Genomic DNA, 67,775 nt, shown 5'->3' on the forward strand with positions numbered 1-67,775 from the left:
GTTATGCCTGTGATCTCAGCACTTTGGCAAGACGAGGCCGGAGGATGGCTTTTGAGTTTGAGTTAGAGGAGTTTGAGACCAGGCCGGGCAACAGCCCGACTCTACCAAAAAAAAAAAAAAAAAAAAAAAAAAAAGTACAAAAAGAAAGAAAAAGAAGGAAAAACCAGGGCTTCACGGTCACTCCGACTTGGCGAGGAGGCTTGGGTCTGCCGCTTTCCACTGAGTTTTTCTGAGCTTCAGCGTTCTCTCCAAAACGGGGATACGGATCTCCTGGGGATGCTTTAGAGGGCCTAGGAGATAAAGCCTTGTTTCTTTTATAATTTGCTATTCGCTGATTCGCCGCCTCCTCGCGGCTTGACCTACCGCGCTAGTGTTCCGGACTAACGAACAAACGGCTCACTAAATTCAAACATGAGTTTCAGCCTCGTCGCCGAGCCGGCGGGTAAAAAACACCTTTCCCCTCCTAACCCTCCGCAGACGTCGGCCCCGCACTCCGCCCAGCCCAGCCCTGCCTCTCTCAAGATGGCGACCTGGAAGTGCGTCGCCCGTGCCAGCCCCGGAAATCTCGTGTTAGGCGAGGTCAACGGGTAGGTTCTCGCGAGAGGACCCGTCATCCCCAGTAAGGCGTCGTCAGAACAGCAGCTGGTACCGAAGGCGGAGGTGGAGCCCGAGAGGTCAGTGCGTGTGCAGAGGTGGCAGTTCCGGGCGCCGGGGAGGTGTAGAGAACAGATTCGGAAACTGGGGAGGTCTAGCATGTGGCGTAGGAGGGGGTCCTCACTCCGCTTCGCGATTGCCAAAACGAGCCTGCCGGAAGCGCGCTAAGGGGTTTTCTTCTCCCAAGGAACCAGCGGGGAAACTGAGGCTCGGGGTGGAGCGCAGGATTGTGGGACGCGCCAAGGCTGCTGTCTTTCCCAGCAGCAGCGGAAGATGTCGGACAGCGAGGACAGCAACTTTTCCGAGGAGGAGGACAGCGAGCGCAGCAGTGACGGCGAGGAGGCCGAGGTCTGTGGCTGGGGCGCTGGGGGAGACATTGCGTCTGGGGACAGGACTCCGGGCAGAAAGGCCCCTGTGGGAGGCTCGAGGGGTTCACAGCGGGCTCTGGCTTCTGGGAACTCCCAGATTGTCGCAAGAGATAGAGAATTAGGCAAGTCGAAGTCAAGCAAAGGGACAGGTCTGGAAGCCAGAAATGGGTCAGGTCCAGTGAGGTAACAGGTGATGTTTTGAAAGTTTACTCTGTGTGCATATAGTAAGCACTTAGCATTAGTGGGTTTTTTTTAGTTATATCTAGTCATTCCATAACTATATTTGTAGTGCCTACTATGTACCAGGCGCAATTCTTTGCTCTGAGGGTACACCAGTAAACAAAAAGATTTTAAAAATGACTGTCTTCGGGAATGTAAATAAACATAGCCAAGGAATAAACTATATAGTAAGCTGGAAGGTACTCTGGAGAAAAAGAGAACAGAAAAGGGGAATGGAGAGTCCTGGTTGCTCTTGAAATAGGGTCATCAGCATGAGTCTGAGGGTTGACATTTGAGCAAAAACTTGTTGGAGGTGAGGGAGTGAGTCGTGGTTAGCTGGAAGTGGAGTGTTCCAGTGAGTGGGACCAGCAGGTGCAGAGATGGGAGTGTGTCCGCCGTGTTCAGGGATTAACGAGGATTTGAGAGGCCAAGCTGGGAGGATCACTTGAGCCCAGAAGTTCGAGGGCAATCTCGGTAACACAACGGGACCCTGTCTCTACAAAAATATAAAAACCATTGGCTGAGGCCGGGCTTGGTGGCTCACACCTGTAATCTCAGCACTTTGGGAGGCCAAGACAGTGGATCACCTGAGGTCAGGAGTTCAAGACCAGCCTGGTCAACATGGTGAAACCCCGTCTCTACTAAAAATACAAAAAAATTAGCTTGGCATGGTGGCACCCACCTGTAATCCCAGCTACTCGGGAGGCTGAAGCTGAGAATTGCTTGAACCAGGGAGGTGGAGACTGTGGTGAGCTGAGATCGCGCCACTGCACTGCAGCCTGGGCGACGAGCAAGACTCCGTCTTATAAAAATATTAGCTGAGCTTGGTGGCACGCTTCTGTAGTCCCAGCTACTTGGGAGGCTGAGGTGGGAAGATCGCTTGAGCCAGGAGGTGAAGGTCTAGTGAGCTGTGATGGTGCCACTGCACTGCAGCCTGGGTGACAGAGTGAGACTTTGTCTCCCCACCACCCCCTAAAAAAAGGGGGTCCACTTTGGTTGGATCAGAGTGAGTGCAACAAAGAATTTATGAGAGCCAAGTCATATAGGATCTTGAAGGCTGTGGTAAGGAATTTGGTCTTAACTGAGTAAAATGAAACCACGAAAAAGTTTGAGCAAGTGGAAGATGTGATCTAATGTTTTGAAAGGATCACTCTGGCTTTGGGTCTGTTGTACCTCTGTTCCAGGAACCAAAAAACCAACATTTCCTGGGGCATTTCTGATTTCAAATGTTCTTTTATTTGCCATTATGGTTTTTTTTTTTTTTTTTTTGAGACAGCATCTCACTAGGTTGCGCAGGTTGGAGTGCAGTGGCATGATCTCAGCCCACTGCAACCTCAGCCTCCTGAGTAGCTGGGATTACAGGCGTGCACCACCACATCAGGCTAATTTCTGTATTTTTAGTAGAGACGGGGTTTCACCGTGTTGGCCAGGCTGGTCTTGAACTCCTGACCTCAGGTGATCCACCCTCCTTGGCCTCCCAAAGTACTGGGATTACAGGCGTGAGCCACTGCACCAAGCCCATTATCCACCTTTTAAACTTATTTTTGTTTTGTTTGTTTGTTGAACAAATCAGTGTTTGCATCTACTACTGTGTTCCACTTACTTCTCAGGTGTCTGGTAGGAAATCTTTGCATTTTTGGAGTTGACATTTAGTAGGTAGCAATCACAAACCAGTAAACAGATGACAGGGTGATTATAGATCCCTTGTTTGATGCACAGAAACTTAAATTGGCTTTTAAATTAGTTGCCAATGCTTGTGAGGGAGATTTAACATAAAGATTAAGATTTCTTTTTCTGGGAAAATGAAAGGAGCTGGCACCCTGGGACACAGAGTTGTTCTGCAGAGCAGCCATTTGCTTGATGAGTGGCTGCCCTACTTATACAGCTGGGAATTTTCTCCAGTTCCCAGGATATGTTAGTTGCCATTTGTCCTCTTGCTTGCCTTGTGGCAGAGTGAAGAAAAGGAAAGGATTTCACGTGGCTGTGTTCTGGAAAACGTTTGGTGGACGGAGAGTGCTGTGTGTTTCGGGTGACTTGTCCCAGTCACTTATGTTGCCTGCTTATCCTCTGTGGACATTTGATTGCCAATCTTTGTTGTGACCTTTGGAGAGTGCCTGGCTTCCAGGCTTGCAGTGAAGAGTTGGAGAAATTGGGATGCTGTGGTGGGAGAGTGACAGGGAGGGCCTTTTCTCTAAGCTGTAGCACTGGATTCTTGGTCTCTGATTCATGGCTTGGAGACACTGCTTGGTGGTTAAAGTCAGGTGGAAATGAGACCAAGATCCCCAGTTCCATTTCCTGTCTGGGACATTCTCGTTTGCACTGTTACTAGTCTCACTTCCCCAACACTACACCATACTTGACCCCCCACCCCCGCCGCTGGCTCCTCTTCAGTTACCAGGTGAGGCAAGAGGGCACTGTGAGGCCTGTCCCCACTGCCAGGGACAGGACTGGATGGCCTTTTCAGACAGCCAAATGATGACATGGTCCTTGAAGAACAGGGTTCTGTGGCTAGACAGGTAGGGATGGCAAATAATGAGCTACTTTTGAGGGGAGCTGCTGGTTCATCCATCATGGCTCCAGTAACCTGTTCATTTATTCATTCAACAAATGTTCTGGCTGGGCGCGGTGGCTCACGCCTGTGATCCCAGCACTTTGGGAGGCTGAGGCGGGTGGATCACGAGGTCAGGAGATTGAGACCATCCTGGCTAACACGGTGAAACCCCGTCTCTACTAAAAATACAAAAAATTAGCGTGGTGGTGGGTGCCTGTAGTCCCCGCTACTTGGGAGGCTGAGGCAGGAGAATGGCGTGAACGCAGGAGACAGAGCTTGCAGTGAGCAGAGATCGCATCACTGCACTCCAGCCTGGGAGACAGAGCGAGACTGCATCTCAAAAAACAAAAAACAAATGTTCCTTGCATGTTGGGGTCACAGTCTCCCTTACGGAGATCTCAGTCTCAAGGCAGAGGCAGTTTTATAGATACACAGTTACTGCAGGGGATGTTGAGGACGGTGAGAGCACATCCAAGCCCTGAGGTGAGCAGAGAGTGGTGGGGGCATCCTCCACTGGGAGGGAGGAGCCAGGTTTGGAAAGAGGCATCTCTGGGACCTGTCAGAGGGGAACTGATGACAAGGTTCCTAGAAATCAGCCTGTGGTCCTGTCATAGTTTGGGTTGTTAAAATGTGCTTCATCGTGGGCTAGTCGAAATTTGTGTTAAGCAAATATTTCTGAAGTCTTCTGTGCTTGGCCTTGGGCTGGGTGATGTTGGGGGACCCAGCAGTGCCTGAGATGGACTGGGCCCTACTATTGGGAGGCTCACAGTGGTCAGGGCTGTGATGGAGGGAGCCCAGAGAATTGTGAGCATAGAGGATGTGCCTGACTCTGCCTGGGGGAGAGGGGGCGGGGATGGCTGCCTGGAGGAGGAAGGTTGGTTTGTTTTTTTTTGTTTTTTTTTTTGTCTTGGTGTCTTGCTCTGTCACCCAGGCTGGAGTGCAGTGGCACGATCTCAGCTCACTGCAGCCTCCACCTCACGGTCAAGCAGTTCTCTCTCAGCTTCCTGAGTAGCTGGGATTACAGCGGTGCGCCACCACACCTGGCTGATTTTTATATTTTTGGTAGAGATGGGGTTTCACCATGTTGGCCAGGGTGGTCTCAGAACTCCTGACCTCAAGTGATCGCCTACCTCGGCCTCCCAAAGTGCTGGGATTACAGGCATGAGCCACCATGCTCAGCCTTTTTTTTTTTTTTTTTTGAGACAGGGTCTCACTTTGTCACCCATGCTGGGGTGCAGTGGTGTGATCTCGACTCACTGCAGCCTCAGCCTGCTGAGGATCAAGCAATCCTCCTGCTTCAGCCTCCCAGTGAACTGGGACAACAAGATTTTGCCACCATGCCTGGTTAAGTTTTGTATTTTTGGTAGAGACAGGGCTTTGTCAGATTGTCCAGGCTGGTGTCAAACTCCTGGGCTCAAGTGATCCTTCTACCTTGGCCTCCCAAAGTGTTGGGATTACAGGTGTGAGCCACCATGCCTAGCTAAGGAGGGAATATTTTCGTTGAAGTGTGAATGGGAGGCACAGTTTTTTTTTTTTTGGAGATGAAGTCTCACTCTGTCGCCTAGGCTGGAGTGTAGTGGCGCAATCGCGGCTCACTGCAACCTCTTCCTTCCGGGTTAAAGTGATTTTCCTGCCTCAGCCTCCTGAATAGCTGGGATTACAGGCGCATGCCACCGCGCCCAGCCCCAGAGGGGACTTTTTATACAGAGAACCAGCATGGATGATGGCCAGCACTGAGAGAGTATGGTCCAAGTAGTTGAGTGCAGCTGAGGCCTAGTGTTGGGGAGGCAGTCCTGAATGGTGGGGAACGGGGAGAGGCAGCAGGCAGAGCATGTGCTTCTAGTTCAGGCTGGCTGAAGCTGAGCAGGGGAACAAATGGTCAGGTTCATGTTTTAGATTACAGTTTTCTAAGACTGTACCATATATTCTAGGTTGGGGATGATGAAAGGTGCTTTTAGGTGGAATAAGGACAAGACCTTAAGCTACATTGAATCATTTAGTGAGAATATTTCCTCTTCAGTTGTGTGTCTTATCTTGATTGGGTCATGAGAAAGTTTCATCTTAGTGCTACTGTGTCTTGAACGCCTCTGGGTGGGAGAACAGGCCTTAGGCTTAGAGCCTGCAGCAGGCAGCAGTATCTTGCTGGGTCTTAATAACATTGTTTTGCTTTTATCTTTATAGTTACCTTGTGTTTATGACAAACCTTCAAAAGTTTTAAATTTTGAAACATTGCATAATATAAAAATGTTTTTATTTAAGAAGGTGAGTAGATTTGAAGAAAATACACATTGAGTATTATCTAAAATGCTTGGGACAAGAAGTGTTTCAGATTTTGGATTTTTTTTTTTTTTTTTGATTTTGTAATATTTGCTCTGGAGCATTCCCTAATCTGAAAATCCAGAATGCTCCAGTGAACATTTACTTTGAGCACGACCTTTTTATTTTTGTTTTTTTGAGACAGAGTCTTGCTGTGTCGCCTAGGCTGGAGTGCAGTGGTGCGATCTTGGCTCACTGCAACCTGTGCCTTCCAGGTTCAAACAATTCTCCTGCCTCAGCCTCCCAAGTAGTTGGGACTACAGGCGTGCCACCATGCCTGGCTAGGTTTTTTTTTTTTTTTTGTATTTTTAGTAGAGATGGGGTTTCACTATGTTGGCCAGGCTGGTCTTGAACTCCTGACCTCAGGTGATCCGCGTGAGCCGCTGCACCCAGCCTAAGCATGACCTTTGAGCATTATGTCAGTGCTGAAAAAGTTTCAGATTTTGAAGCCTTTCAGATTTCAGTTTTTTGTTTGTTTGTTTTTTTGACAGCGTCTCGGTCCATTGGCCAGGCTGGAGTGCAGTGGTACAATCTCGGCTCAGTGCAACCTTCACCTCCCAGTTTCAAGCGATTCTGCTACCTCAGCCTCCTGAGTAGCTGGGAGTACAGGTGCCCACCACCATGCTGGGCTAGCTTTTGTATTTTTAGTAAAGATGGGGTTTCACCACGTTGGCTAGGCGGGTCTTGTACTCCTGATGTCAGGTGATCCACCTGCTTTGGCCTCCTAAAGTGTTGGGATTACAGGCATGAGCCACTGCCCCTGACCAGATTTCAGATTTTGGGATTAGGGATGTTCAACCTGTATTAGGTAAATGGATTGTAGTAATGACATGGAAGAAGTCGTGAAGTTCATGAGTTAAAGATTGAAGTTTGGTGTGCATCCATTAATGTTGTTTCTGGTATGGAAAGAGGGATTAGAGGCCAGGAGAGCAGGGAGGAGGCTGGGGTAAGGATCCAGGTGTTAGAGGGCAGTGTCCTGGCCTAGGCTCAGATATATGGGGCTGGGGGAAAAGGATGGGTTGGAGAAATGATGTTCACAGGCAGAAAGGATGAGGATTTGGTGTCTGTCGGTAATTGGAGGAGGCCATCACAGGTCTAGGGGAAGACACTGAGGTCAGTTTGGGACACAGTGAGTATGAAAGGGCTCAGAGGCCATCTAGGGGAGGCATCCAGGATGCTGCTGGTGCATGGAGGTCTTGAGTTCTGGAAAAAAGTGGGACTCTAGAGACAGATGAGGACACGTGTCGTCTCTAGAGACAGGAACTGAGGTCATGGAAAGTAAAATGGACAGGGAGAGAGTGCATGGAGGGAGAACAAAGTGGCCCTGGACTGAGCCCTGGTAATTGATGTCAGATTTGAAGGGGTTAACAGTAAGAGGAGCTTGAAGAGGAGCTGGTGGAGTTTTGAGAAAAACCAGGAGAGCATGATACGGCAGAAGCCAAGGGAGGAGCATTTCTCCAGGGAGGGCATGGTTGGGGTGCCAGATGCTGCTGGGATGGTAGGGAATACAGAATGGCCACAGAATTAGCAACAGGGGTGGCCAGTGATCTTCGTGAGCAGTGTGGACTAGAAACAGAGATGGGAGTCACTGTCACAGAGATGTCCACCACCGCCAAGGGAGAGGACGAGATGGCCTTGGGGAGTTGTAGAATGGGAAGAGATGGGCCGGGTGCTGTGGCTCACACCTGTAATCCCAGCACTTTCGGAGGCAGAGGCGGATGGATCATCTGAGGTCAAGAGTTCGAGACCAGCCTGGCCAACATGGTGAAGCCATGTGTCTACTAAAAAAATACAAAAATTAGCCAGGTGTGGTGGCGCACGCCTGTAATCTCAGCTACTCAGGAGGCTGAAGCCAGAGAATTGCTTGAACCCAGGAGGTGGAGGTTGCAGTGAGCCAAGATTCTGCCATGGCACTCTAGCCTGGGAGACAGAGTGGGACTCTGTCTCCAAAAAAAAAAAAAAAAAAAAAAAGAGAAAGAAATGAGGCCCAAGGACCAAGCTTCATCAAGCTATTATAGTTAAAGACTCGGTGGAAAGTGAGCAAGAGGTCTAGTGCAGGGAGAAGCCCGGGTCAACTCCCAGGGTTGCTTGGGTGGCTGGGGAGATGGCAGTGCTGTCGCTGAGATAGGATGGTAACCAGAGAGGCCAGGCTAGAGTGAAAGGGATATATGCAGAGCAAAGTGGGCTATGATTGGCCAGGCCAATCTGAGGTCAGATTTAGGGTGAGGAACTTGGTTTTTGGATTTTGGGGGTAGTAGAATTCTGGTGCTACAACCCTGCCTGACCCCTGTAGGTAGAGGAAGAGCGGCGGAGTGCAGCGGGCAGTGAGAAAGAAGAAGAGCCTGAGGACGAAGAGGAGGAGGAAGAGGAGGAGGAATACGATGAGGAAGAGGAGGAAGAAGATGATGACCGACCCCCCAAGAAACCCCGCCATGGAGGCTTCATTCTGGACGAGGCTGGTATGTCATAGTGCTTGGCCAGTGCCGAGCAGAGGCTGAGCTTCCACTTTTAGTTCCATTTCTTTTTCTTTTTTTGAGGCGGAGTCTCGCTCTGTCGCCCAGGCTGGAGTGCAGTGGCATGAACTTGGCTCACTGCAAGTTCATGCCATTCTCCTGCCTCAGCCTCCCGAATAGCTGGGACTACAGGCGCCCGCCACCACGCCCGGCTAATTTTTTCTATTTTTTAGTGGAGACGGGGTTTCACCTTGTTAGCCAGGATGGTCTCAATCTCCTGACCTCGTGATCTGCCCGCCTTGGCCTCCCAAAGTGCTGGGATTACAGGCGTGAAGGACCAAAGTTCTTAACTTTTCTCGTGCTACGGCCCCTTCTGTAGTCTGGTGAAACCCTGTTCCCTTCTCAGAATCATCTTCTGAAATGCATAAAACAAAATACATAGGATTCCAGAGAGGACAATTTATTGAAGTACAGTTATCAGAATATTTACAAAGAACATTTTGGTGCATATGTTTCTTTGTTAACATATTTAGGTAATAAGACTTTGTAGGTAGTCTGAGAATCTAATTTTCAAGTAGCAGTGAGTGTAAATGCTGCCTTGAGATACCTATAGCTGTAATGTGCTGTGAAAGAGCCAGTGACACAGCTAACATTGTGTGGTTTGTTGCCATTGTATGTAATTGATGTAAATGCTAAATTTCAATTCCAGGTTACTGAAAATAGGAGCTGTAGTTTTTTCATCGAACACAGACCACCCCAGATGAAAAATCTCTGTTCTACATGTTAAATCCCTGTTAGTCAAATTGCTAGGCAAAGGTGGTGCATTTTGTTGTTGTCATTGTTTTTTTTTTTTGAGACGGAGTCTCGCTCAGGCTGGAGTGCAGTGGTGCGATGGCTCACTGCAACCTCTCCCTCCTGGGTTCAACTGTAACTGTTTCTCCTGCCTCAGCCTCCTGAGTAGCTGAGACTACGGGCACGTGCCACCATACTTGGCTAATTTTTTATATTTTTAGTAGAGACGGGGTTTCACTGTGTTAGGATGGTCTCGAACTCCTGACCTTGTGATCCGCCCGCCTTGGCCTCCCAAAGTGCTGAGATTACGGGCGTGAGCCACCATGCCCGGCCGCACTTTTTTTAAAAAAATTTTTTGATATTTATGGCCAAATATCAGTTCCTGAAAAGATAAGACTAGTTCATACTTCCATGATGATATTGAATGTGCCTCTTACCTATGGGAAGAGGGGTTACTTAGAACACATCCTCCCTCTGTTTTCCTGGGACTGTTTTACCTGAGAAGAAAACTAGTTTATTGTCAAAGGGACAGGAGGTGCTCTGGATGTTCTTGGAGAGCAAGAGAATGGATACCATGCTGGGTAAAAGCTGTGGGCTCCCAGGGACACCCATATGTTGGTGGTGGAAGTGTTGGTGGGCACTGCCTGTGTGGAAGGCTGTGTGGCAGTGCCTGTTAGCATTTAACATGCAGGAACCCTTTGACCAAGCAGTTCCTCTTTAGAATTTACTTTATGGTTAAACTTGCATGAGTGCATGAAGACCTGAGAACAAAGATGCTTGTTGTAGTCCTGTTCGCAGTTGCAAAAGTTTGGTGACCTAAATGTTTATTGATGATTAGGGCCTGGTTAAACAAATTATGGGCCATATAGTATATGAGGCACGTGCTGCTGTGGGAGAGCTCTGAGTTAGTAGTAGTTTTGAGAAAAAGAAAGGTACAGAACGGTGTGTTAAAAAAAATTACGTGGGGGCTGGGCGCGGTGGCTCATGCTTGTAATCCCAGCACTTTAGGAGGCTGAGGCGGGTGGATCATCTGAGGTTAGGAGTTCGAGACCAGCCTGGCCAAGATGGTGAAACCCTGTCTCTACTAAAAATACAAAAATTAGCCGGGCGTGGTGGCGGGCACCTGTAATCCCAGCTACTTGGGAGGCTGAGGCAGGAGAATTGCTTGAACCCAGGAGGTGGAGGTTGCAGTGAGCCGAGATCGCTGCACTCTAGCCTGGGTGACAGAGCAAGACTCGGTCTAAAAAAAAAAAAATTACATGAGGGGAACATAGTGGTGGCGGGGTGGATTACATGCATTTCTTTTCTTTTCTTCTTTTTTTTTTTTTTTGAGATGGAGTTTCGCTTTTTCACCCAGGCTGGAGTGCAGTGGTGCAATCTCAGCTCACTGCAACCTCCACCTTCTGGTTTCAAGTGCTTCTCCTGCCTCAGCTTCCTGAGTAGCTGGGATTACAGGTGCCTGCCACTACGCCCAGCTAATTTTTGTTCGAGACCAGGCTGGTCTCGAACTCCTGACCTCATGATCCACCCGCCTTGGCCTCCCAAAGTACTGGGATTACAGGCGTGAACCACTGCGCCCCGCCTCTTCTTTTTTTTTTTTTTTTTTTAAGACGGAGTTTCTCTTGCCCACCCTGGAGTGCAGTGGTGTGATCTCGGCTCACTGCAACCTCTGCCTCCCGGATTCAAGGGATTCTCCTGTCTCAGCTTCCCGAGTAGCTGGGATTATAGGCATGTGCCACTAATTTTTGTGTTTTTAGTAGAGACGGGGTTTCACCATGTTGGCCAGGCTGGTCTCGAACTCCTGACCTCAGGTGGTCCACCCATCTCGGCCTCCCAAAGTGCGGGGATTATAAGTATGAGCCATTGTGCCCAGCCCTTTTTTTTTCTTTTTTCTTTTTTTTTTTAAAGACAGGATCTCACTCCGTTTCCTAGGCTGGAGTTCAGTGGCATGATCATGGCTCACTGCAGCCTCTACCTCCCAGGTCCAAGTGATCCTCTCACCTCAGTTTCCTGAGTAGCTGGGACCACAGGTGTGCATCACCAGGCCTGACTAGACTGTTTTGTTTTTGTTTTTTTGTTTTTTTGTTTTTTTTTGAGACGGAGTTTCCCTCTGTTGCGCAGGCTGGAGTGCAGTGGTGTGATCTTGGCTCACTGCAACCTCCACCTCCCGGGTTCAAGCAATTCTCTGCCTCAGCCTCCCGAGTAGCTGGGATTACAGGCACCCACCACCACACCTGACTAATTTTTTGTATTTTTAGTAGAGACAGGGGTTTTACCATGTTGGCCAGGCTGATCATGAGCTCCTGTCCTCATGATCCACCCGCCTCAGCCTCCCAAAGTGCTGGGATTACAGGCGTGAGCCACCGTGCCCAACCCTAACTAATTTTTTAAGTTTTTGGATTTAGGAGGTCTCACTATGTTGCCCAGGCGGGTTTCAAACTCCTGGGCTCAAGTGATCTTCCCACTTCGGCCTCCCAAAGTGTTGAGATTACAGGTGTGAGCCACCACGTCCAGCCTTACATGGATTTCATATATGTACACAGATATCTCTAGGCAAGAAACTAGTCACGGAGTTGCCTTTGGGAGAGGTTACTGAGATACTAGGGGTTAGAAATGTGAGGGAGACTTAATTGATACTTACATCCTCTATGGACATTGGAGTTTTTCATTATGTGCATGTATTACGTTTTTAGTGTAATGTTTGATACCTGCAAAGCAGTACATCCAACATGGTAAAGAGATTAAGTACATGGACCATGGAGCCAGACTGCCTCTCTCAGATCCCAGCTGAGTCTGTGGGCAAGTTTCTTAATCTCTCTGGGTCTCAGAGCCTTTGCTGTAAAATAGGAACAGCGATAGTGCCTCCCTCGGGGTTGCCAGGAAGATCAGTGAGGAACCTGTGTCAGGTACTCAGAACAGGGCAGGGTGTATAGTATGCTCTCAGCATTAGCTGTTATAAATGTACAAGAATCATAAAACCAACAGACCATGAACCATCTTTTAAAAAACTATTTATCGATCATTTTCTGATAGTTGGGAGGGAACTTTTGTTTTTGCTTACTTTGATCTTAGTTTTTTAAAAGGGATTTGGGAGTGGAGTAAGGAGAGGGGATGACTTTTAGAGTTAGTTGGAGCTGTATGTCCCCCTCGATCCTGATGCGTGCACCAGCTCTGTGGCACGGCCCCAGACGAGTGCCTCCCTGTTGGAGCCTCAGTGTCCTGCTCTGTGCAGTGGGGATTTGTAGTGCACATCTCCCAGAGGAGATGCTTCGTGTCCTGGGAGCTGTTATGAGGTCACCTTTGCCACTTACCACTTGGCCTTTCCGTTTTAGATGTTGACGATGAGTATGAGGACGAGGACCAGTGGGAGGATGGAGCAGAGGACATCCTAGAGAAAGGTGTGTGTGAGCCCTGCCTCCACAAGACTACCGGGAAGAGGGTGGCTGAGAGGGTCTTCAGAGCCCATTCCCCCCACCCCCCCATCCCCTGTACACCCCAACTCCCACCGTCCTCACCTTGCTTCTTTCTGTCCTTCCCAGAGAGACCAGCTCCCTGCTTTTTCCTTTTAGGCCCATGAGTGGGGGGTGGGGCCGTGGGGTGGGGATGTTGTGGGGAGAGGACTCTGGGATCCCAGGGCCCAGTGAATCCCTTCTGGGGTTGTAGGGTGGGCGAGGTCTGTCCCAAGATACCCCCCACTTCCTGGGCCAGTGCCCCCCTTTCCCCGTTATTTTCCGTTCTGTGCGCCTCATACATTTCGGCTTCTCCCCAACCACCTGGTGCCTGGCCTTTACTTTTGATTTTCAACCTTTCTGTGTCCCTCCCTTCCCCTCCCCCAACCCATTGGTTGATTTTGCTGCTATAATTTGGCTCATACTTTGTCTGCCCTCGCCCACCACCACCACCACCACCACCACCACAACCACAACCACCACCACCACCTCCTCTTCCTCCAAGTAGAAGAGATTGAAGGTAAGAATATGAAAAGTGTGATTCCCTGACCTTCCTCCCATATCCTGACATTACCTCCTTCCTGAGGCACCTGCCCTCACCGGTAGCCTCCCCACCAGCCCCGGTCTGGCCCTGGGGGCTCTGACCCATGTAGGATCCAGAGTCAGGGAGTTCTGGGGCCAGGTATACCCCAGTTGTTGACCTGGGAAAGCATGGATGTGTCTGTCTGGGACTGAGCATTTGTGGGTGGTAGCGATGTGTGGGGTGGGGTGCAGTCCAGGGTGTGCCTGGACAGTGACTTTGAGATGGGAACAGCTGGAAGCCCCCCAACTTGCTGGGCCCCATCCCCAGTCTTTTTGACAAGAAGCAGAATGCTGAGTAGGACAGAGTAGGGGATGAGGGGTTGGGATTTCCTCTGTGAAATGTCATCTTCCTGCCCCAGGGCCAAACCCTGGCCCTCTTAGCTGCACGCCCCTATTTTCTCCAGGCCCCTGCCCTCCACCTGCCATTGCTCACGCCCTCTGCCCATTTTTTTTCAGCCTCCAATATCGATAATGTTGTCCTGGATGAAGATCGTTCTGGGGCTCGCCGCCTGCAAAACCTCTGGAGGTGGGCAAGGAAGGGAAACGTGGTGGGATTGGCTCCTGTGGGGAGATTTGGGAGTAGGTCAGCCCACCTGCTGTCCTCAACCTTCAATTCGTGTTTGCTTCCCCACTCGTGCTCCAGGGACCAGCGAGAAGAAGAACTGGGCGAGTATTACATGAAGAAATACGCCAAGTCATCTGTGGGAGAGACGTAAGGGCATGGCGGGGGCAGGTGGGGGCAGGGAGCAGGTGGTCCCTAAGCGGGAAGGGGCGGGGATCTGACAGAGCTTCACCCCTTCCTGACTGCCCTCCTCCCTTCAGGGTGTATGGAGGATCTGATGAGCTCTCAGATGACATCACCCAGCAGCAGCTGCTCCCAGGAGTCAAGTAAGGGGGTTGGGATGGTGGGGGCCGTGCTGGGGTGCGAATCTTGTATGGGGTGATGGAGCCCAGACAGGTGGCTCCCTGAAATAAGTCAGGGCAGAGTCACACAGGCAGTGTGGTGGATGGCGGGGGTAGGGAGGGCAAGGTGGCACTTTCTCTTTTCTCTTGCTCCTGGGTAGAAGCGTGGGGAAGTCAGTGAGTATGAGGGAACCTGGATGTGAAACCAGAGGAAGGGGGTGGCCCTGGGGGTTCGTCTGTTTGTTACTGAAGATCCAGCTTCACTGAAGGCCTTCCTTTTCCTCTGCTGCTTAGGGATCCCAATCTGTGGACTGTCAAATGTAAGGTATGTGCTCTGACCTCGGGGCTTGGAGGAGGTGGGAGAATGAGGGAGGCTGCTTTGTGGGGGAGAAGTGTCTGTCTGTCCTGGGTCTCCGTGGCCTGCCAGTCACTTGGTCCTTCTGTCTCCATCCCTCACTCCACGTTACTGACTGGCTATCTCCCACCTCCATCTTCCTGGCTGTCCATCCTTCTTTCTCTCTCCTCTCTTGGTCCTACTTTATTTTTCTTGCTGCTGTCTCCTTCCCCCTTTCCTGTGTCCTTTCCTCCATCCTGTCATCTCTCTCAAATCTGCCTCTCATTTTCCAGATTGGGGAGGAACGGGCCACGGCCATTTCCTTGATGCGCAAGTTCATTGCCTACCAGTTCACAGACACGGTAAGTCGGGTAGGCAGGCGGCTTGGTGGGGAGACATGGCAACACCCAGAGGGAAGGACATTGTCAACTTCAGGGGTACCAGGTGCCTCTGTGCTGAGCAGAGCTGCCTGCTGAGTGAGCTGCTTGAGCTGGAATAAGACCACTGCCTAGATGGAAGGGCTCTTCTCGGCCTAGACGGATATGTTGTCTTTGTTCTCTGCATTTATGGCAGGGTCTTGCCACCCTTGTAGCCCTTTGGAAGTCAGCCAGCTAGCTTCCTGCACCTTTTCTTCATGAGAGTGGGTTTGCCTGTTCACCAGCCCTGTTGGGCTGGGGTCACCCACTTCACCACATGCCAGGCAGCAAATGCTGCATCCAAGGCCCAGGTCTTTCTTTAGACTGACAGAGTTTGAGTCCTGCCCTTGCCACTTCTTAGCTGCGTGACTCTGATGCACCTACTTCCCCTCTCTGGGCCCCTTGGTTGCCTCTCAGCATCATTAGGATTAGGTGGCTTTTGGCTGGGCGCAGTGGCATTCACCTGTAATACCAGCACTCTGGAAGGCTGAGGCAGGCAGATCACTTAAGGTCAGGAGTTCGAGACCAGCCTGGCCAACGTGGTGAAACCCCGTCTCTACTAAAAATACAAAACTCAGCCGGGCGTGGTGGTGCACACCTGTAGTCCCAGCTACTTGGGAAGCTGAGGCAGGAGAATCACTTGAACCCAGGAGGCAGAGGTTGCAGTGAGCCGAGATCGCATCACTGCACTCCAGTGTGAAAAAAAAAAGGATTAGGTGGCTTTATGTCCAGCTCTCGGCTAGGACTTGTTCTGCAGCTTGCATTTACTTAGCAGAGCTGTTGTCAAAGGCTTCATTGGCAGTTTGGGAACCAGGGCAAATGCTATGAAGGGTGCTGGCTGGTAGCTTTCTCAGTTAACATGATCCCTGCTAGGGATCATGCTTTTACTTGTCCAGCCACTGGGTGTGACCCAGTGGGACCAAGTAGACAGTTGTAGGGTTTGCAAACTATGCTTTTAAATGTGCTCAAATGTCCTCCTCAAAGGCCGGCCATGGTGGCTCATGCCTGAATCCCCAGCACTTAGGGAGGCTGAGGTGGGTGGATCACGAGGTTAGGAGTTTGAAACCAGCCAGTTTGAGACCAGCCTGGCCAACATGGTGAAACCTTGTCCCTACCAAAAATACAAAAATCAGCTGGGCATGGTGGTGCTTGACTGTAATCCCAGCTACTTGGGAGGCTGAGGCAGGAGAATCACTTGAACCTAGGAGGCAGAGGTTACAGTGAGCCAAGACTGCGCCATTGCACTCCAGCCTGGGCGACAGAGTGAGACTCCGTCTCGGGGTGGGTAGGGGGTGGAATGTCTTCCTCATTATTATAGTAATAAGTGTCCCTGCCTGTCATGGGTGAGACTGGGGTTTGTGGGGTATGATTCCCCAACAGGGAAGTTGAAAAGGTACCTTTTGGCTAGGTGTGGTGGCTAATGTCTGTAATACCAGTATTTTGGGAGGCTGAGGCAAAAGGAGTTCGAGGCCAGCCTGGACATCATAGTGACATAGTGACAACTGGTTTCTACAAAGAAAATAATAATAGGCCGGGCGTGGTGGCTCACGCCTGTAATCCCAGCACTTTGGCAGACTGAGGCGTGTGGATCACCTGAGGTTAAGAGTTCGAGACCAGCTTCACCAGCATGGTGAAACTCCGTCTCTACCAAAAATACAAAAGATTAGCCAGGCGTGGTGGTGCATGTCTATAATCCCAGCTACTCAGGAGGCTGAGACAGGAGAATTGCTTGAACCCAGGAGTTGGAGGTTGTAGTGAGCCAAGCTCGTGCCACTGCACCCCAGCCTGGGCAACAGAGCGAGACTCTGTCTCAAAAAAAAAAAAAAAATAATAATAATAATAATTAAAAGAAGTGTGCTCAAATCCTCCTACATGGTACCCTGGGGTAAAATTCTAGTTACTTCATTTGAGTTATGTCTCTGATTATTCTTTTTTTTTGAGACGGAGTTTCACTCTTGTTGCCCAGGCTGGAGTGCAATGGTGTGATCTCAGCTCACTGCAACCTCTGCCTCAGCCTCCCGAGTAGCTGGGATTATAGGCATCCGCCACCATGCCCGGCTGATTTTTTGTATTTTTAATAGAGACGGGGTTTCACCATATTGGCCAGCCTGGTCTTGAACTCCTGGCTCAAGTGATCCACCCGCCTTGGCCTCCCAAAGTGCTGGGATGGCCGTTCTGAGCCACTGTGCCCAGCCTAAAATTTAACTTTTTTAAAGTGTAAACTATGGTGGATTTTATATATTGTAGTGTATTCATAACCATCATCACCATCTAATTCCAGGACATTATCATTATCCCAAAAATAAACCGATACCCATTAGTCATCACTCCCCATTCCTCCCTCCTCACAGCTCCTGGTAACTATGAATCTACCTTCTTTCTCTGTGGATTTGACTATTGGAACTCTGAATGGTTCATACAAAGGGAATCATACAATATGTCGCCTTTCGTGACTGACTTGCTTCACTTAATGTTTTCAAGACTCATCCATATTGTAGCATATATCAAGACTTCATTTTTTTTTTTGTTTTTTTGAGATGGAGTTTTACTCTTTTTGCCCAGGCTAGAATGTAATGGTGCAGTCTTGGCCCACTGCAACCACTGCCTCCCAGGCTCAACTGATTCTCCTGTCTCAATCTCCCAAGTAGCTGGGATTACAGGCACCCGACACCACGCCTGGCTAATTTTTGTGTTTTTAGTAGAGATAGGGTTTCAGCATGTTGGCCAGGCTGGTCTCGAACTCCTGACCTCAGGTGATCGGCCCACCTCGGCCTCCCAAAGTGTTGGGATTACAGGCGTGAGCCACTGTGCCCAGCCTTAATTTTCTTTTTTTTTTTTTTTTTTTTTGAGACAGAGTCTCGCACCGTTGCCCAGGCTGGAGTGCAATGACGCGATCTCGGCTCACCGCAACCTGCACCTCCCGGGTTCAAGCGATTCTCTTGCCTCAGCCTCCCAAGTAGCTGGGATTACAGGCACCCACCACCATGCCCAGCTAATTTTTTTTTTTTTTTTTTGTATTTTTAGTAGAGATGGGGTTTCACCATGTTGGCCAGGCTGACCTTGAACTCCTGACCTCAGATGATCCACCCCTCAGCCTCCCAAAGTGCTGGGATTACAGGCATGAACCCACTGCGCCTGGCCAACCGGCCTTAATTTTTGTATTTTTAGTAGAGGCAAGGTTTCACCATGTTGGCCAGGCTGGTATTGAACTCCTGACCTCAAGTGATCCTCCTGCCTCGGCCTCCCAAAGTGCTGGGATTACAGGCATGAGCCACCGCTCCTGGCCTTTTTTTTTCTTTTAGTTGGTATTTACAGCTATACATTTACTTCTAAGCATGGCTTTTTTCAAATCTCATAAGTTTTGGTATCTAGGAGTGTGTTGCCATGTATTTGTGAATTTCCTAAGTATGTTTCTGTTGGTTTTTAACTTCATTACATATGGGTGGAGAATATACTTTATATGATTTTAGTTCTTTTATGTTTACTGAGACGTGTTTTATGGCCTAACCTGTGGTTTATTCTGGAAAGTTTAATATGCCCTTGAGAAGAAAGTGCATTCTGCTGTTGTTAGATGGAGTGTTCTTTTTTCCCATTTCCGCTTAATAAGTGGAAAGTGAAGATGAAATGTTCTGTCTATAGCTGGCTATTAGGTTTAGGTGGCTTACAGTGTTGCTCAAGTGTTCTCTTTCCTTGTTGATCTTGGGTCTAGCTCTATCCATGATTGAAAGCAGGGTACTGCAGTCAGTGATTGTTACTGTTGAGTTGTCAGTTTCTTCCTTCATTTTCATTAGTTTCTGCTTCATGTATTTTGAGGCTCTGTTAGTTTTATATACATTTGTAATTCTATCTTCCTGATGGATTGACCTTTTTATTGTTATAAAATGTTTTTTGTTGTCTCTGGTAGCAATTTTTGTCTTAAAGTATATTTTGTCTGATGTAAGCACTCCTTTCTTGGTTCTTCTTCTAGTTGCTTTTTTTTTTTTTTTGAGACGGAGTTTTGCTCTTATTGCCCAGGCTGGAGTGCAATGGTGCAATCTCAGCTCACCGCAACCTCCACCTCCCGGGTTCAAGCGACTCTTCTGCCTCAGCCTCCCGTGTAGCTGGGATGACAGGCATGTGCCACCACACCCGGCTAATCTTGGGTATTTTTAGTAGAGACAGGGTTTCTCCGTGTTGGTCAGGCTGGTCTTGAACTCTTGACCCCAAGTGATCCACCCGCCTTGGCCTCCCAAAGTGCTGGGATTACAAGCATGAGCCACCGTGCCCGGCTCTAGTTGCTTTTTTACACAAAACATTGGTTGGATAGCTTTGTATATTAGTACATACAGGTTAATCTAATTTTTATTTTATTTTTTATTTTTAAGAGACAGGGTTTCACTCTGTTGCCCAGGCTGGAGTGCAGTGGTGCGATGTCAGCTCACTGCAGCCTCAACCTCCCGGGCTCAAGCAGTCCTCCCCGCTCAGCCTCCTGAGTAGCTGGGACTACAGGCATGTGCCATCACACCCAGCTAGTTTTTGTATTCTTTAACTGCAACATTGTATTTCATGGTACATTAAGCCATAAGTTAACTAGTTACTGTTTCTGGATATTTTTTAAATTTTTAGTCTGGTTTGTTTGCTGTGATAAATAATTCTGCAGGGAACACCTTTGTGTCCACGTCATTGTGCCAGTGTGTTTCTGTGGAATAAATTCCTAGAAGAGGGACTGCTGATGAGTGGCAGTCATTTCTGTTATTAGCCGTTGTGTCTCACTGTTTCCTCCTTCCACCGGCTCACCCTGCAGCCCCTGCAGATCAAGTCAGTAGTGGCACCAGAGCATGTGAAGGGCTACATCTACGTGGAGGCCTACAAGCAGACCCATGTGAAGCAGGCCATTGAGGGGGTGGGCAACCTGCGGCTTGGCTACTGGAACCAGCAGATGGTGCCCATCAAGGAGATGACAGACGTGCTCAAAGTGGTGAAGGAGGTGGCCAACCTGAAACCAAAGTCCTGGGTCCGCCTCAAGCGGGGCATCTACAAGGATGACATTGCTCAGGTGCCCGGGGCGGGGTGGCATGGGGGTCAGGGTCCCTCCATTCTGTTCTCCCTTCCTTTCCTTTTGTCCTTCCCACCCTCTTTGTGCTGCAGAGAATAGAACCCCACTCAGATGAGTTGAAGCAGAGTCTGGGTTTTGTGAGCACACAGGAAACGGATGGCCGTCTTCTGTGCACATTCCCAGGCGTGTTGAGTAAAGGTCTGAAGGATCGGAGGGCGTGAGGCATGTGGAGCTCTTGGGGAGGAGTGTTGTAGGCAGCAGGAGTGGCCTGTGAGATAGGATGGCACAGTCACTGGCTACAGCAGGGATGGCGTGGGATGAGTCAGGGAGCTCACGAGGGCCTGCGGCCCATTGGAGAGCTTTGGTGTTTACTGGCGTAGGATGGGAGGGCTGTAAGGGACACAGGCTGACTTCAATGTTAATAAGATTTCTCTGGTGACTGTGTTGAGACTAGACCACTGGTTCTCAAGCCAGGGCGATGTTTCCCCAGGGGACATTTGGTAACGTCTGGAGACATTTTTGGTTATGTCAGCTGGGGAGGGGGTTGATGATTATGGCATCTAGCAGGTTAAAGCCAGAAATGCTAGACACACACATCCTCCAATGCACAGGATGGCTGCCCACAACAAAAAATTACCTGGCCCAAAAAGTCAATAGTGCCAAGGTTGAGAAACCCGGGAATAGCCTGGAGGGGGCCATGGGCAAGAGCGTGGAGACCAGGGAGGAGGCTGCTGCTGTAGCACATCCCACCCAGATGGCAGTGCTGGTGGGATAGGACCAAGACCCTCATACACGTTGAGTGTGTCTAACCTGAATGCTTGAGACCACAGGTGTTTTTCAGATTTCAGATTTTTTCAGCTTTTGGAATATTTGCATTATACTTGCCGGTTGAGCATCCCAAATCTGAAAATCCAAGAGTGAGCATTTCCTTCGAGCATCATGTTGGTTCTCACAGGGTTTCCTATTTTTGAGCATTTTGGGTTTTTGGATTTGGAATGCTGAGACTGCAGTGGAGGAGGGGAAGAGGTCAGGTATTTTGAAGGCAGAGCTGATGGAATTTGCCAACGGGTCGGGTGTGAGTGTAAGAGAAAGGAGTCAAGCGTGGCTCCCAGGTTGTGTGCCTGAGCAGAGGGAAGAATGGAGTGGGAGGCGGCAGGTTTGGGGGAATCAGCGGTTTGGCTGCGGTTGTCCTGGATTTGAAGGACCTTTAGACATCCAGGTGGAGATACCAAGCAGGCAGTGGCTACTCAGTGCCAGAGTTGAGGGGAGAGACAAGCTAGAGTGGGACTTTTGGGAGTGGTCAGCAGCCTGGTTTCTTCCCCACCATCCTGCGTCCCTTCTCCTTCCTAGCATCTCCTGACCCTTCTTGTGTCTGGGGTCAGGGAGGAGAGTGGGGCCCTGCTGACCTCCTGCTCGCCCTGCTCAGGTGGACTACGTGGAGCCCAGCCAGAACACCATCTCCCTGAAGATGATCCCACGCATCGACTACGATCGCATCAAGGCCCGCATGAGCTTGGTACTCAGGGGAATCTGTGGCCTGGGGGAGGGAGTGTGCTCGATCCCGCTGGTGGCCAAGCCCCCTCCCTCACCCTTCCCACCCATGCCCCTTTCCTCCATAGAAAGACTGGTTTGCCAAAAGGAAGAAGTTTAAGCGGCCTCCACAGAGGCTGTTTGATGCTGAGAAGATCAGGTGCGTGTCCTTGGGGACTGGCTGGGCTGGGTCCCCAGGGCCGGTGTGCAGAATGTGCCTTTTGCAGGTTCCTCCCCAGGGGTGGCCCCGCCACAGGTTTAGCCTGTGAATTGGTTAGCTTGGCAGTATAGCCTCAGGCAAGTCACTTCACATCCCTGTGCCTCAGTTTCTTCTGCTATAAAGATTGATGAGGCTGGGTGCAGCGGGAGGGAGCACTTTGGAAGGCTAAGGCAGGAGGCTTGCTTGAGGCAAGGAGTTCGAGACCAGCCTGGGCAACATAATGAGATCCCATCTTATAATAATAATAATAAAAAGAAAAAAGTTAAAAAAATATTTAAAAAGATTGATGAGGCTGGGCGTGATGGCTCACACCTATAATCCCAGCACTTTGGGAGGCCGAGGCGGGCGGATCACTTGAGGTCAGGAGTTCAAGACCAGCCTGGCCAACATGGTGAAACCTTGTCTCTGCTAAAAATACAAAAATTAGCCAAAGGTTGTGGTCAGCTCCTGTAATCCAAGCTACTTGGGAGGCTGAGGCAGGAGAATTGCTTAAACCCATGAGGCAGAAATTGCAGTGAGCCGAGATTGTGCCACTGCACTCCAGCCTGGGTGACAGAGCGAGACTCCGTCTCAAAAAAAAAGAAAACAACCTCTGCTTCCTCAGATTATAGATTATAGTGAGAATTAAATAAATTAGTATGCATATGTACTCAGAATGCCCTTGGCACGTAGTAAGTGTGATCCATGGTATGATATATTGAAATGGGATTCATGGACTATGTCAGGCTTTAAAAAGTCTCCTTTCCTGATCTGTTTATGCCCACTTGAGATGGGGGGGTATGGAGCGCCTTTCCCTCAGGATGCCCCCCAGACTCCCTAGCTGGGTAGAGAATTGGAGCAGCCCAGGAATTTCAACATCCCAGGGCCAAATGGGGGCTCCGGCAGGGAGGGCAGGAGAGGAGGACATGGAGAAACGAGAGGTGCCAGTGACACTCTTCCCTCTGGTCCTGTTCTAGAACTAATTGTGTGTGATTCAGCCAGTCAGGTTTTCCTTCAGATAAAGGAAGAGCTGTGGAATGCACCTTTGAGTCTGCACCCAAGGGCCTTGCTAATACTTCACCTGCCTTGAGTTCGGACCCATTTATACCACTGGTTTCGACTCACCTGAACCTCTTTTTGCAAAGAACAAACCCTAGTGCTCCCTTACCCCCCAGCAAGCCAGCTGACCAAGTACCCCAGCATGCCCAGCAGAGCATGCTGGCCTCTCTCCCAGATTCACCATGGGAGAAGGCGATTGCATGAGCGCAGGAGGAACTTGACCTGCTCCTCCATGAAGGAGGCTCCTTCCCCACCCCGGAGACTCGGAACAGGCACTAAGCGGCTGCCACTCCACATTTGGGGCCGGGAGCTGCAGGCTTGGGAGTCCCACCTGCCTGCTTTTGAATCCTGTCAAGACTCTGGCTTGGCACCCTTGGGCATGTGATGTGACCTTCCTGAGCCTGCATTCCCTCACCTGGAAGTGATGAGCAGTTACTGATGCCACAGATTTGGGGAAGAGCCTGTGAGGTCATGAATGTGCAGGCCAGGCTGAGCGCTCTGCGAATATTCACTGGTATCATTGTCTGAAACTGTTATTTTGTTCAGCTAATGTTTACTGCATACTTTCTGTGTACTGGGCACTATTCTTGGTGAAATTTAGTGAATGTTACATCCCTGACCTTCTGGAGCTGACATGCTAGTTAGGGGGACAGGTCAAACACTAGATTGTCAGATGGTGATCGGTGCTCAAAGATAAATCAGGGAATGGGTGGAGGAGTGCAGGGAGGTGGGAGGCGGGCCTTTGGGGTTTGTGAGAAGTCACTGCTGCCAAGAGGGTGTGTGCTGGGATGGGATGGGTCAGTCCGCCTGTGGTCCTCTCCCTCTGTTGCCAGCTGAGAAGACTGAGGTACAGCAAAATTTTCTTCTTGACTCTCCCTTCTAATCTTCTCTCCCCCATCAAATTCCAGGTCCCTGGGGGGTGATGTTGCCTCTGATGGTGACTTCCTCATCTTTGAGGGGAACCGTTACAGCCGGAAGGGCTTTCTGTTCAAGAGCTTCGCCATGTCTGCTGTGGTGAGGGTCCCAGAGGGGTGTTGGTAATGGGGGTGGTGTGAGTGTTCTCCTGCAGGTGATGCCCTGGGCTGTGGGTTATCTGGTTCTGTCCCACTCCTCAAGTTAGGAGTGTTCCCTAGGAGAATTATTCCCCTAGGACCCACTCAGCCCACTCAGCTGGGCTGTTGCACTGACCTCGGTCCATTTCCTTCTCTTCCCCTCACCGCTGGGGGCTTAGATCACGGAGGGTGTGAAGCCAACACTCTCTGAGCTGGAAAAGTTTGAGGACCAGCCAGAGGGCATTGACCTGGAGGTGGTGACTGAGAGCACAGGTATTTGATCCCCCTCTATAACCTGGGCCAAGGAGCAGGGGCGGCCCATGGTGGCAACCCCCGAGTCAGCCCTACGACTGCCCCTGCAGGGAAGGAGCGGGAGCACAACTTCCAACCTGGGGACAACGTGGAGGTCTGTGAGGGTGAGCTCATCAACCTGCAGGGCAAGATCCTCAGCGTGGATGGCAACAAGATCACCATCATGCCCAAGCATGAGGACCTCAAGGTGGGTGCCCGGTGTTCTTGGGCAGGGGTTGGAGTGTTCAGGCACATCTGACTGTATGTGGCTGTCGAGGCGGTGGTGTGCCTGGTGACACCTGGTTTCCAGGAGGGTAAGTTGAGGCCCTTCTAGCATTCTCGGGTGCCTGAGAGGCTCTGTCTGAGTGCAGCTCAGGGTCAGTGGGCAGCAGGCCTGCCTGGTGGTGTCTGTCTCTGGAGAGTGACTTGGTCTATCGTTTGTTTCTGAAAAGCAAGATATCTGGGTAGTACTGGGTTGAGAGTGTGATTAACCAAGGAGTAATCTGAGGCTTGATTTTGTTTGCTTAGAGCGGGGTGTGTGTTTGTCTGTGTCTGGTGTGTGTCTGAGGGGTTGTGCAGGCCCAATGTGATGTGTGGGGTGAGGCTGTCTCCGGGTGGGGCTGAGGAGCTGTCCAGTCGGGGGTCCTGTGTCTGAGGGGCAGGCTCTCTGTGTGGGTATAGGTAGGCATCATGTGTCTTAAGGGCGGGCTGGGGTAAAGGTTGTCCAGGTTGGTGTCCTGTGTCTGGGGTCAGCTGTTTCTGGGGCAGTCTGAGGGGTCGTCCAGGTGGACTAAGGTAGTCTGGGGTGGGTGGTATGAGCCTGAAGTGGGGTTTTTGAGAACATGAGTGGATTCTGAAGACAGGAGGGGCAGGCAGGTTGTGGTGGTCTCCCCTCACCTGTTTGTTGTCCCCACACCCAATCCCCCAGGACATGTTGGAGTTCCCAGCCCAGGAACTTCGGAAATACTTCAAGATGGGGGACCACGTGAAGGTGATTGCCGGCCGATTCGAGGGCGACACAGGCCTCATTGTGCGGGTGGAGGAGAATTTCGTTATCCTGTTCTCTGACCTCACCATGCATGAGGTAGGTGGATAGAAGGGTCGGGGAAGGGTGCACGTGCCAAGAGGAGACCCAGGTAGGCGAGCCACCTGGACTGGGCCTCACCCCTTTCACCATCCCTGGCAGCTGAAGGTGCTCCCCCGGGACCTGCAGCTCTGCTCAGAGACAGCATCAGGTGTGGATGTTGGGGGCCAGCATGAATGGGGCGAGCTGGTGCAGCTGGATCCCCAGACTGTGGGTGTCATCGTGCGACTAGAACGGGAGACCTTCCAGGTGTGTGTATTGTGCTCTGTGGTGGGGACTTGCTTTTAGGAGGCTTCCTGTCCCTCAATCCCTCATCCTGGGAAGTGGCAGAGCCCCCATACTGCTCTGGGTTGCAGACCTGGCTCTGTCACTTACATCTGACTGGCTGATAGTGGGCACATGGCAAGTCATTGATCCCTCCCCTTGCCTGTTTTCACACCCTATAAAATGGAAACGAGAGCAGCGTCTACTTTGTTCGTAGTGAATGATTCCCTGAGGTTAGATCTGTACCCTGGTGGCTGTTGCTCGCTAAAGGATGGAGTGCCACATGTGCCCTCCTGCCTTTGCTCCTTCCTCATGGATGTGGGAGTCATGGAGCACAGTACTTAGGATCCTGGACTCCACATCCACATCTCGGCTTTGTTGCTCCTGTACTGTCTGACCCTGGGCTAGTGACTCACCCTCTCTGAGCCTGAGTTTCCCTCTGTAAGATGGAAATCATGACAGAATCCACCTCAGAGGAAGTTTTGAGGCTTCAGTGAAATCTTACGGGGCCTGACACAGAATGATGGATGAACAATGTTGCTATCAGCCCCTTCTTCCATCTCTCAGGTCCCTGTTGCCCAATCGGGGGTGAAGTCTCCTTCCAAAGGGTGTTTTAGAATGACTGGGAACATTTTTGGTTGACCCAGTACCTAAAGGGTGGCACTCTGCCTGCCTGCCCCACAGCCAGGGAGTTGAGATGCCTTGTGGAGCTTGGGACTGTCTCCCACAAGGAAGGATTATCCCACTTTAGGGAACCCCTGCCCCGTGTCTCCCCTTCCCATTCTCACCCCCACAGCCTCCCTGCTCTCCCTCTGTAGGTGCTGAACATGTACGGGAAGGTGGTGACTGTCAGACATCAGGCTGTGACCCGGAAGAAGGACAACCGCTTTGCTGTGGCCTTGGACTCAGAGCAGAACAATATCCATGTGAAAGACATCGTTAAGGTCATTGATGGCCCCCACTCAGTGAGTACAAGTTCCTGCTTTTGAGCTGCATCTGAAAGAATTTGGTTGGTTGGGGGTGAGGGGGACATGGTCAAGAGAGTGACCCTTCTCTCCCTGGCTAGGGCCGAGAAGGGGAGATTCGCCATCTTTTCCGAAGCTTCGCCTTCCTACATTGCAAGAAACTGGTGGAGAACGGGGGCATGTTTGTCTGCAAGACCCGCCACCTGGTGCTGGCTGGGGGCTCAAAGGTGAGGTGGGCATGGCAGGACCCTGTGCGTTGGGTACCTGGCTCAGCTCTCCAAGCCTCCTCTGGCCCCAGAAGTGATAAGATTGGGCTTGTGAGGGATTAGGAGAGCATTGTCATTGTCAGGTCCTTGGCAAAGAGTGAGAAGGTTTATTTGGGATTCTGAGCTGTTCACCAAGTTATTTTAAGTTATTTATTCATTTCATTTTACTGAGCACCTGTTAGGTGCCAGACACTGGAGAACCAGTGGTGAACAAGACAAAAATACTCTGCTCTCACAGAGCTGATACTCTAGAGGTGGACAGACAGATAAATCTATCGTACAGCTTGAGGTGATAGCAAGCGCTGTGAAGAAAACAGAATGGGCTCAGGAGACAGGGAGTGACCAGGGCTGCTGTTTTAGACAGAGGAGGGTAAAAAAGGCCTCAGTGGGAGGCAGTATTGGAGCAGAGAACTGAATGAAGGGATGGAGAGTGAGCATTCTGGGGGAACAGCAAGTGCAAAGGCCCTGAGGTGGGGCTTGTAGGAAAGTGTGCAGGACCAGCTGTCACAGAGGAATTCAGGCCTGGGGTGTGGGTGACTGGGTGGTCTCCTCAGGGCCTGCACGTGGGATGATGAGTTCCTGTGGTTTGTGGTTCCCCCATCCCCTGCCTGCCAGTTCACTCCTTGCTTCTATCCTAGCCCCGTGATGTGACCAACTTCACCGTGGGTGGCTTTGCGCCTATGAGTCCCCGGATCAGCAGCCCCATGCACCCCAGTGCTGGAGGTGAGAGGGGTTCAGGGTCAGGGGATGTGGTGGGTAGAAGGGGCTGGAAGGAACTTGGTTGTTCAGCCTACACTCACTGAGTGCCTGTGCTGGGCTGGGCACTGCTATTAGGGGTTCACCACCCACCGGAGGGTAGACGCCACAGTGACAGCCCAGAATGGTCAGGGCTTCCATAGGAAAGCCAAGGGGCAGGGGTGGGCAGAGGAGGCTCTTAACCCAAGTAGGGAGGAGTCAAGCAAGTGAAGGGGACGTTCTGATGGTGCCCTTGCTGTGGGCACAGCCGTGGGGGACCAGTGACATTCTCCCCAATCCCCAGGTCAGCGTGGCGGCTTTGGTAGCCCAGGTGGCGGCAGTGGTGGCATGAGCAGGGGCCGGGGCCGGAGGGACAACGAACTCATCGGCCAGACCGTGCGCATCTCCCAGGGGCCCTACAAAGGTGACCTGCGAGGCCTGTGGAGGCCTGGGGAGGGGCATGGTGAAGGAGAGCCTGCCCAGCCTGACCTCCTGTCCCCCTGCAGGCTACATCGGTGTGGTGAAGGATGCCACAGAGTCCACGGCCCGTGTGGAGCTGCACTCCACCTGCCAGACCATCTCTGTGGACCGTCAGCGGCTCACCACGGTGTACGGGCGGGGCCTGGGGAGGGCCAGGGTGGGGCTTGCTAGGCAGTGAGAGGGGTCTGCTCACCCTATTTGTTCTCTGCGTCCCCAGGGGCTCACGGCGCCCGGGCGGCATGACCTCGACCTATGGGAGGACGCCCATGTATGGCTCCCAGACGCCCATGTATGGCTCTGGCTCCCGAACACCCATGTACGGCTCACAGACACCCCTCCAGGATGGTGAGTGCCCGCAGGGGACAGGGAAGAGGGGCTAGGGGGACCTAGAGAAGGGACAGGACTGACAGACACACTCATTTCCCCCATTCCAGGTAGCCGCACCCCACACTACGGCTCGCAGACGCCCCTGCATGATGGCAGCCGCACTCCTGCCCAGAGTGGGGCCTGGGACCCCAACAACCCCAACACGCCATCACGGTGAGTCCAGGGTTCCCCAGGTTCTGGTGTGTGCTGGTGTGTGTGAGGGATGATGCTGGGTGTCTGGGGCATTGGAGGGGTTTGTGGGGCCCACCCAGCATTCTCTGCTCCTAGCCTCAGGCTGGTCCCTTTGAAGGAGGAGGCATAGCATGGCGGGGCGGGGGCAAAGCGGCCTCTCTCCATCCCCAACCTCAGTAGTGATCGTGGTTACCCTTGGGCCTGGAGAAAGATTGCCTGGGTGGAGTGACCTTGGGAGGGCACCCTCATCTCTGTCAGCCACAGTGTCAGCTGTGGAAGGGAAATAACATCAGGAGTGCCTCTGGATGGGGCTCCCGTGAGAATGAAATTGCTTCAGTTGGGGGTCTGGTGTAGGGTGCTGTTCTGGAAGCATCCATCGCATTATCACCACAGTCGCTCTCAACAGACTTTTCTCCCAACAGGGCTGAGGAAGAATATGAGTATGCTTTCGATGATGAGCCCACCCCGTCCCCGCAGGCCTATGGGGGAACCCCCAATCCCCAAACACCTGGCTACCCAGACCCCTCATCCCCACAGGTCAACCCACAATACAACCCACAGACGCCAGGGACGCCGGCCATGTGAGTCCACTGGGGCCGGCCCTCGTCTACCCCTGCCCAAACCCTCCTACTGCCACCACCTCTTTTCCCCTCCCTCCTCCAACAAATGCCCCCTTCTCTCCTGTCTCTGCAGGTACAACACAGACCAGTTCTCTCCCTATGCTGCCCCCTCCCCACAAGGTTCCTACCAGCCCAGCCCCAGCCCCCAGAGCTACCACCAGGTGGCGCCAAGCCCAGCAGGCTACCAGAATACCCACTCCCCGGCCAGCTACCACCCTACACCGTCGCCCATGGCCTATCAGGTAATGGTCTGCCTGCCTGCCCTGAAGGGTGGTGGGCTAGGGTGACTTTGGGAATATAGGGTCGGCCAGGCCAGATGACTGTTCCCAATGACACTTCCTCTTTCCCCTGCAGGCTAGCCCCAGCCCGAGCCCCGTTGGCTACAGTCCTATGACACCTGGAGCTCCCTCCCCTGGTGGCTACAACCCACACACGCCAGGCTCAGGCATCGAGCAGAACTCCAGCGACTGGGTAACCACTGACATTCAGGTGAAGGTGCGGGACACCTACCTGGATACACAGGTGGTGGGACAGACAGGTGTCATCCGCAGTGTCACGGTACGTGGGGCCCAGGGTGGTGGGTGAGCAGGCATCCTCTCCTTGGTACCCCCTAAACTGGGGACAGACCTGTCCCCAGATGGTGACAGCCCAGAGTGGGCAGAGCTGGGATTGAGGAAGCCTAGAGGGCAAGGGGAGCTATGTGAACCCAAAGGAGGCATCTTACCTGATTTAGCGGGGAATCAGGGAGGGCTGCCTGGGGAAGGAGAAATCTGAGCCAAGACCTGACAAATGAATAGGAGTAAGCTAAGGAAAGTGACTGGGGTGAGTGAGTTCCAAATGGAGGGAACTGCATGTGCAGAGGCCTGGAGGTGAGGGGAACCTGGGCACATTCCAGGAGCTGAAGGGTTTGTTGTGGCTGGAACATAAAGAGCCAAAGGGGGCCAAGCAGTGCTTCACACCTGTAATCCCAGCACTCTGGGAGGCCAAAGTGGGCAGATCACCTGAGGTCAGGAGTTCAAGACCAGCCTGGTCAACATGGTGAAACCCTGTCTCTACTAAAATAAAAAAAAAAAAAAAAAAAAAAAAAGCTGGGCATAGTGGCGCATGCCTGTAATCCCAGCTACTTGGGAGGCTGAGGCAGGAGAATCGCTTGAACCCAGGAGGTGGAGGTTGTGGTGAGCCGAGATCGTGCCACTGCGCCCCAGTCTGGGTGACAGAGCAAGACTCCTCAAAAAAAAAAAAAAAAATGGTGAGTGATGAGGCCAGAGAGTTGGCTGGGGCCCTGTCATGCACCAGCCTGGAGGACCTAGACTGTCCAGAGGGCGCTGGAGAGCCATGAAGGAATCTAAGCAGGAGAGGGGTGGGAGCAGATCTGTGGTATGGAATTCTCCATCAGTGATGGATTGGGGGTGGGGAGACTGGGCTGGGACCCCAGAGGGAGGTTGGGCTGCACTGGGGCAGGGCTGTGGGGAAGAGGCAGGAGGCAGGTGGGAGAGACCCTCACGGGCTGAATGGCCAGGCCTCAGAGCTAGGGGCTTGTTGGTGAGGGAGGTGACCAAGCTGAGGTCCAGAGCTCTGGTGGGGCCTGCAGACCATGGGGCGGTCCCTGAGACCAGGTCCAGGAAGAGGAGCAGGTGTGGGGAAGACGCTGAGGCCAGTTTGGGACATGAAGAGTCAAGAAGCAGTCTCCTTTTTGCCTGTTAGCTTCATTCTGATGCTTCCCTTGCTGATTGGGTCACCCTGTCCACCCTGACATGCACCACAGGCCCCAGGCCTTGGAACCAGGCCCAGCCTTGGCCTTCCCTGCCCCCATTTCACCTTGAGTTCTCAGAATGAGCCCTGAGCCTGTGTCCCCTGGAGTATGGGCCTCAGTCCCATGTTGGGAGCAGGACAGGCTGACCAGGCTGTCCCCATCCTCCAGGGGGGCATGTGCTCTGTGTACCTGAAGGACAGTGAGAAGGTTGTCAGCATTTCCAGTGAGCACCTGGAGCCTATCACCCCCACCAAGAACAACAAGGTAAGGGCAGGGGGCAAGGAGATAAGATGGGGCTGTTGGGTGCTGACATGGACCCTGACCATATTTCCCCCCACCCCCAGGTGAAAGTGATCCTGGGCGAGGATCGGGAAGCCACGGGCGTCCTACTGAGCATTGATGGTGAGGATGGCATTGTCCGTATGGACCTTGATGAGCAGCTCAAGATCCTCAACCTCCGCTTCCTGGGGAAGCTCCTGGAAGCTTGAAGCAGGCAGGGCCGGTGGACTTCGTCGGATGAAGAGTGATCCTCCTTCCTTCCCTGGCCCTTGGCTGTGACACAAGATCCTCCTGCAGGGCTAGGCGGATTGTTCTGGATTTCCTTTTGTTTTTCCTTTTAGTTTTCCATCTTTTCCCTCCCTGGTGCTCATTGGAATCTGAGTAGAGTCTGGGGGAGGGTCCCCACCTTCCTGTACCTCCTCCCCACAGCTTGCTTTTGTTGTACCGTCTTTCAATAAAAAGAAGCTGTTTGGTCTAAAAGTGCGTGTGTGTGTGTGTGTGTGTGTGTGTGTGTGTGTGTGTGTGTGTGTATGTGTATGCCGTGGGAATGAGGGTGTCGTTTTTAAGTGGGGTCATTTGCAGACCCCACTTCCTTGCTTTGTGGTTGGGGCAAATAACTGGACCCTACCTAAATCCGTTCTCCCATCTAGATAATAGTGATAGTGCCTGCCCCAGAGAGCTCTTGAGGGGAGTGTGTATGAGAAGACGTCGGAAGGAGATGATCAGAGTAGAGCTTGTCATGTGATTGATGACATTATATCTTATTCAGGCATGAATTATGCTAAGTGAAAATCACAGTATCCCCCAGGAAACCTAAATTCCTCCTGTGGTGCAGGATACAGTGCTTGATGGTCCTTTTTCTTTGTTTTCTCTTTATTTTTATTTTTTTGAGATGGAGTCTTGCTTTCTCACCAGGCTGGAGTGCGGTGGCACGATCTTGGCTCACTGCAACCTCCGCCTCCCGGGTTCAAGCGATTCTCCTGCATCAGCCTCCCCAGTAGCTGGGATTACAGGCGCGCACCACCACACCCAGCAAATTTTTTTGTATTTTAGTAGAGACGGGGTTTCACCATGTTGACCAGGATGGTCTTGATCTCTTGACCTCGTGATCTGCCCATCTCGGCCTCCCAATGTGTTGGGATTACAGGCGTGAGCCACCGCGCCTGGCCTTTTTTTTTTTTTTTTTCCTCCCGTGAGACAGAGTCTCTGTCATCTAGGCTGAAGTTCAGAGGTATGATCTCAGCTCACTGCAACCTGTACCTCCTGGGTTCAAGCAATTCTCCTGTCTCAGCCTCCTGAGTAGCTGGGATTACAGGCGTGAGCCACCACGCCTGGCTTTTTTTTTTTTTTTTTTTTTTTTTGTATTTTTAGGAGAGACGGGTTTCACCATGTTGGCCGGGCTGGTCTTGAACTCCTGACCCTGTGATCCACCCGCCTCGGCCTCCCAAAGTGCTGGTATTACAGGCGTGAGTCACTGCACCTGGCCGATGATCCTTTTTTTTTTCCTTTCTGTTTGAGGTGGAGTCTCCCTCTGTTGCCTGGGCTGGAGTTCAGTGGTGCAGTCATTGCTCACTGCAGCCTCAACCTCCTGCACTCAAGCAATCCTCTTGCCTCAGCCTCCTAAGTAGCTGGGACTACAGGCATGTGCCACCATGCCTGGATAATTTTTTTATTTTTAAATTTTTTATAGAGACGGATCTCACTATATTGCTCAGGCTGGTCTCGGTCTCCTGGCTTCAAGTGATCCTTCTGCCTTGACCTCCCAAAGTGCTGCAATAACAGGCGTGAGCCACAGTGCTCAGCGGTCCTTTTTCTTGAACCCTGATAGCAGTGACACCAGGATTGCTGTAGCTCATCCAATGACTTGGGGGCAGGAGTGAGTGCAATCTTAGAGACTGGGGCTTAGTACCCAGAACCTGTTTCCCTTCCTCGTTAGATATTCCTGTCTTTTTACAAATGTAAATGTATTATAAAACATTTCAGGCCGGGCGCAATAGCTCATGCCTGTAATCCCAGCACTTTGGGAGGCCGAGGGGGGCGGATCATTTGAAGTCTGGAGTTTGAGACGAGCCTGACCAATATGGTGAAACCCTGTCTCTACTAAAAATACAAAAAAAGTTAGCTGGGCATGGTGGCGGGCGCCTGTATTCCCAGCTACTTGGGAGGCTGAAGCATGAGAATCGCTTGAACCTGGGAGGTGGAGGTTGCCGTGAGCCGAGATTGCACCAACTGCACTCCAGCCAGGGTGACAGAGCAAAACTCTGTCTCAAAAAACCAAAAAAACCCAACAACAACAACAAAAAAAAACACCAAAAAACATTTCAGACGTTCAAGATTATATACCAAGACCACCAATGTCCCCATCAGCCAGCTGAGGAAACAGGAAACAATATGTACTAGATAGGACCCACTTCAGCAGCACCCTAAATCCATTCCCCCAGAAGTAACCAGGAGGGTCGAGTTCCTTGTGTCTTTCCCTTTCTTGAATTTGTATTTTTACTACCTTGGTATTTGGTTTTAAAGTTTACATAAACAGGATCTGATTTTTCTTCCACTCAATTTAAGGGAGGTTCGTGGTGTCTTATCTATAGCCTCTAATTCGTTTCTCACTCAAGCCCTGTACAGCCAGATACTGCTGTTCTTTGGCTGAGCCTCAGGTAAAATGGTTGGCTCTCCAGTCCTTTATAGAAAATCATGGCAGGAAGGAATGGGAGAGAAAACAGATTCTGCCTCCCAGCTCCATGTGAGGAAGAGTTTTATTATTAATTTTTATTTTATTTTTTTTGAGACGGAGTCTCCCTCTGTCGCCCAGGCTGGAGTGCAGTGGTACGATCTAGGCTCACTGCAACCTCTGCCTCCTGGGTTCAAGCGATTCTTCTGCTCAGCCTCCCCAGTAGGTGGGACTACAGGCGCGCGCCATCATGCCTGGCTAATTTTTTTTTTTTTTTGGTATTTTTAGTAGAGACGGGGTTTCCCCATGTTGGCCAGGCTGGTCTCAAAACTCCTGACCTCAGGTGATCCGCCTGCCTCAGCCTCCCAAAGTGCTGGGATTACAGGCATGAGCCACTGCGCCCGGCCTATTATTATTAATTTTAAAAATAGAGATTGCAGTCTTGCTATGTTACCCAGCGTGGTCTCAAACTCCTGGCCTCAAGCGATCCTCCTGCCTCGGCCCCCCAAGCGCTGGGATTATAGGTGTCAGTCACAGCGCCTGGCCAGAAGAGTTTTCGAGGGCTGGCTTTTCAGGTCGTTTTCTGGGCCTCAATGTCTATTTCTGACAATGTGGGGAAAAGAAAGAGAGATCAGATTGTTACTGTGTCTGTGTAGAAAGAAGTAGACATAGGAGACTCCATTTTGTTCTGTACTAAGAAAAATTCTTCTGCCTTGAGATGCTGTTAATCTATAACCATACCCCATTATAGATGACGGGGTAATCTATAACCAACCCCGTGCTCTCTGAAACATGTGCTGTGTCAACTCAGGGTTAAATGGATTAAGGGCTGTGCAGGACGTGCTTTGTTAAACAGATGCTTGAAGGCAGCATGCTCCTTAAGAGTCATCACCACTCCCTAATCTCAAGTACCCAGTGACACAAACACTGCGGAAGACCGCAGGGACCTCTGCCTAGGAAAGCCAGGTATTGTCCAAGGTTTCTCCCCATGTGATAGTCTGAAATATGGCCTCGTGAGAAGGGAAAGACCTGACCGTCCCCCAGCCCGACACCCGTAAAGGGTCTGTGTTGAGGAGGATTAGTAAAAGAGGAAGGAACGCCTCTTTGCAGTTGAGACAAGAGGAAGGCATCTGTCTCCTGCCCGTCCCTGGGCAAGTCTCGGTATAAAACCCGATTGTATGTTCCATCTACTGAGATAGGGGAAAACCGCCTTAGGGCTGGAGGTGGGACATGCGGGCAACAATACTGCTCTGTAAGGCACTGAGATGTTTATATGTATGCATATCTAAAGTACAGCATTTAATTCTTTACCTTGTCTATGAACCTTTGTTCACGTGTTTATCTGCTGACCTTCTCTCCACTATTATCCTATGACCCTGACACATCCCCCTCTCCAAGAAACACCCAAGAATGATCAGTAAATACTAAGGGAACTCAGAGGCTGGAGGGATCCTCCGTATGCTGAACGCTGGTCCCCTGGGCCCCCTTTATTTCTTTCTCTATACTTTGTTTCTGTGTCTTTTTCTCTTCCAAAGTCTCTCGTTCCACCTAACGAGAAACACCCACAGGTGTGGAGGGGCAACCTATCCCTTCAGACAATTGGAGGTGAGGGCCGATTGCCTCACACGGTGAGACAAGCGGCCTGACTCGTGACTATTTTTTTGGACAAATCAGGCAGCCACTGACTCCCTTCATTATGGCCTCAGCTTTATCTCTGGGCAATAAGTGTGATCCCTTCCTTCGCTGCGTCCTTTGCAGGGGCGGTGGCGCTCTGCAAGGCCCAAGGGGGCGTGGTCCAGATGACTTTGAATCCCAGCTGTCGCCCCCAGGGCCAGCCAGGAGACTGGTCAGAGGCAAACGCGCCTGCGGCAATCCGCCCGATGCCTTCGGTCTCTCTCGGGCTTCCGTCCACCAGCCCCTCCCCCGCGTTTCCATTGGCTGTAGCTCCGGCCCGGGGCGGGCGAAGAGGGAGCGAGTGGGCGGGGCCGCGTGGCGTCAGCGCAAGATGGCGGCCTCGGCAGCGGTGTTCTCGCGCTTGCGAAGCGGGCTCCGGCTCGGCTCGCGGGGACTGTGCACGAGGTTGGCGACGCCGCCCCGCCGGGCCCCAGATCAGGTGAGCAGAACGAGGGTGGCGCTCTGAATGTGGGGTCCCTTCCCTGGAGTTACGGACATATCGCCGCCCCTTGGGGGTTTCGGGACGCCTCACCTCAGGGTGCTGAATGAAACGCCGCTTGTGTTTTGGGGCCCTTCCCAGCCTCCTGGGTGGACAACACTTGCTCCCCTAGGCTGGAGGCTGGGAATCCAGGTGTGTCCTTAGACCCCACCTCCCACCCACGTGGGTGCCGGAGGAGGAGGGGGTTACCGTTCCCCGTTTCAGTGACCACTCAGGTGATACTTGAGCAGGAGGGGCTTGGGACGCTGGAGTCCCAGTCTGGCCGTGGGAGTTATTTTCTCTGTGGCGTTGGTGGTGGCGAGGTAGACGTTTGGGTTTCCAATTCGACTTGCCTCCATGTTGACAGAGACCCAGCCATTCCGACCTCCAAGTCTATCACTTCTGTGCCTTAGTTCCCCAAGCCCCAGACAAGTGATTGCCCTTCCCCGCCTCCGCTCCCATCCCTTACCCTATAACTCTGCTACCTTTAGCCCCAAGCAGCCGGATGTCGTAACTCCCGGTCCTGTCTGTACCCCTTCCCCCACCACTTGTGCCCTCCGTTCCCTCTCATCCCAGTGTTTAGGCCCTCCCATCCCTTATTCTCCGTGCTTTGCTTTTCTGGGCTGCAGACCCTCCAGTCCTGTTGCCTTCAGGATCCTGTGCACCTGGCCTGTTAGCTTTTAAAACTCCTGGCATCCTGGTGCGGGACAATCTCGTTTTGACCCACTGAGCAGCCCCACTTCCTGACTGCTCCTCCAGGGACACAGATGTCCAGGGCTCTGTGGGTGTCTGCCTCTTGGCTCTTGAACTTGATTCTTCTTGGACTGGAGGGTGGGGACCATCCTGACCTCTCTTCTCTCTTGGCTGACCCCCCCTTTCTCAACCGCAGGCCGCAGAGATCGGGAGCCGCGGGAGCACTAAGACACAAGGGCCACAGCAGCAGCCGGGCTCAGAGGGTCCCAGCTATGCCAAAAAAGTTGCGCTCTGGCTTGCTGGGCTGCTTGGAGCTGGTGGGACTGTGAGCGTCGTCTATATCTTTGGTGAGGGACATATCCCTGTCCCCCAATTTTGTTCCTTGGCCTCCCTAGTCCACTGTGGAACCTCCCACTCTTGCCCACTACCAGCTTCTCTCATCTTCATTCCCTGGCTCCTTCCTCAATAGGGCAGCCAAATAGGACACCTACCTTGAAAACCAGGGAAGTCTTCTTTCTTCCCCCTTCCACTCCTTAAGGTTCTAGTCTTTCTAGTTGGTTCCTGTACCAGGATACAGGAAAGAGGGGAAGATGGGGAAGGATAGGCCTGGATCAGCTTCCTAAACTTTGTCTTTCCTCAGCAGCCAAAAATCCAGCCTTCCCACTAGTTACTTTAAATCCCACAGACCCGGCCGGGCGCGGTGGCTCACGCCTGTAATCCCAGCACTTTGGGAGGCCGAGGCGGGCGGATCACGAGGTCAGGAGACGGAGACCATCCTGGTTAACACGGTGAAACCCCGTCTCTACTAAAAATACAAAAAAAATTAGCCGGGTGTGGTGGCGGGCGCCTGTAGTCCCAGCTACTCGGGAGGCTGAGGCAGGAGAATGGCGTGAACCCGGGAGGCGGAGCTTGCAGTGAGCCGAGATCGTGCCACTGTACTCCAGCCTGGGCGACAGAGCGAGACTCTGTCTCAAAAAAAAAAAAAAAAAAAAAAAAAAAATCCCACAGACCCAAAAGACCTAGCCCCAGCCCCATTTCTCTCAAAGACCCAGGAATCTTGGCTCCCAGCCCCCTCCTGGCTTGAATCCAGGAGGCTGTGCCTCTCTCTTTCCTCAGATCCAGGAGTCCAGGCCCCTTATCCCACTCCTTCCTCGGGACCCAGGGGACTGGGCCCTAATTCCTCATATTCATCCTGGTCTCCCTTGCAGGAAACAACCCGGTGGACGAAAATGGTGCCAAGGTGAGGGGGAAAGAGACCGAGGCCTTGCCAGGAGTCCTAGTCTGTGGGTGAGAGGGGTCCCCTTTGGTCTGTTCAGGCACATTGCTGGTCTGGAGTGAGCCTTTCTTTCCCAGTGACCTTTGCCTGTTCCTCTTGGGGTCCTGGAGATTCTTTTTCTGTATGTGATGGGGTTCTGCCTCTGACATCCTAAACCTTCCATTTTTCTCTCTACCTCCCAGATTCCTGATGAGTTCGACAATGGTGAGTAAACAAGCACAGATTCTGGAGTCCCTGACCCTCTCAACTCTGTCATTTGTAAGGATGTCTCTCTCCCCATCTGGTGTCTCCGGCCCCTCCTCCTTCCACTGGGGAGGTGGGGGAGCCAGCAGCTGGATGGCTTTGTGGGGAGGGACATTACAAAGCCCAAGCCCACTTCCCTGGCCCCTCAGCCCCGAGCAGATGGTCAGAGACAGATGGGGGAGGGGAGCCTTGGGTGGGAGGGCTTGGGGACACAGGTGGCCTATCTCCAGACACATGGGTTCCTGTGCCTTAGACCAAGCATCTGCAGTTCCCAACTCCTTCCCCATCCCCCTCGAGCCCCTACCCCATTAGGCTCATTTTCAAAACAATGCCGCCTTCCTCTCTCCCCTTCTGGTTAACCAGCTTTTGGTGGTGAAGTAGATGACAAATTGGATAGTAGAGAGTAGCTGTCAATCCTGTCACACCTGGCTCTTCCTAGGAGAAAAATGAAATTGGTGGGTCCAGAAAGCCACCTGTTTATGCTGGGGGATGTTTGCAAACAGTCATGTTAATACATTGATTGTTTCATACTGGGCAGTTGTAGAATCATGCTGGCTTCAACAAATCAGTATGCTGATTTAAATTGGGCAGGTAAATCTGCAGTTTTAAAGTGTATATGTTTACTAGCCTAACTGGTTTCAATATTGTGGTTTATTTTATTTTTATTTATTTATTTTTTTGAGACATAGTCTTGCTCTGTTGCCTAGGCTGGAGTGCAGTGATGCAATTTTGGCTCACTGCAACCTCCACCTCCTGGGTTCAAGCATTTCTTGTGCCTCAGCCTCCCGAGTAGCTGGGAGTACAGGCGCACACCACCACACTCAGCTAATTTTTATAGTTTTAGTAGAGACAGGGTTTCACCATGTTGGTCAGGCTGATCTCGAACTCCTGACTTCAGGTGGTCACTCGCCTCAGCCTCCCAAAGTGCTGGGATTACAGGCATGAGCCACCACTCCTGGCCCAATATATTGTGTTTTTTTTAAGAGGCAGGCCCATGTATTGCACTAAAAATACTGTATTAAAGTAGGTAGCCATGTAAGTTTACTGTTTTATACTGGATTCATTAGCCGGTAGTGGTGGCCTGTGCCTGTGGTCCCAGCTACTCAGGAGGCTGAGGTGGGAGGATCACTTGAGCCTGGAAGTTACAGGCTGCAGTGAGCTGTGATCCCGCCACTGCACTCTAGCCTGGATGACAGAGTGAGTCTCCACCTCTAAAAAAAAATAAGTTAAAATGAGAAAGTAAACTGGAGTCAATATATTCACTTAAACCAGGGTTTTTCACCCTTGGCCCTATTGATGCTTTGGACCAGATAATTATAGAGGACTGCCCTGTGCATTGAAGGATTTTTGCAGCATCCTGGGCATCTGCCTACTAGATGCCAGTATTGCGATAACCAGTTATATCTCCCAGCATTGCCAAATTTCCCAGGGGTAGGCAGATAGACAAGATTGTTCCTAGTTCTGAACCACTGTTTTATGGTATATGGATGTGTTTATATATTTATTGTGGTTTAGATTCAGCACACTGGATTAAAGTGGGCAGATCTGGAAGCCTAGTGATTCAAAGTGGGCAAAATACAGTGGCATAAATTAGGTGTGGTGGCTCACGCCTGTAATCCCAACACTTTGGGAGGCCAAGGCGGTAGGATCACTTGAGCCCAGGAGTTCAAGACCAGCCCGGTCAACAGAGCAAGACCCTGTCTCTATTAAAAAAGTATGTATACCCTGGTGTAATGTCAGCAGATTTACATGTATGTGGGTTTTTTTTTTTTTTTTTTTTTTTTTTCTGAGACGGAGTCTTACTCTGTTGCCACGCTGGAGTGCAGTGGTGCAATCTCGGCTCACTGCAGCCTCCACCTCCCGGGTTCAAGTGATTCTCTTGCCTCAGCCTCCCAGGTAGCTGGGACTACAGGCACATGCCACCACGCCCGGCTAATTTTTTTTTTTTTTTTACTATTTTAGTAGAGACAGAGTTTCACCATGTTGGCCAGGATGGTCTTGATCTGATCTCGTGATCCGTCTGCCTCGGCCTCCCAAAGTGCTGGGATTACAGGCGTGAGCCACCGTGCCCGGCCTTGTATGTGGGTTTTAAGTGGGCCAATGTAATAAGCATTCTGTTTCATACCTGGGGTAGTATGTGGATATAAGTATCAGCTTAAAATAGGGCAGGTAAATAAATCTGTGTTCCTATCTGGTGGTATGTCATTGCCTTCTATCTTTGGACCTAGAAATGAGTTGGTTCAAACCAGGTAGGTATGCAGACCTGTTTGTATCTGGTAGATAAGAAACCCCTGGTTTGTCTGGGAGGTTGAGCAGCGGCTTATTGTGGAATCTCTTTGTGCCTGGTGTTCTCCTAGATCCAATTCTGGTACAGCAGTTGCGCCGGACATACAAATATTTCAAAGATTATAGACAGGTGAGCAGAAGCCCTGGGCTCAGTCCCCATGTCTCCAGCCCTGGCCTCCTTGTCTGAGCGCCCCCATCCTGTCCCTCTCCCACAGATGATCATCGAGCCCACTAGCCCTTGCCTTCTCCCAGACCCTCTGCAGGAACCGTACTACCAGCCACCCTACACGCTCGTTTTGGAGCTCACCGGCGTCCTCTTGCATCCTGAGTGGTCGGTGTGTCCCGGGAAAGGCAGTGGGTTGGGGATAGACCTGGGCAGTGGGGTTGTGATGAGGTGGACTTTCAGCCCTGGCTGTGCTATGTGATCTTGGGGAGGAGATGTCACCTGTCATTGCCTCGCTTTCTTCAGCTGGGAGAAGGCAATCATGCTAACACCCACTCTGTAGGGTGGTGTAGGTGTGCCCAGGCACACTATAAGTGCCACAAAGGAGCCAGACCCGCAGTCACAGCCCATGAACTTCTTGACCTCCAAGAGCCACAGAGACAGAGGGAGAGAACTCTGTTCTGGGAATCCCCCAGGCTGGATCTTTGTCCTCTTGGGGACTCTGAGGACCTCTGGGTCTTGGTGTTTCACTGTCCTCACTGTCTTCCCAGCTGGCCACTGGCTGGAGGTTTAAGAAGCGCCCAGGCATCGAGACCTTGTTCCAGCAGCTTGCCCCTTTATATGAAATTGTCATCTTTACGTCAGAGACTGGCATGGTGAGGCTCTGGGGCAGGGAAGGGAATATTGGTGTGGCGGGAGGCGTAGAGATCTGGAGGACCAGGGCTCAGCCTGACCTTTTCTCGCTCCCTTCCCACCCCCAGACTGCGTTTCCACTCATTGATAGTGTGGACCCCCATGGCTTCATCTCCTACCGCCTATTCCGGGACGCCACAAGATACATGGATGGACACCATGTAAAGGTGCCGTGGGTTCATGGGTGGGCCTCTGGGATTTGGCGGAGTTGGCACCACCTGAGGGAAGGAGGGCCCAGCTCTGACCCTAGCCTCACCTGGCTTATGGTTCTGCCCAGATTCGATTCCTGCTGGCAGGCACATGCCTGCCTCTAGCCTTGGCCAGACATCTGCACCCTTCTTTGTTCCCTGGAATCTGGGTGTGGGAGTGGGGGGAAATGGGGTCTCTCTAAAGAAGACAGTTGGGGGTTAGTGGTAAGGATGTACGATTTAGAAGCTGGTTTTATCTTGCTGTGTCTGTAACTTAGTGTTTCTGGGAAGGTTTGCTTATAGTTGTACATATGAGACTGGTTGGGGTTTGTTTGACCCAGGCTCTGTTACTGTGGCCAGTGCTATATTCAGGAGTCCGGATCTGCGAATGGGCCTCTGTGGGTCTGGCTCCAAGTGTCTGTGTGTCTGTTGGTTTCTGTCTGTGTCGTGTCGGGGTGGGGGTTCTGTGTTGCTCTTGGAAATTCCAAAATACATGGGCTGTGATCGAGGGTCTTGAAGGGTCTGTGTCTGGGTGCCTGTCTGTGTGGTTCCCTGGGTGTGGCTGCAGATCTGTCTGCACCTGTTTACTTGAGTGAGAGGTTCTTAAACCTGCAACATACCACAGTCACCTGGGCAGGGGTTAAACACGAGAGTGGCCGCCTCCCTCTCCAGGGAACTTCCTAATCACCTCTCTGTGTGCTAGGCCCTGGGTCTAGAAGTCTATGTGATTAGCTCCCCAATATCCTGGGGGTTGTTTTGTTTTTTGTTTCTGAGACAGGGTTTTGCTCTGTCACCCAGGCTGGAGTGCAGTGGTGTGATGAACATGGCTCACTGCAGTCTCAACCTTCTGGGCTCAAGCGATCTTCCCACCTCAGCCTCCTGAGTAGCTGGGCCTATAGGCACACACCACCATGCCTGGCTAATTTTTATTTTTATTTTTATTTATTTATTTTTTTTTGTGAGACGGAGTCTCGCTCTGTTGCCTAGGCTGGAGTGCAGTGGCGCGATCTTGGTTCACTGCAACCTCCCCCTCCCAGGTTCAAGCGATTCTCTTTCCTCAGCCTCCCGAGTAGCTGGGACTACAAGCACACACCACCACACCTGGCTAATTTTTTGTATTTTTAGTAGAGACAGAGTTTCGCCATGTTGCTCAGGCTGGTTTTGAACTCCTGAGCTCAGGCAATCTGCCCACCTTGGCCTCCCAAAATTCTGGGATTACGGTCGTGAGCCACCGCACCCGGCCATTTTTTGTATTTAGTAGATACGGGGTTTCACCATTTTAGCCAGGCTGGTCTTGAACTCCTGACCTCAGGTGATCCGCCCGCCTCGGTCTCCCAAAGTGCTGGGATTACAGGCGTGAGCCACCATGCCTGGCCCTCTGTGGGGGTCGATGCCATCATCCAAAGCCGGTCTTTGAGAGGCCCTGCCATTGTGATCCCAGTATGTGTGATGCTGTGTATGTATGTTTTGTGTGTTTTGGGTCTTCTTGATGGGGGGAGAGTTGGGCACAGATGTTGACCTGATCTGTCACTCACTTCCAGGATATTTCATGTCTGAATCGGGACCCAGCTCGAGTAGTAGTTGTGGACTGCAAGAAGGAAGCCTTCCGCCTGCAGCCCTATAACGGCGTTGCCCTGCGGCCCTGGGACGGCAACTCTGATGACCGGGTCTTGTTGGATCTGTCTGCCTTCCTCAAGAGTAAGGCTGACCCCTGATCCCTTGGCCTCTGACCCCAGAGCCCCTGACTCTGAAGAGGAAGGATAAATGCATGATTCATGGCTGGGCGACTGAGGTGCAAGAGGTGCCTGAGCACCTTGGAGTCTTTAGGAGCTTCTTAGGATGTTCATGGAATGTTTGGGGGATACTTGGGGATGTTCAGGGGAGCCCTTTCAGAGCGTTCAGAAGCATTCCAGGTAGCACTGGCCGCCCCCGTGCCCCAGTGCGGGACGTTCCCCTCATGGGCCCTGCCTCCCTCTGGCCTTTAGAAGCCTGGCTGACCACCCCCTGTTGTGCCCACAGCCATTGCACTGAATGGTGTGGAGGACGTGCGAACCGTGCTGGAGCACTATGCCCTGGAGGATGACCCGCTGGCGGCTTTCAAACAGCGGCAAAGCCGGCTAGAGCAGGTTGGTGCTCAGATGCCCAGAGTGGAGGACGGCTCTGAGGCTCCTGAAGGAGGAGCCTGGGGCAGTCCATCTCCACACTCTTGGTTTGGCTGTGTGACCCTGAGCAGATACCTCCTCTCTGCCTCAGTCTCTGTAACCAGGGGGATATAACACAGCCTGTCCTGTAGGGCTGCCAGAATGAGGGGATGCATTGATTCTGCAGCCTGCTCTGAGAACAGGAAGCAGGAGAGGATTTGAGATTAGGCTGGGAGAGGGGTTGCCCTTGATGGTCTTGAGTAGGTCTGGGGGCACCTTGTGGAGGTGGACTGTGGGTTTTAGATCAGGCCTGGAAAGAGGCTCCCTGGGCACGTGGCCCAAGGCTGTGGGGAGAGATGTGATAGTCTTGGTGGGACCCTGGTAATTTGGAAGTGGGACTGAGAGTATGGATTGCATCTGGGTAAGATTCCCAGGGGTCTAGGCTGAGGTTCACCAGATTCTAGGTTAGGTTCCTACAGTTGGGAGCCCCTGAGTGCCCAGAGAAGTCCCTAGAGATTTGGGCCTGGGGACCCCCCAGGGAACCCCCCACCCCTGCATCCAGAGAGGGGTCATGGGGCTCAGAGGGCCCAGGGGCAGGATGATGCAGTCTGGTGAGGAGGGCCATGGGGTTTGGACCTGGGATCTCACCAGCATTCACCTTGGGGTAACAGGGTCTGCGATAGGATCTCAGGCTCAGGGGAGGGGTCCCTGGGATCTGGGGAAGGAGATTATGACAGTCTGGGGCCTGAGAACCTACTGCAGTTCAGGCCTGAATACCTCGAGTGCCTAGTATTGGAGTCTGTCGTCCCCCAAACATTGAAGCCTAGGCTTCTGCGGCTCAGAGCTGGCTCTTCCTAGTGTCTGGGGTGGGGGAACTGGGGTCTAGGGTCCCTTGTGTCTGGGCTGGGGGCCCCAGGGTTTGGGGAAAGGGGTCTGGACTTGGCAGAAGTCAGAAGGAAAGGTGGTCCCTGGGCTGAGGCCTGGGGACCTGGGCATCTGGGAGGAGGCTCTGTCCACCTTGCGCTGACCCTCTCCTCCAACTGTCCCCCTACCCCAGGAGGAGCAGCAGCGCCTGGCCGAGCTCTCCAAGTCCAACAAGCAGAACCTCTTCCTTGGCTCCCTCACCAGCCGCTTGTGGCCTCGCTCCAAACAGCCCTGAACTCTGGGCCTCCTCAAACTCAGTGCCTGGGTCCAGGGCCCCAGTGCTTCCAGACCAAGACTTGGGCCACCACTTGTCCAATAAAGTACATCCCAGACGCCACACCTGCTGTGTCCCGAGAGTCTCCAGATGGGGGCATCAGGGTGAGGTCCGGGACTCTTGGGTCATCGTCCCACAGTGGCTGATTGGCTGCCAAGCACAGTGGGGGTGCTTTGTTGGATCAGAGCAGATTTTTCACCCTGGTCTCGGAATCTAAAAACCCTCGCTGTGTCTTCCTGTGTGTTGCGTGATCTGTGAAAAATACATCTTCCTCTGACCACAGACTCCCCATGTGTGGAGAAGGGAAGAGAGGATATCCTGGCACTTGGCTTTAAAGACAGGTAGCTGCCAGGCTACTGTGGAGAGAATGTGTTATGGGCCCAGTGGGCCTCTGGTGGACCAGAGATTACCCCTCTCAACAGGCCAGCTGCTGGTTGGCTCCAGCCAGTGTGGCCTTGGGGTAAAGGGGGCCTGGAGTTGCTTGACACGCCAGTTGTTCAAAAGAAGCAAGAACTTGGGAATTTTTTTTTTTTTTTTTTGAGACAGGGTCTCACTGTTGCCCAGGCTGGAGTGCAGTGATGTGATCTTAGCTTACTACAGCCTTGACCTCCCGGCTCAAGTGATCTCCAAGTGACCCTCCTGCCTCAGCCTCCTGAGTACCCTCCTGGGGACTACAGGTGCGTGCTACCATACCCAGCTAATTTAAACAAATTTTTTTTTTGTAGAGATGGGGTCTTGGTGCCCAAGCTGGTCTCAAACTCCTAGTCTTAAGCAGTCTTCCTGCTTTGGCCTCCCAAAGCGCTAGGATTACAGGTGTGAGCTACCGTGCCCAGCTAAAATAGGGGTTTTTATATTAAATCTCCCTATTTTAAAATATTGGCTCCTAGCGGGGCGCAGTGGCTCACGCCTGTAATCCCAGCACTTTGGGAGGCTGAGGCGGGTGGATCACCTGAGGTCAGGAGTTCGAGACCAGCCTCAACATGGAGAAACCCCATCTCTACTAAAAATACAAAATTAGCTGGGTGTGGTGGAGCATGCCTGTGATCCCAGCTACTCGGGAGGCTGAGGCAGGAGAATTGCTTGAACCTGGGAGGCGGAGGTTGTGGTGAGCCGAGATCGCACCATTGTACTCCAGCCTGGGCAACAGCAGCGAAACTCCATCTCAAAAAAATAAATAAATAAAAAATAAAATGTTGGCTTCTAACTAAAACAGGCAGATATGTAGCAGTGTTCTCCACTGGAACTTTCTGTGATGTTTGGTTCATGTTCTAGGTCTGTACTGTCCAGTACAGTAGCCAGTGGCCACATAAAGCTTTTGTTTTTTTTTTTTGAGACGGAGTTTCGCTCTTATTGCCCAGGCTGGAGTGCAATGGCACGACGTCGGCTCACCACAACCTCCGCCTCCTGGGTTCAAGCAATGCTCCCGCCTCAACCTCCCAAGTAGCTGAGATTACAGGCGCACACCACCACGCCCGGCTAATTTTTGTATTTTTTTAGTAGAGACAGGGTTTCACCATGTTGGTTAGGCTGGTCTCGAACTCCTGACCTCGTGATCCGCCCGCCTCGGCCTCCCGAAGTGCTGGGATTACAGGCATGAGCCACCATGCCTGGCCCCACATAAAGTTTCTGAGCACTTGAAATGTGGCTAGTGTGACTGAGAAACTGAATTTTTAATTTTGTTTTAGACTGGGCACAGTGGCTCACGCCTGTAATCCTGACACTTTGGGAGGCCGAAGCAGGAGGATTGCTTGAATCCAGGAGTACGAGACCACCCTGGGCAACATGGTGAAATCCTGCCTCTAAAAAAAAAAACAAAGTAATGAGCCCAGCGAGGTTATGCGTACCTGTAGTCCCAGCTACGTGAGAGGCTGAGGTGGGAGGAATCCCTTGAGCCAAGGAGGTCATGCGTGGCTGTGATGAGCTGTGATCGTGCCACTAAATTCTAGCCTGGGCGACAGAGCGAGACCCTGTCTCAAAAAAAAAAAAACCAAAAAACTTAAGATTTTTTTTTGGAGTCAGGGTCTCGCTCTGTCGCCCAGGCTGGAGCACAGTGGTGTAACTATAGCTCACTGCAGTGTTGAACTTCTGGGCTCAAACAATCTTCCTGCCTTGGCCTCCCCAAATGCTGAGATTACAGGAGTGAGCCACTCTGCCCAGCTACTTTTAATTAAATAGCCACATGTGTCTCCTGTATTGACAGTGCCACTGTGTATTGAGAGTATGAGTCCCAGATTGTGTAAGTTCAAATCCAAGCTCTACCACTTCTCGGCTGGCTTGTGATCCTGTGCAAGTTACTTTACCTCTCAGTGCCTCGGTTTCTACATTTATAAAATAATAACTGGGCAGGCACAGTGGCTCATGCCTGTCATCCCAACACTTCAGGAGGCCAAGGTGGGAGGATCGCCTGAGGCCAGGAGTTGGAGAGCAGCCTGGGCAACATGGGAAGATCCTGTCTCTTGCGGGGGGGAAAAAAAAAGTTCTTGTCTCAGGCTAGCTTTGGGGACCAAATGAAGCACTCCCATGTAGGCACTCAAATGGAACTATGTAAACATTAGGCAAGGCACCTCTGCCTCAGTTTCCTCATCTCTAAAATGGGGTGATGGTAGTATGTTAGCAGAGTGGTTGTGAGGAGTGAACGGGACAGTCCGTATGCGGGTTATATGTATATATTCCCAGGTGCTTGCTGTTACCAGGCCATATGGGTTATTCACAGATTGAAATATCTTAGCTGGGCACGGTGGCTCACCCCTATAATCCCAGCACTTTGGGAGACCGAGGCGGGTGGATCACCTGAGGTCAGGAGTTCGAGACCAGCCTGGCCAACATGGTGAAACCCTGTCTCTACTAAAAAAATACAAATAAATTAGCTGGGCATGGTGGTGGGTGCCTGTAATCCCAGCTACTTGGGAGGCTGAGGCAGGAGAATCGATTAAACCCGGGAGGCAGAGGTTGCAGTGAGCCGAGATCACACCATTGCACTCCAGCCTGGGTGACAGAGTAAGACTCTGTCTCAAAAAAACAAAACAAAACAAAACAAAAAACCAGTTTGACTTTATCTCCCTCGCCCTGCCTCCATCCCCACATTGCCCCCCACTGTCCCAGTCTCCTACTCCAGCCTTTCATCTAGAGCTAACTGATTAAATATTCTAAGATGATCTTCCCTGGTGTGTGTGATGATAATTAAAAGGCATTCAGAACTGTGTGGACCAGACTGAACCTCTGCACTCTAGATTTTTTTTTTTTTTTGAAGCCTCTACAAAGAAGAATTAAAATTTACACCATGACTCTTTGTCCTGGGGTGCACTGTCTGTAAGCCAGTGGAGTTATTTCCCAAAATCCTTGGTCCTTCCCAGCTTGAGGAAGTCTGCAGGACTGAGGGAGGGGACCTGTGCTTTTTTTTTGTTTGTTTTTTTGAGATGGAGTCTCTGTTGCCCAGGCTGGAGTACAGTGGGGCGATCTCGGCTCACTGCACCCTGCACCTCCTGGGTTCAAGTGATTCTCCTGCCTCAGGCTCCCAAGTAGCTGGGATTACAGGCATGTGCCACTGTCAGGCCTCTGAGCCCAAGCCAAGCCATTGCATCCCCTGTGACTTGCACATATACACCCAGATGGCCTGAAGTAACTGAAGAATCACAAAAGAAGTGAAAAGGCCCTGCCCCGCCTTAACTGATGACATTCCACCATTGTGATTTGTTCCTGCCCCACCTTAACTGAGTGATTAACCCTGCGAATTTCCTTCTCCTGGCTCAGAAGCACCCCCACTGAGCACCTTGCGACCCCCCACTCCTGCCCGCCAGAGAACAACCCCCTTTGACTGTAATTTTCAATTACCTTCCCAAATACTATAAAACGGCCCCACCCCTATCTCCCTTCGCTGACTCTTTTCGGACTCAGCCCACCTGCACCCAGGTGAAATAAACAGCTTTATTGCTCACACAAAGCCTGTTTGGTGGTCTCTTCACACGGACGCGCATGAAAGCCACCACACCCAGTTAATTTTTGTATTTTTAGTAGAGACGGTTTCACCATGTTGGCCAGGCTGGTCTCGAACTCCTGACCTGAGGCGATCTGCCTGCCTCAGACTTCCAAAGTATGGGGATTACAGGTGTGAGCCACTGTGCCCGGCCTAATTTTTGTATTTTTAGTAGAGACGGGGTTTCACCCCGTTGGTCAGGCTGGTCTTGAACTTCTGACCTCATGATCCACCTGCCTCGGCCTCCCAAAGTGCTGGGATTACAGGCGTGAGCCACCGCGCCTGGCTTTTTGTTTTGTTTTGAGACAGTGTCTCACTCTTGCTCACACTGGAGTGCAGTGGCGCTGTCACCACTCACTGCAGCCTCGACCTCCTAGGCCCTCGTGATCCTCCCACCTCAGCCTCCCAAGTAACTGAGACTACAGGCACATGCCAACATGCCGAGCTAATTTTTTGCTTTTTTTTTTTTTTTTTTTTAAGAGAGATGAGGTTTCAGGCCGGGCACGGTGGCTCACAGCTGTCATCCCAGCACTTTGGGAGGCCAAGGTGGGCGAATCACGAGGTCAGGAGTTCAAGACCAGCCTGGCCAACTTGGTGAAACCCCGCCTCTACTAAAAATACCAAAGAGTGGCTGGGCGTAGTGGTGGGCACCTGTAATCCCAGCCACTCGGAGGCTGAGGCAGGAGAATCGCTTGAACCCAGGAGGCGGAGGTTGCAGTGAGCCGAGATCGCAACACTGCACTCCAGCCCAGGTGACAGAGTGAGACTCTGTCTCAAAAAAACCAAAGCTCTGCTGTCATGAGCTGATGTTCAGTGTTCTCATGGAGGAGACAAACAATGATCAGATAACTTCCTAGGGTAATAAATGCATAAAGAAAAAGTATAGCAAGGAGCAGCAGTGATCTGGGGACTCAGAGGACTGGTTTAGACCTGATGGGATGGTCGGGAGGCCTCTTGGGAAGGCGCATCTGAGCAGAGATGGGATGAAGTGAGGAGGGAAGCCCTGGGATAGCTGAGTGTGCCTGAGGCACACTCAGGGCCTCATGCTTACTGCAAGGCCTCCGCAGTTGCTGTTCGCTCTGCCAGAAGTGTTTTTCCCTAGAGACTACACAACTTACTCCTTTAGGCCTTTGCTTAAATGTGACCTTAGCATGGCCTATTTTTTTTTTTTTTTTTTTTTTTTTTTTTGAGACAGTCTTGCTCTGTTGTCCAGGCTGGAGTACAGTGGTGTGATCTTGGCTTACTGCAACCTCCACCTCCAAGATTCAAGCGATTCTCCTGCCTCAGCCTCCCCAGTAGCTGGGACTACAGGCGCCCACCACTATGCCCGACTAAGTTTTGTATTTTTAGTAGAGATGGGGTTTCATCATGTTGGCCAGGCTGGTCTCGAACTCCTGACCTCAAATGATCTGCCCGCCTCAGCCTCCCAAAGTACTGGGATTACAGGTGTGAGCCACTGCGCCTGGCCAGCATGGCCTTCTATGGTGACTACGGTCAACATATAAAGAAAAGTTGTGAATAGCCAGAAAGATGCTCAGAAATCCCTTAAAGTACACGACACGACACACGCACACACACCACAAGAAAATCCACAAGAAATGCCATCGTGCCTGCCACAAACCTTCACAAAAGCTGGCAATTTTTATGATCTTTAAAATTTTAGAGCCAGGCTCAGTGGCTCACGCCTGTAATTCCAGCACTTTAGGAGGCTGAGACAGGAGCATCACTCAAGGCCAGGAGTTCAAGACCAACCTAGGTAACATAGTGATACTCTAGGAAAAAAACAAAAACAAAAAAACAGGCCAGGCGTGGTGGTGGGCGCCCATAATCCTAGCTAAATGGGAGGCTGAGGCAGGAGAATGGCTTGAACCCGGGAGGCGGAGATTGCAGTGAGCCGAGATTGAGCCACTGCACTGCAGCCTGGGTGACAGAGCGAGACTCCGTCTCAAAAAAACAAAACAAAACAAAAACAAAAAAACCCCAAACAAAACAAAACAAAACAAAAACAAACATTCTGAGATATCTCAGACCTGGAATCCGTTCCCCCCAATGATCATCCAGGGCAGGAATTTGCTTCCTTCCATAGCTGGTTGCCCAAATTCTGTTAAAATATATTCTGTGATGGGAAGCCTATTCCCTCACCTAACCCAATATTAGACCTAATTTGCCTCCAGGTGACTTTGGTTTACAAGGTCTGGCTTTACTCCTTGGGGCCACATAACCTGTCTGGCCTCGGGGGGATGTGGAAGGAGGGTCTCAAATGTCAGCCTTAGAAGCTTACATATTTAGAAGGCACTGGGGAGCTACAGAAAAGTCTAATGCAGGTGAAGGAAATGGTCTGATTTGTGCTTAGATAAACCCCACAGGGCCAGGCATGGAGGCTCATGCCTGTAATCTCAGCACTTTGGAAGGCCGAGGTGGGAGGATCGCTTTTGCCCAGGAGTTCAGCCTGGGCAACATAGGGAGACCCCATCTCTACCAAAAATAATAGCCAGGTGTGGTGGCTCATGCTTGTAATCCTAGCTACTTGGGAGGCTGAGGTGGGAGGATCATTTAAGCCCGGGAAGTTGAGGCTGCAGTAAGCTAGGATAATGCCACTGCACCGCAGCCTGGGCAACAGAGACCCCATCTCAAAAAAATAAAGACCTCATAGGCCAGAATGGTCAAGGCTGAGGGAGGCACAGACAGAGGGGTCGGGCAGAATAAAAGAATCATAGGGGGATGTGGGAGCTCAGAGGAGGTGCTTGATGCTTCTGGGGAGTGTTAGGTAGTGCTGCCTGGAGGAGGTGAAGTCTGAATGGTGAAAAAGGAATTAAAGAAGGGAGTGGAGCCGGGCACGTTGGGTCACGCCTGTAATCCCAGCACTTTGGGAGGCCGAGGTGGGCGGATCACGAGGTCAGGAGTTGAAGACCAGCCTGGCCAAGATGGTGAAACGCTGTCTCTACTAAAAATACAAAAATTAGCGAGGCGTGGTGGTGCGCACCTGTAATCCCAGCTACTCGGGAGGCTGAGGCAGGAGAATCGCTTGAAACTGGAAGGTGGAGGTTGCAGTGAGTGGAGATGGAGCCGCTGCACTCCAGCTTGGGCAAAGAATAAAACGCCATCTCAAACAATAATAATAAATTAAAAAAAAATAAGGGAGTGGAAAAGACAAATACAGGGAAAAGGAGCCTGGGATGTTCTGCCCAATCTGACCCATGGCGCTGCCTTGCTCAAACACCACTGTTGTCAGAATTAAGAGAAGAATCTTTAGGCTGTTTTTTTCTCCTCCTCCTCCTCCTTTTCTTTTTTTTGTAGAAAAGTGTGTCTTGCTGTGTTGCCCAGGCTGGTCTCAAATTCCTGGCCTCAAGCAGTCCCCTGCCTCAGCCTCGGAAAGTACTGGGATTATAGGCGTGAGCCGCTGTGCCCAGCCTGGTCTTCTTTCATTCATTAAAAAATTAACTGGGCAGGGATTAGTGGCTCATGCTTGTAATCCCAGCAATTTGGGAAGCCGAGGTGGGTGGACCACCTGAAGGTCAGGAGTTCGAGACCAGCCTGGCCAACATGGTGAAACCCCGTCTCTACTAAAAATATAAAAAATTAGCCGAGTGTGGTGGCGGGTGCCTGTAATCCCAGCTACTCTGGAGGCTGAGGCAGCAGAATCACTTGAACCCGGGAGATGGAGGTTGCAGTGAGCCAAGATCGCATCATTGCACTCCAGCCTGGGCAACAAGAGCAAAACTTCTTCTTCTGAAAAAAACAACAACAGCAACAACAAAAAACAGAGCGCCTACTGTATGCCTGGCTCTGCTGGGCTAGGCTTCGTTGGTTACTGTATCTTACTTCTCTGGAAAAAGACATATAAATTGAACCTGTATTTTCCCCTATAATTATTAGCCTCTAAGCACTAAAGTTTTTTACTTTGGGGGGAAAAACAAAGAAGTTACCCCAGCTCAAGGGTTTTGCCCCATGCCTGGCAGGGAGCAATTATGACCAGAGGGGCTGGGACATCTGCTCCTAATTGGCTTTTCCTGCTGAGGTCCTGGAATACTAAAGGGTTTCTGAAGGGCCCGGGATGTCCCCCGCCCAGTTCTTCTGGGGTGGGGGAGCGGGTCCCTGTATGTGAAGACGGAATTTCCTGCCCATTTGCTCCTCACACCTTCCGGAGGCCAAACGGGCAGCCCAGCTGCGGCCCGAAGGGGGAGGGGCTCGGCCGCCCGGCAGATGGCGGCATTTACATACAGCTGGGAGCCCCCTCTTGAGGCCGAGCTCCTCGCCCTGGCGTCTGGTGCGTCCGCGATGCGGGGTTTGGGAGGGTGGCTTTGTCTTGGGGAGGGAGAACACACACACGCCTGCACACAGGGGTCCACAAAGAGCCCTGGATCTTCATCGTATCCACACACAGCTACACCCGTGGATCTCCCAAACCCAGTCTCATTCACACAAACCAGCGCACACAGGGGTCTACAAAGAACTCCGGATCTTCATCGTATTCACACGCGGCTGCATCCGTGGACCTCTCAAACCCAGTCTCATTCACACACAGGCGCCCTCAGCCATTCACCACCTTGCACAGCCTCTACCACACCCGCACAGAGCACAAAGTCACAGGTTTATACGCCTATACAGGATCTCCCATAAACACACACGCACAGAGAAGCAGCCACACAGCCACACAATCTCAAAGCGTCACACAATCACGAAGTCGTGTACACTTCTAGTGTCCCACTCGGGTGTGCGTGCAGAATCAGAATTGTTTACAACCTCATAAATGTGTCAACCACACACAACTCCAGGAGTATGCTGAGCCGCACAGTCCCACGTGGACTCACAATGACAAAGTCATGTGCACCCTCCGGTAGCTCTGGTTCATACCACACACACAAAATCTTAAAATCATGTACAACCTCACACACAGGCTTAGCCCCCTAACCCCACCCCACCCCAGCCACACAAAAAGTCGCGGGATCACCCACGCATGACCTCGCTCGTGCCCACGACCACAGACGGAATCTCGCTGTTGCTCCTGCACGCTCCCCTTCCCCTGTGACCGCCCCCCCCCCCCCCCCCCGCCCTTGGTCCCTTGGGGCCGGGTAGCTGCCTGAAGGGGCGGGGCCATTCTCTCAGATATAAGGCTTGGAAGCCAGCAGCTGCGACTCCCGAGACCCCCCCACCAGAAGGCCATGGTCTCCCCACGGATGTCCCGGCTTCTCTCCCAGACTGTGATCCTAGCGCTCATTTTCCTCCCCCAGGTCAGAGCCAGGTGGGAGGTGGCGTGGAAAGGGATGAATGCGGAGGGGAGGGGTGAGTGCGACCTGAAGGTCCTGGGGAAGGAGCGCGGGGCGGACGGGAAGCCTGGGTCCTCCCGGCCGCCTCACCCTGCGCCCGTCTCCGTCCCAGACACGGCCCGCTGGCGTCTTCGAGCTGCAGATCCATTCTTTCGGGCCGGGCCCAGGCCCTGGGGCCCCGCGGTCCCCCTGCAGCGCCCGGGTCCCCTGCCGCCTCTTCTTCAGAGTCTGCCTGAAGCCTGGGCTCTCGGAGGAGGCCGCCGAGTCCCCGTGCGCCCTGGGCGCGGCGCTGAGTGCGCGCGGACCGGTCTACACCGAGCAGCCCGGAGCGCCCGCGCCTGATCTCCCACTGCCCGACGGCCTCTTGCAGGTGCCCTTCCGGGACGCCTGGCCTGTAAGTGCTGCCCCCGGGGGACTCCCGGTGCTGGAGGCCTAACCCTGCCAGCAAAACCTCCACCTCCTCTCCCCTCCAGCTTCCAAGGACCCTAATCCTGCCTCCCAGGGGGGGTGGACGAAATTCCCAGACCAGTAACTCTACCATCTGGAACCCCACATTCCCAGACCTCTAAACTCTACACACTGGGGATTCTAAATGTTCTGATTCCCCAACCCTGGATGCTGGGACCCCAAATTCCCAGAATCTCAAACCCAAGCTCTGAAATCCTAAACTCAAGGAACCCTACCTCTGCTCCTTGGGGATCCCTAAAAACTGTGGTCCTCATCTTTATCCCCAAACCTCTCACACCTTGTCTTGGGGACCACTAATATCTTCTCTCTTTTTTTTTTTCTGTCCTCAGTTCTTTCAGTTGGGTCCTGTATTAATTACTCTTTCACCTTCAAAATCCTATCTCCCACCCCCACAACCCAAAGGCACAAAGATGAACAGACCTGTATTGCAATTCTTGACCCTTGTCCTTTTGGACAAGTGACTGCCTGGTTTCCAGCCTCAGTTTCCTAAGCTTAAAAATGGGATCATCCTGGTGCCCCACAAGGGTCCCTTTTGAGCGATTCAACCACATCTCTTGAATAAAGTGCTTACCACGTAGTAAGTGCTCAATAAAAGCAAGCCACGTCCAGTGGCTCACGCTGTAATTCCAGCACTTTGGGAGGCCTAGGCAGGAGGATCTCTTGAGCCCGGCAGTTTGAGACCAGTCTCAGTAACATAGTGAGACCTCGTTTCTAAAAAAAAAAAAAAAAAAAAAAACATAGCAGGGCATGGTGACATGCGCGTGTAGTCCCAGCTACTGGGGAGGCTGAGGTGGGAGGATTGCTTGAGCCTCGGAGGTTGTTGCAGTGAGGCAAGATCGCGCCAGTGCACTCCAGCCTGGTTGAGAAAGTGAGATCCTGTCTCCCCCCTTCAAAAAAAAGCCACAGATGTCATTCCTTCCCTGGGCTGGTCTGGTCCCTCTGGGAATTGTCCCTTGCTTGCTCAGTCCCCAGCAATGGCCATCACCCTCCATTCCTGAACTCTGGCCTTCATTGAGTACTTACCCTAACCACTGCCTTTCATCTTTCATCTCCCCCTTCCTTCACCCAACCAGGGCACCTTCTCTTTCATCATCGAAACCTGGAGAGAGGAGTTAGGAGACCAGATTGGAGGTGAGTGTCTTCAGTCTTGGGACTGGTGGGGAGCTGGGGCCCACGTGAGACACGGGGTTGGTGCTGTTATCTGTAGGTCTTATGATGTCATCACAGCTCCTGGGATGTGGTGCTGAGTGTTGACAGCTCCAGGGCTCTTGGCATCTCAGGCACAGAAATGTCCCTGGTACTGGATGTAGCAGTCTGTGGTTCTGGTACCAGACGAAGTAGGGGAAGCTCTCTTACTATCAAAGCCTCCAGAGCAGAGTGTAGCATTTCACAGCCCTACTTTATCATCTGATGTTGAGAGCTCAGGGTGCGATATGAGTTACTTCTGGTTCTTCTATGTGAAGTTTTTTTTTTTTTTTTTCCCAAGACAGAGTCTTGCTCTGTCGTCCAGGCTGGAGTGCAATGGCATGATCTCAGCTCACTGCAACCTCTGCCTTCTGGGTTCAAGCAATTCTTCTGCCTCAGCCTCGCAAGTAGCTGGGATTACAGGCGCCCACCACCACGCCTGGCTACTTTTTTTTGTATTTTTAGTAGAGACAGGATTTCACCATGTTGTCCAGGCTGGTCTTGAACTCCTGACCTCGTAATTCGCCCACCTTGGCCTCCCAGAGTGTTGAGATTACAGGCGTGAGCCACCACGCTCGGCCCCTATGTGAAGCTCTGTCACCTTGTCCATGTGGAGGTCCCAGGGAGCCCTGTGGGATGTTGGAGCTTCACCAAGGAGAATATTGAGCAGAGGTTCCTGGGAGGGATACAGGGCATTCTTATCCTCAACTTGGGAGACTCTGTTGCTATGTAAGGCCCACAGCGGGGGTTTTGTCACCATTTTTTTTTCTTGTTTTTATTTTATTTTTTATGGAGATGGGATCTCGCTATGTTGCCCAGGCTGGTCTCAAACTCCTAGGCTCAAGCAATCCACTGGCTTTGGCTTCCCAAAACGTTGGGATTATAGGAGTGAGCCACTTCTTCACCATTCTGATGTAGAAAGCTGTGTCACAATCTTGGGGGGTGACACCTTTGCCTTCAAGAAAGTGTCACTCTCCCAGTATCCCAAGGTCTCAGGTAATGTGGTAACTTATGGTCTAGTAACTGGGGTCTCTGCGACTATTTTGATATAGGAAGATCCAGAGGCACAATTTAGGGGTGTTATGACCTCACTTCAGACATGTTATTGTTCTTTGGCCATATGGAGGTACCAAATGTCACAGGGTGTTAGAGGTCTCATCATTACTTCAATTTACAAAGATCTGGGTCAAGGCCCGGCGTGGTGGCTCACGCCTGTAATCCCAGCACTTTGGGAGGCCGAAGCGGGTGGATCACGAGGTCAGGAGATTGAGACCATCCTGGCTAACATGGTGAAACCCCGTCTCTACTAAAAATACAAAAAAATTAGCCGGGCGTGGTGGCGGGCGCCTGTAGTCCCAGCTACTCGGGAGGCTGAGGCAGGAGAATGGTGTGAACCCGGGAGGCAGAGCTGGCAGTGAGCCGAGATCGGCCATCGCACTCCAGCCTGGGCGACAGAGTGAGACTCCGTCGCAAAAAACAAACAAAAAAACAAAGATCTGGGTCAAAATACAGGAGTATTACGGTTTCTATGAGATAACTGTTTATTTTTTATTTTTATTTTTTTGAGAGGGAGTCTTGCTCTGTCACCCAGGCTGGAGTGCGATGGCCGATCTCGGCTCACTGCAACCTCCACTTCTGGGTGCAAGTGATTCTCCTGCCTCAGCCTCCCGAGTAGCTGGGATTACAGGTGCGTGCCACCACGCCTGGCTAATTTTTTTTAAGAATTTTTTATTTTTAGTAGAGACGGTTTCACCATGTTGATCAGGCTGGTCTTGACCTTAGGTGGTCCACCCGTCTCGGCCTCCCAAAGTGCTGGGATTTCAGGCTTGAGCCACCATGCCTGGCCGAGAGAACTGTTACCTAGAGTACTAGAAAGGACCACGACATTGCAGGTCCCAGGGTGCATTGGGGAGTTCGCAGCCTTGCTAAAGTAGAGGGTGACTGCCATTCTACTCGCGAGGTCCAAGGACCCCAGGGCTCCATGAGGGTGTTTTGGCCTCGCTGGGAGGGGCGGGGAGAATGCGGCCGGGGAGCTCCGTATGCATCCATGTTCGGCCGGGCCCACCCCAGCACCCCTCCTTTGCCTGTCCTCGCAGGGCCCGCCTGGAGCCTGCTGGCGCGCGTGGCTGGCCGGCGGCGCTTGGCAGCCGGGGGCACGTGGGCCCGGGACATTCAGCGCGCAGGCGCCTGGGAGCTGCGCTTCTCGTACCGCGCGCGCTGCGAGCCGCCTGCCGTCGGGACCGCGTGCACGCGCCTCTGCCGTCCGCGCAGCGCCCCCTCGCGGTGCGGTCCGGGACTGCGCCCCTGCGCACCGCTCGAGGACGAATGTGAGGCGCCGCGTGAGTCCTGCGTTCGACCCCACCTCGTCCCAGCCGGGGACCCCGGCCCCTCCTGAGCGTCACTCGCGGCCCCCAGTCCCCTCTCACAACCCACTCACCCTCTTCAGGGTACTCTAGAGTCCCCCACCATGTACCCCAGGCACCCCTCTTCAGGGAGCTGGGGAACGCGCTGACTGCTGCGGATGTATCCCAAACCCCGCCCACCATCCAGCTGCCACCTTCGGAGAAACTGAGGACCCTGGACCTCTCTCCAGCCCTGCCTTGCTACTCGAGCCCCCTTCCCTCTCCCAGCCCTCTTGTTGCCCCAAATCGGAAGCCCACGTCCATTTTCTATGCTGGCACCCTCCAGTTCCTTCCCTAACCCACATTCACACCCTGTCCTGATGCTGGGACTCCAAAGCTCTTCTAATTCTGCGGCCCTCCCGACTCCCACTCGGAAGCTTTGGAATCTCCTCCAAGTCCACTCTGGCCAAGGGGCCCTCCATCCTCCCTCCCTAGGGTTGCAGGCCAGAACCCATGGCTTCTTAAAGCTTGGAATTCTTCAGACTTCTCCCCAAATTTCAGAGCCCCACCAAGGCCCCTAGGACTCCCAGGCTAATCCAGATCTTCTCAGAGCCACCCTAATTCAATACACTCCTATCTTCCCTGAAAGGCCAGGGGTCCCCCCACCAATCCCAAATCCCCTCACTGTCTCCTATCCTCACGATCTCACCTGGGTGCCCCCGTCCCATCCTCTTTCCAAGAGCACAGACTCCAGCCCGATGGCCTGGGTTCACATCGTCACTCCTCCACTTCCTAGGTGGGCTGGTCACCTCGTCTCTGTGGGCCTCAGTTTCCCTATCTGTAAACTGGGGGGGGGGTGTCACAGTACCATCTAGTCCCGATGATTATCTGTCACAAAGATGAAGCAAGGTGGCTCAGGGAACGTGCTCAGAAACCTCCCTGCTTTCCATCTTGTCCCTGGCCCTCCCCGACGTTGGTGTTCCCTTTCTCTCTGCCTCTCTGTCCCCCATAGCGGTGTGCCGAGCAGGCTGCAGCCCTGAGCATGGCTTCTGTGAACAGCCCGGTGAATGCCGATGCCTAGAGGGCTGGACTGGACCCCTCTGCACGGTCCCTGTCTCCACCAGCAGCTGCCTCAGCCCCAGGGGCCCGTCCTCTGCTACCACCGGATGCCTTGTCCCTGGGCCTGGGCCCTGTGATGGGAACCCGTGTGCCAATGGAGGCAGCTGTAGTGTCAGTGTCACCCTTCCCACCTTGTCCTGCTTAGTACTTTACCCTGGGAGCCACAGCCCTCTCCCTGGGGCTCCATGAGACACCAGCCTGGGGAGGAGATCTGGGAATAACTATCAGGGAGGTCTTCCTGGAGGCATCCAGCCTGCATCTGGGGCCTTGAAGTAGGATTAGGTGATGGAGATGGGACTGGGGAGAGCAGGCTCAGTGGGTGTCCCCGAAAGATGCGGGAGTGGAAATGATGAGGAGCCGTGTGGGGCCACAGCTGCCCCTACTGCAGGACTGAGAACGATTTAGGGCCCAAGGTAGTGGGTGGTGGGGCCAAATAGGTTGGAGATTTGGGATCTGCGGGCACAGGGGGTGGAGACATCAGAGAAGGCTTCCTGGAGGTGGCCCGGGGCTGGGGCTTCTGGGACGTGATTAGAGAGGGTGGCCAGGTGAGTGGCCTGCAGGGAGCAAGGGTGCAGAGGTGGCAGTGAGTGAGCCTGGCATGGAGTGCTGGGATAGAGTAGGGTCCAGTGTGGGCCACCTGGATACTGCCACACTCAGGGTTCAAATACTTAGGGAGAGGCCCTGGGAAGGAGAGATCCAGAGAAGGCTTCCTGGAGGAGGTGGGCTGAGATCTAGGACCTCCCAGTAGGACTCGTCAGTGTAGACAGAAGCGAGCAGGGCAGACCAGGCAGGCAGCATTTGGTAGGCAAAGGTGTAGTGGTGGGAATGGGGTCACTCTGGGTCCCCAGAGCCTCCTCCCTCTGGGGTCACATGGGCAGACAGAAAAATGTGGAGTGGATCAAGGGGATGTCTGGAGGACCTCCCAGGGTGGCCCCTGCATAGTGGGACTTGGGACTGGACAAGGAGCAGCCCCCAGGGTTAGGACTGAGGAGGGGGATGGGATTTTTCTCCAAGGAAACACCCTTCTCAAGTACTCTTGTTCCTGCCCAGGAGACACCCGGGTCCTTTGAATGCGCCTGCCCGCGTGGGTTCTACGGGCTGCGGTGTGAGGTGAGCGGGGTGACATGTGCGGATGGACCCTGCTTCAACGGCGGCTTGTGTGTCGGGGGTGCAGACCCTGATTCTGCCTACATCTGCCACTGCCCACCCGGTTTCCAAGGCTCCAACTGTGAGAAGAGGGTGGACCGGTGCAGCCTGCAGCCATGCCGCAATGGTGAGGCCTGGAGGCCTGAGCGGCGAGGGATGGGGGTGGGGGTCCTGCATGGCTCAGACAGTCCAGGGTTGGAATCCTGGCTTAGATTCTTCTAACCCTAGGGCCTGGGGACCTGACCTTCCACCCCCAAGCCTGTAAAATGGGCAAGGAGACATTCCCTATCTCATAACTATTAATATTTACTGAGAATTTACTGTGTGCCAGGCCCTATTCTAGGCACTGAGGATACAGCAGGGAATGAAACAGACAAAGTCCCTGCCCCTGCCTGATAGAGCTGAGGTGCCTGGTGTGCTGAGGAGAAGCAGGGAAGCCAGTGTGGTTATACTGAGATGAGGTCAGGGAGGTGACTGAGGCACATCTTGTGGGACCCCCTGGGTCATAAGAAGGGGAACGTTCACTTTTCCCCTGAGTGAGATGGAGCCACAGGAAGGTTCTGAGGAGAAAAGAGACCTGATATCGGTGCTTAAAGATTAAATGCAGCCCGGCACGGCGACTCACGCCTGTAATTCCAGCACTTTGGGAGGCCGAGGCGGGCCGATCACCTGAGCTCGGGAGTTGGAGACCAGCCCGGGCCACACGGTGAAACCCCGTCTCTACTAAAAATACAAAAAATTAGCCGGGCGTGATGGCAGGTGCTTGTAATCCCAGCTACTCGGGAGGCTAAGGCGGAAGAATCACTTGAACCCGGGAGGCGGAGGTTGCAGTGAGCCGAGATCGTGCCACTGCCCTCCCGCCTGGGCGACAGAGTGAGACTCTGTCTCAAAAAAAAAAAAAAAAAAAAAAAAAAAAGATTAAATAAGATCATGAATGTAGGCTGAAGCAGAGAATTGCTTGAACTCGGGAGGCGGAGGTTGCAGTGAGCCGAGATCGCGCCACTGCACTCCAGCCTGGACGACAGAGCGAGACTCCGTTTCGAAAAAAAAAAAAAAGATCATAAGTGTAAAGGGCTGGCTGTGTATCTTCTTGCGAGTGAATACAATAATTCTCTCCCAAACACTGAGTGTTCATTCTGGGGTGTGTGGTACTAGGGACTCAGCACCGACCAGGACATCTCTGGGCCGCACCCTCCTGGGGGTACCAGCCCAGAGGGGAAGACAGACACCCTCAGACAGAGCCCAGGGTGGGTGGTCAGGGCTGTGATCTAGGAGCACAGGACAGTGATCAGGGCTGGGATGGAGGAAGGAGCATCGGAGTAGAAACCTGAGGGGTGGGCTAGGGAAGAGAAAAGGTGGGAAAAAATGTGAGAAAAGGAGGAAGGGAAGAGAGGAGGGGTATTCTAGGCAGAGGAAGGCCAGAGGGTTCAAACACGTAGTTCTGGGAGCGGTCTACTATTGAAGTATGATCGAAGCCGAGGGAAAAAGAGACAAGGGCACCGAGAGCCAAAGAGGTGGAGCTGAATTAATTATTCCAAAACTTCATTAGGAAGAAAAGAAGCGAGCTGGCTTTCCTGGCACACTCCAAGACGCTGGCCCTTAAGTTAGAAAAAGGGGACCCCGTGCAGCGATGATAGAGCTGGGAAACAGCGCGCGCAGGTGGGTCCCCGGCTCCCGGACTGCGCCCTCTTATGCTCCCTTCCCCACAGGCGGACTCTGCCTGGACCTGGGCCACGCCCTGCGCTGCCGCTGCCGCGCCGGCTTCGCCGGTCCTCGTTGCGAGCACGACCTGGACGACTGCGCGGGCCGCGCCTGCGCTAACGGCGGCACGTGTGTGGAGGGCGGCGGCGCGCACCGCTGCTCCTGCGCGCTGGGCTTCGGCGGCCGCGACTGCCGCGAGCGCGCGGACCCGTGCGCCGCGCGCCCCTGTGCTCACGGCGGCCGCTGCTACGCCCACTTCTCCGGCCTCGTCTGCGCTTGCGCTCCCGGCTACATGGGAGCGCGGTGTGAGTTCCCAGTGCACCCCGACGGCGCAAGCGCCTTGCCCGCGGCCCCGCCGGGCCTGAGGCCCGGGGACCCGCAGCGCTACCTTTTGCCGCCGGCTCTGGGACTGCTGGTGGCCGCGGGCGTGGCCGGCGCTGCGCTCTTGCTGGTCCACGTGCGCCGCCGTGGGCACGCCCAGGATGCTGGGGCTCGCTTGCTGGCTGGGACCCCGGAGCCGTCAGTCCACGCACTCCCGGATGCACTCAACAACCTAAGAACGCAGGAGGGTGCCGGGGATGGCCCGAGGTGAGGGGCTGCACCACAGACGAACGCCTTGCGCTGCTGGCTGCTTGTACCCATCTCCGTGGTGCAGTTGGCCCGATTCCTTGATGCATTTCCCTGGTCGGTCTCTCTTACCCCGGTAGCTGGCTTTGGGTTCCCCTTTGTGATGGGTAGGGGAAAACAAGATCTGAGAATTTAAAGGGTCTGAGTTTTTCTTCTTTCTCTCCTCCCACAGCTCGTCCGTAGATTGGAATCGCCCTGAAGATGTAGACCCTCGAGGGATTTACGTCATATCTGCTCCTTCCATCTACGCTCGGGAGGTAGCGACGCCCCTTTTCCCCCCGCTACACACTGGGCGCGCTGGGCAGAGGCAGCACCTGCTTTTTCCCTACCCTTCCTCGATTCTGTCCGTGAAATGAATTGGGTAGAGTCTCTGGAAGGTTTTAAGCCCATTTTCAGTTCTAACTTACTTTCATTCTATTTTGCATCCCTCTTGTCGTTTTGAGCCACCTGCCATCTTCTCTTTGAAAAAGCTATGGGCTTGAGGAGGTCACGATGCCGACTCCGCCAGAGCTTTTCCACTGATTGTACTCAGCGGGGAGGCAGGGGAGGCAGAGGAGCAGCCTCTCTAATGCTTCCTACTCATTTTGTTTCTAGGCCTGACGCGTCTCCTCCATCCGCACCTGGAGTCAGAGCGTGGATTTTTGTATTTGCTCGGTGGTGCCCAGTCTCTGCCCCCAGAGGCTTTGGAGTTCAATCTTGAAGGGGTGTCTGGGAGAACTTTACTGTTGCAAGTTGTAAATAATGGTTATTTATATCCTATTTTTTCTCACCCCATCTCTCTAGAAGCACCTATAAAGGCTATTATTGTGATCAGTTTTGACTAACGAGGCTGAATGCTTTGTATTTGATGTTGGGGCTGAGGGGAAGAGATTTTTTCTCCTGAGGAGAGTAGTAGACAGGACTCTTTATGTTGTAGCGGTCGGAAACGACTCAAACTGCTTTAAATATAAAAGAATTTATGGCTGGGTGCAGTGGCTCACGGCTGTAATCCCACTGAACCACTGAGTGAGATCAGTGGCTGAAGCAGGAGGATTGCTTGAGGCTGGGAGTTGGAGAGCAGCTGGGCAACACAGCGAGACCCCTATACGAAAAATTAAAACAAAATTAGCCAGGCCTGGTGGCGCACCTGTAGTTCTACATACTTGTGAGGCTGAGGCCGGGAGGATCGCCTCAGCTCAGGACTTTGAGGCTGCAGTGAGCTATGATCACACCACTGCACTAAAGCCTGGGCAATACAGCAAGATCCTGTCTCTTTAAAAAAAAAATGTATTAGTGGCCGGGCGTGGTGGCTCACCCCTATAATCCCAGCACTTTGGGAGGCTGAGGTGGGTGGATCACCTGAGGTCGGGAGTTGGAGACTAGCCTGGCCAGCATGGCAAAACCTCATCTCTACTAAAAAATACAAAAATTAGCTGGGTGCAGCGGCAGGCACCTGTAATCTCAGCTACTCAGGAGGCTGAGAACTGCTTGAACTCGGGAAGTGGAGGTTGCAGTGAGCTGAGATTGTGCCATTGCATTCTAGCCTTGGAGACAGAACAAGACTCTGTCTCAAAAAAAACAAAAACAAAAAACGCATTAGCTCATAAAATGGAAAAATCCTAGGGGTAGATGTGGTTTCCAGCAGCAATGGACTGGGGCTTTTGGTCTTTCTCCAGTTGCCTCTTCTTACCCCTTGATTGATTTCACTGTGGGCAATCTCTCATTGGCCCTGGCTCGTTGGTAGGCCCTCCTAAACCAGTCTCCAGGCAGTATGGCTTCCTCTGATTTGGCCAGGCTTGCTCATTGCCTGTTGTGTGGTAGGGAGTGACGTCAGCCTGCCCAGATCACATGGAATATATAGGTGATGGGGTGTCCCTGCTCCCCTCAGATCAGTTTGTTCCCAGAAATGAGTACTGTGTCAGGCAGGCAAACTGACAGACCATCTTACAAGAAATAAGGAAACTCCTTAGTCTGAAAGCAGGTAACCTCAGACAGTAATTCAAATTTACACCAAAAACCAAAGAGCAGGCTGGGTGCGGTGGCTCATGCCTGTAATCCCAGCACTTTGGGAAGCTGAGGCGGGTGGACCACCTGAAGTCAGGAGTTTGAGACCAGTCTGGCCACATGGTGAAACCCTGTCTCTACTAAAAATACAAAAATTAGCCAGGCATGGTGGTGGGTACCTGTAATCCCGGCTACTTGGGAGGCTGAGGCAGGAGAATCAATTGAACCTGGGAGGCGGAGGTTGCAGTGAGCCGAGATCACTCCATTGCACTCCAGCCTGGGTGACAGAGTGAGACTCTGTCTCAAAAAAAAAAAAAAAAAAAAGCACCTGTGACAGTAATTATGTAATTATAAGGATTACAGTGGGCTGGGAGCGGTGGCTCACGCCTGTAATCCCAGCACTTTGGGAGGCCTAGGTGGGTGTATCACCTGAGGTCAGGAGTTCGAGACCAGCCTGGCCAACATGGTGAAACCCTGTCTCTACTTAAAATACAAAACATTAGCCGGGCATGGTGGTACGCACCTGTAATCTCAGCTACTCGGGAGGCTGAGGCAGGAGAATCGCTTGAACCTGGGAGGTGGAGGTTGCAGTGAGCCGAGATCGCACCATTGTATTCCAGCCTGGGGGACAAGAGCGAGACTTCATCTCAAAAAAAAAAAAAGATTATGGTAGCCCTCTGTTATCCTTGAAGCATACGTTCCAAGACCCACAGTGGATGCCTGAAGCTGCTGATAGTACCGAATGCAATCTGAACACATTTCTGTTTATGTCTTCTACCTACAAACTGAATGCCTTTCCCATCTTGACTGAGCATTTATCACACCCTGTGGCCTTGGAAACTTTGGCAGTTTGAGGTATGACAGTGAAACTAGCATGAATTTCCTTCTCTTTCTTCACAATTTGATGGCTAGAATATTCACCTTTTTTTTTTTTTTTTTTTTTTTTTTTTTTTTGAGACAGAGTTTCACTCTTGTTGCCCAGGTTGGAGTGCAGTGATGCAATCTCGGCTCACTGCAACCTCCGCCTCCTGGGTTCAAGCAATTCTCCTGTCTCAGCCTCCCAAGTAGCTGGGATTACAGGCATGCGCCACCACACGCGGCTAATTTTGTATTTTTAGTAGAGATGGGGTTTCTCCATGTTGGTCAGCCTGGTCTTGAACTCCTGACCTCAGGTGATCCGCCTGCCTTGGTCTCCCAAAGTGCTGGGATTACAGGCGTGAGCCACCGAGCCTGGCCTAGAAGATTCATCTTAAGGCCAGGCATGGTGGCTCGCACCTGTAATTCCAGAATTTTGGGAAGTTGAGGCAGGAGACTCGCTTGAGCCCAGGAGTTCGAGACCAGCATGGGCAACATGGCAAAACCCTGTCTCTACAAAAAAAATTGAAAAAATCAGCCAAGTGTGGTGTCATTCACCCGTAGTCCCAGCTACTTGGGAGGCTGAGCTGGGAGGATTGCTTGAGCCTAGGTGGTTGAGGCTGCAGTGAGCTGTGGTGGTGCCACTGCACTCCACCCTGGGTGGCAGAGTGAGACTCTGTCTCAAAAAAATAAAATAAAAAGGGCTGGTCACAATGGCTCATGCCTGTAATCCCAGCACTTTTGGAGGCCAAGGTGTGTGGATCACCTGAGGTCAGGAGTTTGAGACCAGCCTGACCAATATGGTGAAACCCTGTCTACTAAAAATACAAAAACTAGCTGGGCATGGTGGCAGGCACCTGTAGTCCCAGTTACTTGGGAGGCTGAGACAGGAGAATCGCTTGAACCCAGGAGGTGGAGGTTGCAGTGAGCCGAGATCATGCCACTGCACTCCAGCCTGGGTGACAGAGCAAGACTCCATCTCAGAAAAAAAAAAAGGAAATACCTGAGGCTTCTGAGGCTTTGTAATTTATAAAGAAAAGAGGTTTATTTTGGCTCATGGCTCTGTAGGCTATACAGGAAGCACAGTGCTGGCATCTGCTTCTGCTGAGGCCTCAGGAAGCTTCCAATCATGATACAAGGTGAAGGGGGAGCAAGCACATCACATGGCAAGGGAGGGAGTGAGAGGGGGGTGCCAGGCTCTTTTATTTATTTATTTATTTGATACAGAGCCTCCCTCTGTTGCTCAGGCTGGAGTGCAGTGGCACAATCTCGGCTCACTGCAACCTCCACCTCCCAGATTCAAGCAATTCCCCTGTTTCGGCCCCCCAAGTAGCTGGGACTACAGGTGTGTGCCACCATACCAGCTAATTTTTTTTGGCATTTTTAGTAGAGACGGGGTTTCACCACTTTGGCCAGGCTGGTCTCGAACTCCTGACCTCAAGCAATCTGCCTGCCTTGGCTTTCCGAAGTTCTGGGATTACAGAAGTGAGCTACCACGCCCAGTCTCAGGCTCTTTTTTTTTTGAGACAGAGTCTTGCTCTGTCACCCAAGCTGTAGTGCAGTGGCGCGATGATCTCGGCTCACTGCAAGCTCCGCCTCCCGGATTCATCCATTCTCCGTCTCAGGCTCTTTTAAACAACCAGCTCTCGAGGGAACAAGGGAACTCACAGAGCGAGAACTCACTCATTACTGTGGGGAGGGCACCAAGACCTTCTTGAGGGTTTCGCTTCGAAACACCTCCCACCAGGCCCACCTCCAACATTGGCGGCGGTCATTTCAACATGAGATTTGGAGGGGAAAAATATCCACACCAAATCAATACCCATATAAGAAGCCAGAGGCTGGGCACGGTGGCTCATGCCTGTAATCTCAACACTTTGGGAGGCTGAGGCGGGTGGATCACTTGAGGCCAGGAATTTGAGACCAACCTGACCGACATGGTGAAACCAACCCCGTCTCTACAAAAACATACAAAAATTAGCCAGACATAGTGGCGCTCACCTGTAATCCCAGTTACTTGGGTGGTAGAGGCACAAAAATCGCTTGACCCCAGGAGGCAGAGGTTGAAGTTAGCCGAGATCGTGCCAATGCACTCCAGCATGGGTGACAGAGCAAGACTCTGTCTCAAAAAAAAAAAAAAAAAAAAAGGGCCAGGCGCGGTGGCTCACAGTGGCGGACCACCTGAGGTCAGGAGTTCA

General features: G+C 52.3%; 3 protein-coding genes, 1 long non-coding RNA gene and 1 other non-coding gene across 8 annotated transcripts in view; 4 read left to right on the plus strand and 1 right to left on the minus strand.

Moving 5' to 3' along the window:
* The first annotated feature begins 567 nt into the window (after positions 1 to 567).
* On the plus strand, positions 568 to 31,687 carry SUPT5H (SPT5 homolog, DSIF elongation factor subunit). Of its 2 annotated transcripts, XM_009435572.5 has the most exons (30): positions 591 to 674; positions 842 to 1,002; positions 8,402 to 8,567; positions 12,686 to 12,751; positions 13,311 to 13,322; positions 13,841 to 13,910; positions 14,028 to 14,096; positions 14,207 to 14,272; positions 14,582 to 14,612; positions 14,915 to 14,983; positions 19,821 to 20,072; positions 21,499 to 21,588; positions 21,692 to 21,762; positions 23,769 to 23,874; positions 24,092 to 24,185; positions 24,275 to 24,411; positions 25,132 to 25,287; positions 25,390 to 25,536; positions 26,370 to 26,516; positions 26,618 to 26,743; positions 27,421 to 27,505; positions 27,822 to 27,941; positions 28,024 to 28,126; positions 28,215 to 28,342; positions 28,432 to 28,537; positions 28,978 to 29,136; positions 29,249 to 29,417; positions 29,530 to 29,733; positions 31,097 to 31,192; positions 31,273 to 31,687. In XM_009435572.5, the coding sequence occupies exons 2-30, from the start codon at positions 928 to 930 to the stop codon at positions 31,414 to 31,416; spliced, it is 3,264 nt and encodes a 1,087-aa protein (XP_009433847.1). In that variant the 5' UTR covers positions 591 to 674; positions 842 to 927; the 3' UTR covers positions 31,417 to 31,687. The 2 variants fall into 2 exon arrangements, with proteins under 2 accessions (XP_009433848.1, XP_009433847.1); XM_009435573.3 differs by lacking the exon at positions 13,311 to 13,322 and having other exon boundaries at positions 568 to 674.
* On the plus strand, positions 23,235 to 23,306 carry LOC129138145 (small nucleolar RNA ZL116). Its single transcript, XR_008541175.1, has one exon. It is a non-coding gene; the product is annotated as a small nucleolar RNA ZL116 (small nucleolar RNA).
* Positions 31,688 to 35,574: 3,887 nt separating the features above from the next.
* Positions 35,575 to 45,144, plus strand: TIMM50 (translocase of inner mitochondrial membrane 50). Its single transcript, XM_001138592.7, has 11 exons — positions 35,575 to 35,991; positions 36,920 to 37,070; positions 37,932 to 37,963; positions 38,182 to 38,203; positions 40,600 to 40,658; positions 40,744 to 40,863; positions 41,243 to 41,347; positions 41,453 to 41,551; positions 43,114 to 43,270; positions 43,592 to 43,698; positions 44,771 to 45,144. Exons 1-11 carry the CDS (start codon positions 35,575 to 35,577, stop codon positions 44,870 to 44,872), a joined length of 1,371 nt encoding a protein of 456 aa, XP_001138592.1. The 3' UTR covers positions 44,873 to 45,144.
* Positions 45,145 to 53,986: 8,842 nt separating this feature from the next.
* On the plus strand, positions 53,987 to 63,552 carry DLL3 (delta like canonical Notch ligand 3). Of its 3 annotated transcripts, none has more exons than XM_003316347.5 (9): positions 53,987 to 54,115; positions 54,264 to 54,545; positions 55,693 to 55,750; positions 57,901 to 58,143; positions 59,159 to 59,376; positions 60,316 to 60,538; positions 62,121 to 62,700; positions 62,912 to 62,996; positions 63,334 to 63,552. In XM_003316347.5, the coding sequence occupies exons 1-9, from the start codon at positions 54,047 to 54,049 to the stop codon at positions 63,337 to 63,339; spliced, it is 1,764 nt and encodes a 587-aa protein (XP_003316395.1). In that variant the 5' UTR covers positions 53,987 to 54,046; the 3' UTR covers positions 63,340 to 63,552. The 3 variants fall into 3 exon arrangements, 2 of the variants coding, with proteins under 2 accessions (XP_003316395.1, XP_009433849.1); XR_001711821.4 differs by having other exon boundaries at positions 53,992 to 54,115; positions 62,121 to 62,796; XM_009435574.4 differs by lacking the exon at positions 63,334 to 63,552 and having other exon boundaries at positions 53,992 to 54,115; positions 62,912 to 63,193.
* Positions 63,553 to 63,678: 126 nt separating this feature from the next.
* LOC129138133 (uncharacterized) overlaps positions 63,679 to 67,775 on the minus strand; it is a 6,469-nt gene continuing 2,372 nt past the window's right edge. Inside the window, exons 2-3 of the long non-coding RNA XR_008541147.1 lie at positions 65,246 to 65,343; positions 63,679 to 63,820 (exon numbers count right to left, since the gene is read on the minus strand). This is a non-coding gene — a long non-coding RNA (uncharacterized LOC129138133). The remainder of the gene's footprint in view (positions 63,821 to 65,245; positions 65,344 to 67,775) is intronic.

Source organism: Pan troglodytes, chromosome 20, assembly GCF_028858775.2.
Source record: "Pan troglodytes isolate AG18354 chromosome 20, NHGRI_mPanTro3-v2.0_pri, whole genome shotgun sequence".
Lineage (NCBI taxonomy): Eukaryota > Metazoa > Chordata > Mammalia > Primates > Hominidae > Pan > Pan troglodytes.

Bases quoted from the DNA above. Each gene is read 5' to 3' on its own strand.
- SUPT5H (XM_009435572.5), top strand. From the start codon at position 928: ATGTCGGACAGCGAGGACAGCAACTTTTCCGAGGAGGAGGACAGCGAG. The intron at 1,003-8,401 runs GTCTGTGGCTGG...TGACCCCTGTAG, and splicing joins GTGACGGCGAGGAGGCCGAG to GTAGAGGAAGAGCGGCGGAG. The intron at 31,193-31,272 runs GTAAGGGCAGGG...CCCCACCCCCAG, and splicing joins CCCCCACCAAGAACAACAAG to GTGAAAGTGATCCTGGGCGA.
- DLL3 (XM_009435574.4), top strand. From the start codon at position 54,047: ATGGTCTCCCCACGGATGTCCCGGCTTCTCTCCCAGACTGTGATCCTA. The intron at 55,751-57,900 runs GTGAGTGTCTTC...CTGTCCTCGCAG, and splicing joins GTTAGGAGACCAGATTGGAG to GGCCCGCCTGGAGCCTGCTG. The intron at 59,377-60,315 runs GTCAGTGTCACC...GTTCCTGCCCAG, and splicing joins CCAATGGAGGCAGCTGTAGT to GAGACACCCGGGTCCTTTGA.
- TIMM50 (XM_001138592.7), top strand. From the start codon at position 35,575: ATGGCCTCAGCTTTATCTCTGGGCAATAAGTGTGATCCCTTCCTTCGC. The intron at 43,271-43,591 runs GTAAGGCTGACC...TTGTGCCCACAG, and splicing joins TCTGTCTGCCTTCCTCAAGA to CCATTGCACTGAATGGTGTG. The intron at 43,699-44,770 runs GTTGGTGCTCAG...CCCCTACCCCAG, and splicing joins GGCAAAGCCGGCTAGAGCAG to GAGGAGCAGCAGCGCCTGGC.